Consider the following 72,089-nt stretch of genomic DNA (forward strand, 5'->3'; position numbering starts at 1 on the left):
CTTAAAAATACTGTTCATCAAAACCGGCAGGAGAAAAAAGGAAAAAATAATTGCCTATAAAAGAAAAACTTCCCATAAAACAGATCTTCTGGAACAATACAACCACTCGAAAGTTTTCAAGATAACATTTTCCACGCCTGTGGAAAAATAATTTGCCATGAATGATGTTACCTGCCTGTTATTCACCAGTTTTTCTTGCATCATCATTAAATAAGGTCTTGCTGAGGAGATTTTTGCCCACATTCAGATAAGCAGAGATAGCAGCAGAGTTTCCTTTACAGCCTCTTTCTTACACAGTTATATTGACACAGCATTAAGGTACATATCAGGCATCAGTTAAGGGACACTTCAGATACAAGCAATTTTCTGAAATCCATAAGCCTAATTTCTCACTGGCACATGCCATCAGAAATGGCTATTTTTTCATGTCAACAGAAAAAGGACTATAAAAAATACTGACTTCTAAACTGCTAACATGTAATGCAGTTGAATGCACTTACATCACACAGCCCTGTGAAGCCCATATGACTTCTCAGAGATTCAACTGGTGATGCAGCATTTACTTTCAAATTAAGGAAGGATTTTAACACATTTGCTTTAAGGTGCTAGTGCTGAACATGCAATAGATAAAGGCACTTTTATAGCAACACAAAACAGACTGCAAGGGTGGCAGAGTAGCAATGCTAGGCCTGGGACTGTACCCTGAACCATGCCCACCATCTTCCATTCTCTTTTTTTTTTTAGAAAACAGAGCAAGTTTTTTTTTTTTAGAAAACAGAGCAAGACAATTCCTTTAAGGCAATGCGAGAAGATAAACAGCACCTTCTTTTCTGTAATACTTGTTTGAGAGAAATTGTCTAGGAAAAAAACTCCTAATTTAATTTAGCTTTTTACACAATGGATTCAAGACTTTACTCTTAGACCAATCTCAACACCAAGCTCCTGAAATGGAATCCACGAGACAACATGACACTAAACAGAGGACTAGAAGTCATGCTGAATTTCCTCAAAAGCATAGAAAATAGGCTATTCTGCTGATCCACTCATCCTGGTTGACCAACTTTTTCAGGTAGACCAGGAAGTTTCTCAGCTTAGCCAACTGAGCTTGGAAGATCCTGTGACAGCTTTTGGACCATAACAGAAAAATATGACCAAAATCTTTAAACTTTTTTAATCAAATTCTCTTGTTAGGAGACATATTGATCCTAGTATATGTAACAGATTGTTTTAACATGCTTGTTAAAACAATCTAAGTCCTAAGTCTATCACAAGCTTTATCATGATCTTCTAGTAAATTATAATCAAAATACAGTAGCATCATATTTTCACAATAAATGCATGTACACGGCAAGCAAAATCTCTGAGGACAGAGGAAAAGGAAAGAAGTTTCCCAAGTATAGTTTTCCACATCTTTGTATTGTTATTCATCATGTACTTTCCCTGTTTTGGTTGGTTGGTTGGTTTGGTTTTTGTTGGGTGTTTTGGGAATTCTTTTGTTTGTTTATCTCTTGGCAGGGGGGAAGCCTGTGTTTGATTTCTTCTGAAAAAATAAAAGTTGGGGAAAAAAAAAAAAAAAGTACATTGCATCATGACATCTAGAACTTTTGTTTCTCTGGATCAGAAGCACAGCTCCACACACAGACCCAAAGCTGCCCCACAGAAACATGTCCATTATCACCCCAAGAAGGTGGGGCTTTCTTACTACTGCATGTTCTTACACTGCAATAAAACATGCTCTGGAGCAATGGTCTCTACCTGGAGGTTAAGCATCCCAGGTGTAACAAGGAGGAAAGTATTAGTTATAGTTTATTTTTTACCTAAAATGAAAGTGGAAACCCAGAAGTATTTACTACCTGGAAGTATTAAGAATTACAACTTTCCTAATACATAACATGTCTTGACGCTGCTCTCTCCTCTGATGTGTATGCCAGATGATCACACTTAAGGTAGACAATATACAGGGTATTCTTGAGCCAGACTGGATGCTTCACAGTGCAGAACGGAGTTATCAAGGACACCTTCACTCATTCTTTCACTTTCAGTGTACTGACATACTGGCATTTGCATACACCCAGTTAAGTGGATCTGTGGACTATACAACCTATTTGAACTACCCTACCCTCACAAAACGACCCGGTTTCTAAAAAAGGTTCTGGAAAAAAAACTCTGCAGATTGAAGGTAATGCAAATAATACAAGCATAGACAGACAAGTTACAGAGGTGATACTTCTGCTCCTAGCATAAGTCCTTCATCAACCACTTTGCATGGTAATATCACTGACAATGGAGTCCGATTTGAGAAAATGTTGGCCAAAAACTGAAAACTAGCAAAGTAAGTATTTGAATTACAAATTTCCAAGTGTTATTGCTAACAATGAACCTCTTTTTGAGTGTATACTTCAGGCTTCCCTGAGTGCCGTGACCTTCCAGGTGAAGTGTCTTTAAAGACACTCACAGTGTCCGGGGCACAGGCATACCACAGTGGTACAGCTTCGTTGTGAGGGCTGCAGGAGCAGCCCAGCAGCCAAGTTCTTCTCAGGTGATGCAGGATAGAAGGAGCAGGAGACGGTCTTCCAGTATCAAGGGTTTCTTTATTGTAGCAGGAATCAGTGACTGAAAGACCGTGAAGCCTCAGAAACACAGGGTTTTATAAGGTTTGCAGTGGGTGGGGTCAAACTTGGACCAATGAGGGAAAGGACTGAGAAACAACCAATCGGGGAAGAGATCCAAAATCATCCAGTCAGGGGAAGGCAAAACCCAGGAACTACAGCAATGACAAACCATGAACAAATTAGCATACCTGTAAAGCCTCACGGTATTTTGAGGTCTCTTGCTGGCTGTTTGCTAAAGGGAAGTCTCTTAGAGAGACTCCCTGAGTAAGAAGATGAAGCTCAGAAACAGCTTACACACTGTCAGCCTTGCAAGGGAGGGCAAGCTCCTCTGTGGCTGGCCCAGGAGCCACCACACCTTTAGGCATTAGTTAACAGTGGTATGAAGCCATAACAATTAATAGAGCATTTACAAACCAGCCGTCCAGGACATAAAGAACAATCTTTTAAAGTTTTTTCAGCAATGTTTAGAATCCTGTGATATTCAATCCAGTATTTCACAAATATCACAGAAAACACTGCTGAAGGTTTGAAGAAACAAATATTAGAACAAGCCATGGGTTGTGCAAGATTTGAAACTACAAGTGTTCCTCACTTGTCTCAGTTAATGGCAGCTGCTAGCTTTTTTTCACATGGTAAAGTACATTAAGAGAAACTCTTTTGTAAATCCCTAACAAGAAGATGTAATAGAAAAGGTAGCTGCTGAACAGTAAACCATTCCCTTATTAAAAATTGTTCCGTGAAAAAACTGCACAAGTGTAACCACTGATGAAGTAGCTGCTTTGACTAGAATAAAAAACGGATTTAACGATAAGGTTACAGCAAGAGTGAAATTCATTTACTGGATCACCCATGGGCAAGCTAGTGCAGCAAATAAACTGGTGATAAAAAACACACTAAGTCCTACATTGTCATCAATGTGGTTAATTTTATAAAAAGAGGACCTTTCAATATTAGAATCTTTACAATATTTTGGAAACACCTGGGGAGTTATCACAGAAGTCTTTTATACTATAGAGGTTCACTGGTCATCCCATGTCAAACTTACATTTTTCTTTCACAGAAAGAAAAACAATTGTTCCATATCTCTTGACCTTTCCTGTGATGCAAAGGACCTGCCAGTACTATGCTAATAATTTTGAATAATAAAAACATTTAATGTGTCTCTTCAAGATAAAGATGTTATTCCAACAATGAGTGAGAAATGTTTTTCTTTTAAAAATAAAGTTATTGTATGGAGGGAACATTTTGAAAACACAGGTTTGAAAATATTTCTATCATCGTGCAATTTTATTGCAAAAAGAAGTGAAGTGTCACGCATAAAAACCTCTAATACCTGTACACTTCTACAGGGAACTAACTTTCTCACCCATTGAAAAGAAACTTGCAGAGGAAAGTTTTTCAATCCATTTGTTAACAACACAAAAATTCAATTAGTTTGCAAATCCAACTGACTGACATCAAGGAAAATGCAAACTTAGTATTATTAATTATTGGTTATTAAGCTGAATATTAAATACACTTTTGCATAAGTAGTGGATAGGACTGAAAAATGAAATCATTATTTAGTAGTCAAAACCTTCAACACACTTTCTGTTTGGATCAACATCTTTGTGAGGTACCCCTTTCAGTTATGACAGATATTAAAAAGAGATATTACATACATATTAAACTTTAAAATCAAGATAAATTGAACTTAGAAACGTATCTTTTAATCTCTGTACCACAGTGTTGAACAAAAAATTCTAAAAAAAGTGAGGCATCAGGTATTTCTGAGCATCACTTACTAACTTTCTACTGGGAACAGAAAAATACTTTGCACTACTCATAAAAATATTTGAAATTTATCTAATCTATAGCTTACCTTTTTACATTTTTATTGTGTACTTTATTTATTTATTTATTGTGTACTTTTATTGTGCAGAGTAGTACATATAATATTTTATATACAGTAAGGGTGCATACTTAAAGTTTTTTTGGTTTTTTTTGTATCTAGCCCTATATTCCCCAGCACAGGAAACCATAGACCTGTTGGAGTGGGGAGGCCACGAAGATGATTGGCGCACTTGTCCTGAGAATATATGCTGAGAGAGCTGGGGTTGTTCAGCCAGCAGAAAAGGTGGCTCTGGTGTGAGCCCTTCAGTATTTAAAAAAAAAACTTGTAGGAAAGGAGGCAGCATTTCATCAGGGCATGTAGTGACAGGACAAAGGGTTTTAAAATGAGAAGGGTTATGTTTAGATTGGACATAGGGAAGAATTTGTCTACAATAAGACTGGTGAAGCACTGTTACAGGCTGCCCAGAGAAGCTGTGGATGCCCCATTCCTGGAAGTCCTGGAAATGTTCAAGGTCAGGTTGGACAGGGTAGCTTGGAGCAACCTGCTATAGTGAAAGGTGTCCCTGTCCCATAATCTTTAAAGGTCTCTTCCAACCATTGTCATTCTGAGATTCTACTTCAAAAATCTGATCCAGTGCTGGGATACTATAAGCAGTAATAAACTAGAAAACTGCTACTTTTAACACTAACATACTGTATTTTATTCCATATGTCAAGTTTAAGACTTTCTAAGCTGGAATCACACAGAAGTTACCTAACTGCAGTTTGGCCTGCAGCAAAAAAAGACTATCCAGCATAAAAGCCCAGGCTTGAATTACAAGAAATTCAAACAAAAACAGCCACCTAAGCCTCTTCAGAAAAAGCATATTAATTCTGCAGTACACTGTTCAGATCAGAAATTATTCTTGTTTTTTTTTTTCATACTTTCATTCTCCACTTCTCTACCCCAGTGGATATCATGTCAGATACCAAAGGAATTTCTAAGCAAAGCATTTTCACCACTCTTGATGACACAGACAAAACAAGAGAAGAGGAATTCAGGTACTGTCAACCAACACAAGGACAAATCCCCTTCTGTTCTGAAGCAGCAAAGGCACAACAAGGAACTTAGAAGAACACACTCACAAAACCTAGAAAGCTTAATATTTATATTTATTATGCATTAGGAAGCTTATTAACTTAAAAACTAACCTGCATAGTACAAAAGGTTTCTTATCTGTGCTTAATGTGGAACAAGTTTCAAAATATATAGTTTTAAAATTTTTTCAGTCAATACACAATCCTTTTAAAAAACTGTATAACTGTCCGTATCTCATTACATTTATAAATACATGATTGACACAGCATCCCCATCTGGAAAAACAAAAATTCTTACAAATATCTACATATATTGCATACATATAAAACAATCATAGGAGTATTTCATCAAAGTTGGGTTTAATAGTCCATTTACACTGCAGCAAAATACATATAAATCTGTCTTGTTCATAAAATGTCTCTAAAAATTAGTACATTTGTTACAATTCATAACCCCTTTGAAGCATGTTTAGGAAAAAAAAGATACAAATATATCCATGATATTTAGCAGGTAAGACAGTGATATATGAAGGCTGAATGTGATTAATAACTGAACACTAAGGAGCAGTTAAGGCAACAGTGAAAGGAATTAACAAGAAAAATTAGTTTATATGGCAGATAAAGTGACAGAATGCCATACATAACATACATACATACATATCTTGATGTAAAGTACTCTGGCACCCACTCAGAAGTGTCTGTATTTCTGACATTGCTCATTTTAAAATTAGATTTTTGTTTTTTATAAACAAAACATTAATGGGACCATTAATGGGTCCATCTGGACTTGCTTTAACGGCACAAAACTGATTATTCCAGAATGTGGGTTTAGGGTTTCTGTAAGACCTTCATTTATGGGTAACTACTGTCATGTGTGATCACACACATACATAATTCTGCCATCTCAGTTTCATCACTGCCTTCTGGTAACTACTGGACTTCTTGTTAGTAAACAGTATTTGAGAATTTTGCTGATAACCACTATTTCAGGTACCAAAACTATATAAAGATCAGTGCCTCCCATACCATGAAGACTACATGTGGCATAGATGCGGACAAAAAGGCATAAGAAATGCAAAACAACCTATTATAGTGATGGTAGAAATTGTTCTGGCTCAAACCTGTTTATTTTGCATTACTTGCGATTTGAGGAACTAAAAATTCAAACTTTCAAAAAAATTCTGTCTCTAAATTCAGGTTTCTACACAGTATTGGAATTTGACACAGCATTTGCAGTCCAGTATTGGGTAGAATCATGCCAGCTTGTGACCTGCTGTTCTAAATAACCACTCCTGCAAGCATGGTATCAACCTCAAGTATCAAACAGCAAGCGACCTCCTGTCACAGCTGCCTTCCTCTCAAAGGCAATATACTCTGTACCTCCCACCAAGCCTCCAGAGCCACAATTCAGCGCATCAATTTGTTCCATAGGCCCCTCAGAATTTAGCCTTCATACACTGCTATCCTGCAGCAATGGTTCAATGTCCTCTTCATTACTTGGGTCTAAGTTGTTACTCAGACTACTGCTGATGCTGTTGCTGTGTTTTTTGGTACTGCTGCCTTTGCTGCTCTCAGGAATAAATAAGGCGACTAGAAAAGCCAGAAGAACAATGCATGCTCCGATGAGGAAGGGGGGACCAGGAATGATCGCTCTCTACAAGAAAGCAAGTATAATAAAGAATTCATGTTTAAGACATTGACTTCTGTACATTATGAACTACAGGAAATCATGAGAGAAATATTTATGGGGACTATCAAATTTTTGCAAATAGGTTCATATGTGCACTGGAAAGTGAATTTTCTGCATCTAAAATCCCCACAAATTCCTCACCTGATCTCCACACTGATCTAAAAAATAAAAACACAAAGCTGTCAATTGACAGTATGATTGATTGCCTAGCAAATGAAACAGATGTTGCGTTGATGCTTTTTTGCAATTTTTTTTTCTTTAGGCAACATGCCTGTTAAATCAACAAGACTCCTCTGAAGATTAATAGAATAGAGTTTCAACATCCAGAAGTACAAATACTCAGTAAATCTTAGGTTTGTTTTTCCATGGCTGAGACTCTAGAATCAAGTTAGCCAAATCACAAATAAGCATCCCAAAAAGCCAATATATGGGTGAGCAAAATTACAGTGAGACCATTCTCATTGCAGAGACATGTTATTCATGTATGATAACTTAGTATTTGGAGCTATTCTTTCTTGCTTCAAAGCAGTTTATTTTAAAATTCATAAACAAAACTTTACGCACATTTCATAGCCCCAACTAAAAACAAACACCAGAAAAGTTTTAAGGTAAATTTTAAATCAGCCAAGAGGTTTGATGACAAACCTCTACAAAAGAAGAGTGTCAAAAATTCAGCTTTTTTTTTAATCTTTAACAACTTTTCTGTATCTGTGTAAACTAAAACTATAAATAAAATATAGATAAAAATCAAGAAGATGAAACTTGTCAATTCAGCGTACTTTCATTCTACCAAATGAAATGTAGGAAGATATTTTCAAATGAAGTAGGAAAGTAGCGGAACATAAGTATACAGTAATAGGGTATTTCTCTTGCCTCAATCCTTGTTACGATCAGAGGCCTAAATTTTCACCTGATGGTCTGTACATATAAAGTATATAAATATACCAAAAATATATCTTGATGATATGAAATCTTTAAGAGGTGCTACACACACAAATACTTAAAGAAGAAATAAGCTTCCACAAATTCATACACCCTCATTTTTAATATAACAGCTAATTCATCTGAGCAGTTTTTGAGTATTATATGATTGTGATTTCACTGAGAGGAGTAAGAATCTTTCAAAAGCTGCCCTTTGTCACTGCATTTCCAATTGTTATTATTACTCTCCAACACAGCCTACAACTCCACTGTTTGCTGAAAGGGTTTCCTGTGGACAAGCATGATGATGCAACCCCACTCAAACTTTAGCTCCAGTAAATTTATATCAAAAAAGTTACACCACTGTAACCAATGCTGCTGTTACTGTAAACCTAAATATTTACTATCACATTTAAATTATGGGCTATCTTAATAATTTAATAAAACTGCAAAGCAGGAATTAAATAGTTTAAGAATCGGATATTAAGATTTTAAATCAACCAAAAAGAATACAGATTTCTGGCCTTATGAGTTCTACGCAGAAAGCTGCGGACCAAATTTTGAACTAACCTTATCACTGGGATTCTGCTTTGTTTTTTTTTCAGAAGTGTTATCAGGTAGCAATTCATTGAGTTCCACATGGAAGAGAAAGAAAATAAAGCCGTACAGTGCTGGTCCCAGGCCATTACACAGTCCTCTTACTCCAGTTATTATTCCTTGGACAACACCTAATGAGGAAAATGAAAATAGTAGGACTTTTTTTTTTACACAACGAACAAATGCTCACATCCAAGATCTCTGAGTGTTTTCTAATAATTGTTCCAAAACAGAGCATACAATAATTATTTCTACATTCTAAGATGTAAGAAGTACATTGAAGACAAATCTGTGAGATTAAAATAATCCTCTACATCATCATAGTTCTGTCACTATACTTGCAGATTAGTGGAAGAATTATGATTTTTATTATTGTAGAAAATTTCATTATTATTATAATTAAATTTATGTGCAGGTTTAATTTTTTATATTAGAGTTCTTCCACTCTCATTCAAAGCCTACAATAAAGATAGCAGAGGTTAAATGTAGTTCCCATTCAATTTATTTTCAAGTGAAATTTAGAATAATGTACTGAAGTGTTAAGAACTGTGACTGGGAAAATATGCACGAACTGTGACCAGTATTTATTTAAATACCAAGTAACTTACTCAGGGCAGTAAATTAAGTGTACAGCAGTAAATTCCCAGGACTGGCCACAGTTTTACATTAGATTCTTTTTAAAGCTTGATTAATCGAGGTGGTATATTTCTGTTTCGACTGCATTGAGTGATTGTGACAACAGTGCAAAAAGTGTTTTGACGGTATTAACTTCACATAGTAAGAACCTAAAAATGCTATTTCACAATATTAATAATCTGCTTCATTCTTAACTTGTAAAATGGGAGGAAAAGAAAACATGCAAAAAAGATAGCTGTTCCGAGTTTTTACTTCATAGGTTGATAGGATGAAAGTTTAAAATCTTCATGCCACTAGGTGGCAAAACCTCAGTCTTGAAAGCATTAGCTATTAACACCAGTTTCCTCTATGTAAAATAAAAGTTCAGTGGCTTCTGTCAGCTTAACTAGTCATTTCCTGATGTAAACAGAAAACAAGTCTTTAAAAATCTTTAAAATGTCTTGAAAAAAGTGGTAGAGAGGGAAATAATAACAAAAACCCATGTAAAATGTTTTTTTTTTGCATCTTTCAACAGAAATCCACCTCCTGGAACAGCATCTCCTTTGTACTTCTCAGATTATCTGCATTTACCTAACTTCATGTTGTACAATGCTAAAACATAACTGATACATAAAATTTATATGTACAGAATTTTTTTAAAAAGAATACTGAATTCAGTTCTTTTTACCAGTGTTTTAATTTGTGATGACTTCTCATTTTGCTTTAAAGGAGGAGTAATTTCTTACTGTACATTACTTTTCACATCAAAATCAGTAAATTTTGTGTTTTCTCAGATTAACTGGTTACTTTAGTGTCCTCTTCTATTCCTTGAAAATCTGAAGTACTGTATCAAATGGGCCAACTTTTCTACAAAAAACCCATAAAGCTTCTTTCCCATAAAGCTTTATCTCAATCTGGCAAAATTTGCAATTAAAAAGGTAGTATTGTTGCATTAATTCTCACTGTCTACTTAGAGAATAGTTAGAGAATAAAAGGAAGAGAAAAAATGACAATGGTTTTTGTTGTCTTCATGGTACTTTTACTGTAAGGTAAAGAAAAAAGATAGCTCATCAGAAATTTTGTATTTTACAATGTAAATATGATTAATTTGTGCACTTCCTTCCTCAATACATAGACTGGCAGACTTCCACAGGTATTACCAAGTGAAAACTCACAAAGGTAATTTAAAAAGTACACCTAGATAATTGTTCTACTTTCTAGACAAAAAAAACCCCAGTCTGATACATATACAGTAACTGATCCAATACTCACCTTGTTGATCTGCCTCTGCGTTTTGTGAAACCAGAGCACTAATTGCTGGGAATGTAATACTTGACATCGCTGCTATAGCTCCCGCTGCCCACATCATCCTGTGTTAAATACATAATTCGAATTAAAAATGAGACTGCCCTTATAATAATATCTCCTCACACTCCTAAGAGGGCCACAAGGGCATTGAACTTATTTAACACTTAATTCCCTTTCAAAATATTCTTATTAAAGTACCTAAAGACGGGAAATTATCTGGTTATCTTCCTGCTCCACTCCCATATATTGTTTTGAACTTTTTGGAACAGAAGCACATTTGATTTGATTCTATCCTGGCAGAGAAAAAGAGGGGAATGGGAGTGAAGTGGGCTTTCCTCTCCAAACACCATACAAAGGAACAATTCCCCAGGGTGTGTCCCAGTGATGCAATTTCTCTAGGTTCTACACCTGGCTATGAAGTACTCTGATAAACAACAAAAGCACTCATCCCTCTCCATAGGACACACTTGGCAAAGAAGTTGTTCTAGCTTATGGTCCTAATTGTCTCTACTTAAACACAGTTTTTGTAACAGAATAAACTCTAGATAGTTTCTAAGACTAATTATAGTTGGAGTAAGAGAATATGTTCGAAAAACAAAAACAAGTATAGGTCCCAATACGTAATGGATAAAATAGATCTAGTGGAATTACTAGAGAGAACATGTTACTTATTAGCCTGTGAGTTAATGAAAATTTTTAACCATATTCATAGATTTAATACTCAGTGTAACAAAATGTTGCGAAGACTCCCTTTTCGAGAGGGTTGTATGTGCAGGAAATTCTATCACTCCTATATATGCAAAATACAGACCAAATTTTGGTAGTGTAATGACAATGGGAATGCTTAATTCACGGAACACCTAAATACCCATGACAACAAAATTAAATACTACAATTTTTTGGAAAAAAAAATAAACCTTTCAGTCCCTTAACAAGTGTGTACATACCAAAATGTATTCTTACCAAGACTGAGATCCAAAACCATACCAAGCCAGTTGAAACATCTGAAAGCCAAGGCCAAGGAGAATTGTATTTTTGTTCCCTATAGATCTCATCAAGATACTGAGAAACACAGTCTGCAAGAGAAATTGGTTCAATCAAAAGTTGTTTTAAAAAGTCAGACTTACTAAAGTAATTTTCCCTATTTCAAATGCTGAAGAAATTCATACCATTTGTCCTCTTACTTCTCCTGTATTAAGCCCAAAATACAGGTAAGTAATTTCAACATTTAATGTACAGATATTCTTAACTCTTAAAAGGGTTACTACTTTGGGACATTGAGAAGTGTATGTATTGCCCCCTCGGTGTACATTAACGGACAGTGTCTATTTCCAATGCAAACTGGCTTTCATTTTCAGCTCTACAAACCTATTTTACTACAGAACAGAGCACTCCACAAAATAAAAGCTGTTACCAAGCAAAGAGGGCCCAGGCTGGACATGACTTGAATTTACCAGTACTTAAAAATACTAGAGAAAAAGACTGTTAGATCAGAAGAAAGTAAACTCCTTAGGTCAGCTGAATTATTTTGCAAATTTACATTTAAACTTACGTGTAAATCCTGCTGCTTTGTCACCTTTATCACATATGCTGAAATTTGGCCAATTCCCACACACCATTAATTATGTTTTCTACTGACTCTTTACACCATTGACATGACCTCTTCATTTGCACATGGAAGGTAATCCTAACCAAAGATCAGTATTTCTATTTGTTAGAAGTGTTACTGCTGAGGGGAAAGGAGATCCCAGTTTAGATACCACAAGACACTCAAGGCAAGAAGCAGACACTTCTCAGTAAAGCAAAGTCCATATGGACAACTTGACTCAGTTAATTGGCCACATATTTTTCTTTAACAGGGGAAACTCAGCAATGCTACCATAAAAATACAGAGAAAAGGAGCCAGGACTGCAGAGCAAAATACTCTTCCTCTCTTGTCTTGTCACTCTTCCTGATTGTATTGACTCTGGCTGAGATGGAGTTAATTTTTCCACAGCAGCTCTCACAGGTCTGTGGGTAGCTGGAAAGGTGTTAACACACCAGGGCTTTGGCTACTGCTGAGCAGCACCAGCAGGGCATCAGCACTGTCTCTCAACATTCCCCCCACACCCATCAGTAGACTGGGAATGGCTAAGATCCTGGGAGGGGATAAAACTTTGCCAGCTGACCCAAACTGACCAAAGGGATAGCTCATCCCATATGGTATCAGCTCAGATATAAAAGCTGATAAAACAGGAGAAGGAATGGGGCATTTGCTATTTATGGCCTTTGCCTTCCAGAGCAACCGCTATGTATGCAGAAGGCCTGCTTCCTGGGAGGTGACTCAACATTGCTAGTTGATGGGAAGCAGAAGGTAAATCTTTTTCCTCCCTGTTTGTGCATGCCTAAACTTTTGGTTTTGCTTTAATAAACTGCCTTATCTTCACCTAACAGTTGTTTTTTACCTAATTTTGCTTCCCTGTCTGGCTGGGAAGGGGACTGCTGGAGCAGCTTGATTGTGCTTGGCATCCAGCCAAGGACAACTGCTCACCCTAGCTTTCTTGTTTCTCATTTTTAATTTGAATGCTACATAGAAAAAAATACAGTAATTCCACCTTAATGTGCTCAGTTCATTCTGGAGATATCCAACATGCCAACACAAATCAGTATTTATGAAGCAAAGATTATGTCAATGAGCAAAGATTATTTCAGTAAGCTGTACTCTTCAAAGAGCTCAAAAATCAATAGATTTTCCTCATCTTAAGACTGAAAATTATAAATCAGAAGGAAAGCTGTTTTAGAGATTTTTTAGCAAAAATACTGGTCTGCATGAAGTATGACTGTCAAACATGAGTGCACACCACAACCTCAGAACAAACCACAGCATGAAGATTAAAATAATGACTTGAATTGTTAATGAAGGCCACAACTGACACCAGTAAAACTGGTAAACGTTAATGAATGTGTTGTTTACATGAAAACAGCAAGACCTTCATTCTGCTAAGAATGGCAGCAAGGTTACAACATACTCTCTTGCCATTCCTCCTCCTGTTATCAGAACAGGAAGACAAACTGTATCCATAAAGATACCAAAAGGTCACATCATAAAGACTCTCTGATTTACAAAAGACAAAGAATTTGTTGAAAAATCAGCTCACTGTTGCCAATTAAGAAACATGACAAGAAGATACCCAGGCTTCACAGCTCCTCAGCCTCCAAGCTGAGCCTAAGTAATCCTGGAAAGACTGCTTGTATGCAAGTTTGACAGCACAAGCCAATTGAACAAGTGCAAGTAGCATGACTATAATTTATAATGAGGTATTTCTCTTTCAGAATGCCTTGCATTTAGTAACGAACTTCCTGCATCATTTTAATGATTTTAAGTCAGAGCTCCAATGAATTAACTGATCTAAGTTTAGCAAATTTTATTTTTCTGATCAAGTATTTCTATGGAAAGCTGACACAAAGCAAGAAGTTTACATGGACTGTATCATGAATACAACATTTAGTGGATGCAAGATGCATATTAGAGCATACTGGATGCATGGCATATTAGAGCATGTAAAAAGTTTTTAGATAGCTGAAATGAAGCACTATAAGGAACAAAGCTTACCTGAGCTACTATGGACAGAATGCCCACCACAGCTATAAATGCTGCAATGCTAGCAGATCCAAAGCCTATAATCTGTAGACAAGCAGAAATTACATAAAACAATGCCAAACACAATCCAAGGTAATTACTAGAAGTGAGTATCTTCTCAATGAAAACACTCATCCCTGCTTATACTCTAGATTTATACAGGATCCATATAAGAAGTGTCCACTTTCAAGAATAATCCTTAACTTGACTCTTTGTCAAGGAAAGTATAAAGGAAAAAAAAACTGCCTTAAAAAAAAGGAGACAGAGGAAGTCATGGATTTGGAAACTGAAGTTCTCTATCCCTCCTACAAATACAATAGGCCTTAGACAGGCAAGGTCCCACCTCAAGACAGACCTAGAAACTGCTGCACTGAATGGGAACAAAGGCCTGCTTAAGGTAAACACATGCTTAAGATATTGCAGGGTTTAGGCATCAGGAGTCAAGTATTACTCAGTTCTTGGCTTAGCAAAGCACCCTGCCTTTAATTTTAAAGCTTTACTTTGTCAGAAAGTTAGTCTCTGAGCAAAGCCTGTGGTAAGAAAGAGGTCATAGGGAATACTTATTTAAACATCCTTAGTAAGATGTGAAGACACCAACATTTACCTGTCTTAAGTACAGAAAGAAACTAGAATACTGGCCAGCCTCAGGCAGATATGAGAGCAACACTGTAATGCAGATTGGGAGAACTGTAGGATCTTTTCTAACCTTCTTCAGAGACTGTAAAACAAAAGTACAAAGCAGGTATTGAAACGTATGTACAAGCTCCAGTGAAAGCATAAAGAAAGGAAAAGGTATATTCCTTTTCTTTGTCGATGCCTACACATCAAAATAGTTACACATGGATACTGTTAAGCTGAACCTTAAGTCACAAACAATCTCATTATACACAGTTTGGGGAACCCAATTCTTCAGTAAAGTTTCCATTAAAATTTCTGAAGCTACTGTTCAGTGCCAAGTCAAAACTATTCCCCAAAAAGAGCATTATGTAATTCTAAGGGAAATATCTAATATCTTCTAATGAATCTCCATAATAATAATTTGTTTTGAAAGATATAGCAAAAATATACATTTCTTGTCCACTGATTATATTAATTACTTTAAAGAACAAATAAACTGTGGAAAAAAAATTCTGTTACTGCAGTCTTTCAAGCATGCCATTGATCTCTCAATATTCACAACCAGTTCCCAGGACAGATTTCATGAAGAAAAAAACACTCCTTCCTTTCTTAAGATACCAAGGTGTAACAAAAAACAAATTAACTGAGTAGGTGTGAGTAATTGAACAAGTTACTATAAAGACTGCATGATATGTTTAAGTCTTTCCTATATATGCCTAAATAATAATAATAATAATAATAATAATCAGCAGCAGGCTTTATAGATCCATTCTCAATTAGAAAGAAATCACATATAACTAAAAGTGGAAATCAAAAGTGGGGAGAGATACTGCCAAAAGTAAAATTATAAAGTGAATATGTAAAACCTTACAATATTGGCCTTTGAGGCATAAGAATTCAGCATTTCTCTTTGCAATGAAATAGAGTACCTAAGTTAGAAAATTGAAATATTAACCCTTTGGATTTCACACCAAACATTATTTTCAAATCTAGAATTATTTAATCCACAAGGTTTGTTTGATTTTGTTTTTCAAATGCAGCCAGATCTTAATAGGCAAGAGCAGAGAGCAGAGACTACGGTATACTGAACAGTCAAGCTAAGAGTAAGACTGAAGACTTCTCAAGCTCACAAACTGCAACTAATAACTATTACTTATTAACCACCAAATATTTAATAATTACTTATTTAAGTGAATCTTACTGCAAAAGGATCTGCCTGCTCCCATGATATAGAAGATCCCCATGAAGCAGGTCTTATTTTTTCCGGCAGAGATTCTGGTACAGCCAGCAGGATGAAGCAGATGTCCACAACAGCCACCAGCGTGGCCACCAGCACAACCAGACTATCCCCATAGCTGGCAGACAGGTATGCTCCAATGGCAGGACTAGTTACCAAACTTGCTGCAAAGGTGGCAGATACCTATGGCACAACAACAGTTTACAAATTCAAAGTGGTTATTTTCTCCCATCACAGAAAAATGAAGTAACTTGCTCACCACCACCACTCCTCCCTAGAGGTATGACTTAAAAAACACACCAGTAAAAATTAAAGTAAAAAAACCCAAACCAAACAAAAAAGTAAATAAACCACAGCCCATTTACAACAGTAAATATGGGTCCCAAATAGTTTCTACAGCCTCCTCAATAGCACACCATACTAGACAGGATTTGGACTCCAAGATCAGGTTTGGCTCAAAGGAAAATGGCTCTTACTTTCAAATAGACTAAAATCTTTGTTTTCTAATTATGAATTTGAAATGATTTGACAGAAAAAGTTGTCAGTACATTTAAATGTCTACCTAAAAGAAGTTCAAAAGCTAAGGACATCTACCAACAGATTTCCAAAACCCAAAGTAATACAGGTATTAGGAAAGCAAACTAAGCAGGAATTACATTACTACTGAAAGGACTAGTTTGCACTAACTAAATTATTTTTCTCATCTTTTGATCATTAAGAAAGGTCATGTCTAAGTTATTGAAAATACTGTTTTATATGTTTTCACCCTTACTCACCATTCTGACATTAGAAAAGGACATTCTATACCAAAAAGAAGTCATATGAACTAGAAGTGAAACTTAGATGTGATGGAAAACTATTGCTAGATTAAATCACTTGCCTCCTCTTTAATATTTAATACTTTGTTTGCAGAACTTAAAGACATTTTTCTTAAACATGCCCTCTATGCAAGTTGTCAAATATTAATTCTGTTCCCATGAGCACACTGTTCACAGAGTGAACTCTTAACTCAAGTGTCTTGAGCCATGGTTCATTCCTTGATCAACCTCCTTGCATTAATCAGGAAAAAATCTGTACATCAAAATACAAGTTCAATACAAAGGTTATAATCTGACTTTTTTCCCCAAGATGAGCATTATCTTACCAGTCCATAGGCTGTAGTTCTTTCATGTTCTTGTGTTACATCAGCTACATAGGCAAATATTACAGAAAAGGTAACAGAAAAGATTCCAGATACTGAAATCATAGCGAAGTACCACCTAATAATTTAAAAGCAACAATTAGAAAAGTTTGAGAAAAGATCTCTTGGTTTTCATCTTACTAATAAGCAAGTTTGTGTTTAAGCCTAAGAGGTGGGTTCCTCGAGAACTAACACAGAACTTTATTGGAGATGAATGAATTAAGTGAGGGCAGTCTCACCTTAATACTGGAAAACAGCATTTTAATTTTTTTACATTCTTCTGTTCACTTTACATCACTCTAAAAGAAGAAATGGTCCCTTGAGGACATGATACCTATAGATTTTTACACTCTCGAGTTCAAGTTATGAAAAATTAACTATCTTAGAAGGCATATATATATAGTGCTGTGGAAGCTGAACTCTGAATGCATTCAGACTGTACACAAAGTTCTTTTGCAATTCTTACAAGTTTCACAATTCATGTAAATGCAACTGAAGTCTTAACTGAGCAGTATTAATGTGGTTTCAAAGTCCTAATCAAAGAGGTAAGATCTCACCTGCAGCAATTATACTTTTCTTTAGCAAATTTAATTTAGCTTTAAATTAAATAAAGCAAATGTAATAAGCTTTACTGTCAGTCATCAAGGGAACAAATAAACAGTTGATCTTAAAACAGAGTTAGGCAGGATTATCAAATCCTTGCATGAACTACTTTACTTATATAAATACAGTTCACATTCCATTATTTTCTACTTTTAGGATACACAGTCTGAATACATCTTGAACAGAAAAGCTCCAGAATAACAGGTACAGTTTGTACCACTTACCATGGGCTTATTCGCATTAATGGAATTGGGACACAGGTGAAGAAAACTGTAAGAAGAAGGAAAGATTTTCTTCCCCAAGCATCTGAGAGAGCACCTATTAGCGGAGCACTGAGAAATGACAAAAAACCCTGTAACAGAAGAAAAACAATTTATATGTCCACATCTATATTTCCAAGGCTCACTTAAACTACAATATAAGAAAGGAATAAAATTGAAAATTGATTTGAAACTAAACAGAGAAGTTGTAGATAACTGAAAATTTACACTATTTGTTCTACAGTCTAGTTTTCTGTGATTCTGGTGTTTTATGTTTCAAATTTATTAAATTTGAATGGATTAAAAAAAAAAAAGAGACAGCATATGTTTTTTCAAGGTCCATTTGATTCAATACAGAAGTAACACAGACTGCAAAAGCTCCTTTACAATCTCTGAAATACAGTCTAGTTCCACAAAGGACACTATCTTAGTCTCTATCAAGAGGCTCAGTGCTAGACTTCAAACCCAAATTGCACTCTAATTTGGACTGTCCTAGGAGAGAGCTTTGGGTAAGATAACTGCTCTCTGAAACAAATTTAACAGTTTAAATTAAACACTTACTGCTTTATACTACATATTCATCCTGTAAAGTACATCTGTACAGTGCAAGAACTATGAAGATCATTTGAGCAAGCCTGGCAACTTGAGATCATGGGACATCATAATGAAATGCCCATAATGAAGGTCAGACTCACATGTACAAGTAAAAACAGAAAAAACTCACTAAGGATCAAATACTAGATTTTCCAGAAATTCATGAAGTCCTAGAATCTAGGCCTCGAATCTGTTTTATTACACAGAAGAATTAAAATAAGTTAAGGATTTTATAGGTTTGTTAACTGGGGAACTCCTAATTAGTACATTCTTCATTTATCAATCCAATTGTGCCATAAGTCCAAACATTAGTAAATGCATGGTTCTGTGAGCACCTAAATACCCTGTAAGTCTACTCTGGCTAACTTTAGCTTAGCTCTTTTATTCCAATAGAGTCACAAGTTTAACATATGCATACAGACTGCTGTACTAAATAACTGTTCTGCCAAATCCTTACAAACAAACCTGATTTTCAATTTTTTCAGTAAGCAGATTGAGAACAAAAGCTGTAAAGCCAGACTACTAGATTCTTGGAAAGTTAGATGTCTTACTCAATTGAAATTAGCTTTTCTGCTCCTCAGAATCAGATTTCAGTGCCACATGAACTAACATACTTTGCTATCAGAAACACTTGCACAGTGTTTCACAAACAAAATTTTAAAGAAAAAAGACGTGGAAGTACAAGCTCTCTCTAGTCTTTGATCCCCCATTTATTAGACCTGTTAGAGCAATCCAAACATTCATTACATTACTGCACTTTTCTACAGATATGATCGTACAAAATCTATGGGGAACCCTATGTTTACTATTTTTAATACATAGATACATTGCACTGTGAGTGAAAACCTTAAAAACAGGAAGGGAAACATGAACTTTGTTTTTCAATGAGAACAATGAGAAGATAACTTCCTCTTTCAGTCTGAGACAAACCAACATCCTGAGGGCACTGTGTTCTGCCAATCCATCGTGAAAGACAGCAAGACAGCAAGTTGATCCTGAAGATGTTAAGTTCTAACAACTAAAAGCCATGCTTTAGATTTGTAACAAGATATAAAAATAATTTCTGAGTGTTATAAATTATCTTAGTCATAGGTTACAGCAAGGGCTTTGCAGCCTCTCAGTACAACAGTTATCAAAGAACAGACTTTACATCAGTTATGCTAGAAAGCTCTTGTAAACTTTTTTGCGACCACAATCCAGCACTGTGTGAGTGCAGTGGTCTAAGTAAGCTATAAGCTGCCCTGAACATCACAGAATGTTCAAGAGTTGATTAACAAAAAAGGAGCAGGAAATATAAAAAATCTGATGAAAAATAGCTCTTACAGCATACTTTAAGACAAAATCACAGGGAATAACTGCTTCATTTTCTATATCCATGCTATCATAGTTGCATTAATTTGCCTCTAATAGAAATGATTTAACATTAGGAAGTAGACAATGAAAACCTAGCTTTATTCTCGACAGATCCTTATCAAAATTACAATAGCTACAAGTGGTACCTATTCAAATGAAAGGAATTTAAATTTCTGAGAAACATTCCACTTGTCTCAAGACGCTGCCACTTCTGCAGTACAACTGTAATTCAGCCGAAGAAACAACCACTACAGAAAAAAATGGTTTAAGAATTAACTACATTCTCAGTGTTTTTTACGTTCTTATGGAAAATGCAGGTGAGACAAGTCAAAACATGGGAACATACAGAATATTTAGGTCAGAGGTTTAAAAAACATCTTACCTTAACACCTTGAATAAGACCATTCATTAAAAATGTATGATGGGGAAATGTTTCATGTAAGACCTGACGGGGGAAAAAAATAAAGTTTAAATAAGGAGAGACAGGAGAAAGAGTATCCTATCCCAAAATAAGAACTAAAAGAAAAACAAAACAGAACACATCACACAACCAAAAAAAAACGAAAACCAAAAAACCTGAAACAACCAGAAAAAAAGTATCCTCTACCTATTTTTTGTCTTCACAAGAAAATGTAAACAAGATTTAATACCAATTTATTGGCATAAATTCCTACACCGGCAAAGACTGTAATGCAGAGATAGTTGGTTTGGGACACTTTGCTCAAAAAAAAAAAAATCAATATAAGCAAAAACTATCTCCATGCAGTAAAAATTACAAAATTTTTATGCAGCTAATTCCTAAAAAGGTTGAGTCAAATACTGTCAATATTTAAGAGTGAAAATGAGATTCAGCTAACTCACATTGATAAGGAAAAAACAGTGCTGTATTCACAACTGAACACATAGCAGCTATAAAATAGCTATACAGTTAGAAATACTTCCAATTAGTAAGCAGATGCTTATAATACCAGCAAGAGTTCGGAGTGTTTAAATACAAATACAAATTCATGTAAGGTGCTTTGCAAGCAGTATTAATTCAAGGGCAAGAATGTTAATCTATGCTAAACAGATTTACCATAAATATACAAGAGAGTTAAGGGGCCTCACAGGTATTACTATGTTGACTAAAAAAACTTACTCTGATGTTCAAAGCATGTAGGCACAGAAATTCACATTCAAACAAAATTCACGTTCATTTGCTCCAGTTATTTACATATAAGTGCCACCAATTACAAAAATTACTTTTATGTATACTGAGAAAGTGTCACTGGAAAGTATCAGCATTATTTTTGTAGGAAGACTGAGATTCTCAAACCATAGGTTTAATCAAAGTGGTGGTGTTCTTACTAATTACTGGGCACATAACTCTCCGTATTTACAGCACTTTTCCCTTCTGGTATCATCTTTTGGTTAGGTACATAAAACAATTTCTCTTCTGTTAGAACAGTGATTTTACGTTATGAACTGACAGAAAAAAAGTCAGGATTCAAATTACAGATCTAAATGTACACTTCTTCTAAACTAAAGAGAAAAACAATACAAAAAAAACCAAAACAAAAACAAAAACAAAACAAAAAAAAAAACCAAACCACCAGGAAACTCAGAGAGTTAATTCTAATTACCTATGAACTGTTTCCTAGTATTTTTTCCTGAGAGGCCACCACTGCTGATATTAAGTTCAAGTTTTTTGATACTAATTTGTTACTTTATAGACAAGAGAAATGCAAATTGACAAACTGGGAGAGGACTTTACTCAAGTCCTACCAATAGATGCATTTTGAAGAGAGAATGTGTCATTAAGTAATTAATATTGCTTATGGTAATTTACTAACATTGGCTTACAAGTCTATAAATTTAAAAAATGCTATAAAGTCTAAAAATACTTACAAGTCTATAAATTTAAAAACACAAGCTTTGAGTAGTCTTTGACTAGAATAGCCTTTGCATGATTGAAAAACACATTAAATATTTTCTTCTCCAAGTACAGAGTCATGTAACAAACAATATCACTTTGCTGACAGATGTCAAAAGAAGTAAAAAAGCAATTTAAAAAATGAACTTTAAATAATCTCAGCTATCAAAAATACAATTTATTTTCATAGTATACAACATTTTAATTATATTGAAAGTTGACAATGACATACAGAATAATGAAAAAATCCGCAAAAAACTGAGTAACCATGAGCTTTGATCAGCAGGCCAGATATTTCCATTTCTGCCCTCCCTACCTGACAAACCCACTTGAGTAGAAGTGGGCAGCTGGCAATTCAAAGACTGAATCTTGCTCCTAAGATATCTCTACACAGTTTCCAGTACTGCTGCCTTATAAGCAGGCCAATGCCAGCTACCACAGGCACATCACAAGACATATACAAAGTATCAAACCAGAAATTATAGAAACCCTACAGCAGCCATTCACTGTTTGCAAAGCTGATTACAAATAAAGAAGATCAGCCTCAACTGTGGACCTATTCCAACTGAAGTACACTACTGAGCAACTATTGAAGAACCCACCTAATACACAGTCACAGTTTTATTAAAACTGGTGGGAGCTTGCAGATCTGTAAGAATTATTATTTGCACATTTATCTTTCTAAACAAGAAGTGTCAAACTTGGGCAAACTGAAATCGAGCACTTTGTTTAAGGAAAAAAAGTGAAGAAAATTAAAAAGTAGGAAAGACAAATCCAGTAAGCTTCCCTATATTTTGACACCATCAAGACAGGATGACAGGACATTTTGTGACACAACTGCTTTATGGAAATGTGTTAACTCTTTAGGTGAACTTTTTTACTACTAAGTTATGTTAAGAAGTTCAGCAATTGTCTTTAGAAGAGATTAGACAAACACATTCCAAGAGTTACGTATATTATCTTATTTGGAGTTTGGAGAAGGAAAAAAAATTAACTCTTTCAACCACACAAAACATTGCTTGCCATGCACTCCAAGTGGTCTCAAGTATTAGGCAAATATGAAATGAAATGAAAACCTAGACTAGTAGACCTCCTGCAATTGCTCACAGGCAGGCCTCACTAGAACAAACAAGATCCACATCTTCAAATGACATATCCTATTACCAAACACTCAAATTATCTTTCATCTGGAAAATAACAAGAACAGATTAAATACTTATTAAATACTTACAAAATTTCTTACATTAATGCCTTTGCATTTACATTTGCATTGTACATTTTACATGCCGACAAAACAGTCAGCCCACAGGAGTATACATAGTTAATAAAGGGTTGCATAGTTTATTCAATTGTTACAGTTGAAAGAATAATCGAACTATTAAGTCTTGAAAAGGCCAAAATTTCCAGAGATACTTTAATCTTTAATAGACTAAACCAGTGTTACTCTAAAAGGCAAATAAGAGTCAAAGAGCAGTACAGCAGAATTTATTTTTCCTTATCTTCTAGTCTTTCAGCAGTCCAGATTTCGGCTGCTAAGACTTCTGGAATTCAGGTAATGAAACACGCATCAATGTAAAGTGAATTAAACCCCCAAATCCCTAGAAATTAGCAAATTAACATTTGTCAGTACCAAGGTAAGAGCTGATGAATGATACTTACCGTTAGCATTGGAGTTGTCAAGAGCCCCCAGGCAAAGAATTCTAGAAATATGACCACCACCGCATGGTATACGCTCGGCCGACCAATACCTTGTTGCTAAGAAAAAAAAATGCAGTGGTTGTACACATCTAGTTCATTACATGTGCAAATATCTCTTGCAAACATGTTTTGAGCATAACCACATTTCAGCATGACCTACTAACCAAGCCCTTGGGAACAACAATAATCCAAACAAGGGAGGAGAAATTGTTTTGTATTACAAAACAATTAAAGATCTCTAGGGAACTTGAAAAAGTTTGTTCCCTTGAACACCTGCTAACTGAAAAGAATTACTGGCCCTATTCCTGACATTGTCCGGTTCTGCTTTCACCTCCAACATGTCTTTAGGATTCCTCCCCCTCAAGCATTATTCAAACCCCTTCCACAATGCAGTGGCAAATTGTATACCTCTCCCTGCTTCCTCCACAAGTGACAAGAAGACACATCCAGTTTATTAAGATCACATCACTGTTTCAATAAAACTAAGACAACATACATAATCAGAAGACCAACAATACTTGTATTTGAAAATGTCAAAGTATGAGAAAATAAGGAGCTGTTTATGTCATCTGTACAACTGTTTTCTGTTGATAGCTGACCAACTGATTCTATGCTTGTGTCTGCAAATACAGACTGCAGACTGAGGAACTATTCTACTGGCCAACAAGTAATTCCAGAAAGAATTAGGAAACTATTAAAGTACTCATGATTCTGTGAAACTGCTGCCATTCAAAATCAAATGATTTGGTCCCGGATGAAACACAAGAACTATGTAAAACAGTTACTGTGCCAAGGGGTAGTAAGAAAAGAGAACATCACAGAATGATTTTGATTGAAAGGAACCTTGAAGTTCCTTAGAATCATGGAATTCCAACTCTTCCACTAGTGGAGAAGATTCCACCCACTAGATAAGCTGCTCAGGGCCCCATGCAGATAGCCTTTAACACTTCCAAGTATGAGATGTCCGCAACATCTCCAGGCAACTTGATATGCAATGCAATTTGTTGACTAAAGAATATCTTCCTAATATCTACTCTAAATCTCTCCTTTTTTTGTTTTAAACCACTCCCCTTCTCCTATTACATTCTGCCCATATAAAAAGTCACTCTTCCTCTTTTAAAAGTCACTCTTTTGAAAAAAAGACATCTTCAAGCAGTGAGAGGCCACAGAGGTCTCCCTGGAGCCTTCTCTTCCGGGAGTCTGAATAACCCCAGCATTACCAGCCTGTTTTCATAGGAGAGATCCTCCAGCCTTCTAATAACTTTGTGGCCTCCTCTGGACCTACTGTAACAGGTCCATGTCCTCCATGTGCTGATGGCTTCAGAGCTGGACACAGTGTTATAGGTTGGGTCTCATGCGGGCAGAGTAGAACGTCAAAAATCCCCTCCCTTTATTTGCTGGCTACTCCTCTTTTAATGCAGCCGAGGATGTGTTTTGCGTTCTAAGCTGCGAGTGCACATTGCTGGCTTATGTCCAACTTTTCAGCCACAAGAACCCCCAAGGCCTCCTCAGGGCTGCTCTCTAATTGTTTTCCCAGTCTGCGTTCATGTCGGGAATCGCCCTGACCCAGGTGCAACACTGATCAGTGTTTACAGCCAATCCAAGCCCATTACACTCCAACAGAATAGTGCAATTTAATAATACAGAATTCAGTTGAAGAGACACTATCCAGTGATAAATATCAACCTGACTCATTTCAGCAAGTGAAAAGCAGGGTGAACATGGAAGTCAGGATCTACCACTGAACACAAAAAAAGTCAAGACAACCTAGGATGAAGGCAGAGTACAGACACAAACAAAAAACCCCAAACCAAAACAAAGCAAATCAAAAAAAAAAAATCACCACAAAAAAACCAAAAAACAAAAAACAAAAACAAAAAACAAACAAACAAAACAAAAAAAAAAAAACAACAAAAAAACCAACAACCACAAAAAAAAAAAAAAAAAAAAAAAACACAAAACAAAACAAAACAAAAAAACAACAACAAACTAACTCAGCCTTTGGGATTCAAGCCATGACCTGGAAAACTAAAACTGAGATCCTGAAAGGAACATATACCTCTTAAAACTAAGACAAACATTCTATTACAAATATACTATCATTTCCAATCTATGATCCACATGGACTGTAGTTGATAATTTTCAGTTTTCTTTACAGTGTCTTAACTCCCTAGATTAATTATAAATCTTGTGCTAAAGGCTGCACTAGAAAACTAAAATCATGAAACCAGGGAAGTTCACTGACATTATCAAACGGACTGACAAAGACAATTACTTCTAAATGTTCATCTTTACTGTAGTTCCCAAAAACTATGACAGAAGCTTCATATTTTTAATCAAGCATCAACTTATTTTTAAGAAAACAAAATAGTTTACGATTGATCATGTAAACAGCCTAGTCCACAGATTTAAAAAAGCAATGAAAACCCTTTACTCAGTTCATAACCAAAGAGTTTTCTAAAAACACTTCACACTCTCCTTCATCATAAAACTGTATCAGCACTACTGGGTGAAGTTAATTTCTGCATTGAAAAAACACCCTGCAACAAAACTCCATGCAATTGGCACAAAAACCTCTGAGAATGCAAAAAAATGGTTATAAATCTTGAAACACAAGGACCTTTAGGCTCCTTGAATAAAAACTATGGGAACAACTTTATGATTAAATATGGGAATTCCTTATGATTAAAAAGATTCTTAAAGGATTTCAGAAATAGTGTAGATATGGTTAACATAACAAATGTAAGTAAATGTTTGCCTCATTTACTACCCTCAAAATTGCAAGTGTTATAAGTAAGTCCCATCAGGAAAGCCTTAAAATTGTTATGGACTAATTTTCTACTCACATGGATCATCTTCATGTGACAGACCTGTGTGGGGGCTGAGAAACTATGCATGAACGTTTTAAGTGCCTTCAAATACAGCTGTTTATTGAGGTTTTATACTTGCACAATCATTAATGAGCAAAACATTACTTAATCTCAAATGCTTAACAATACAAGTCTGAGGCCACCATTGTAAAATCTGAAGTCCTAGAAATTCTAACAAAACATCTGTTATTTCTCCAGATTGACACTTATACTCCTTCAATGCCTCTTTTCACTGCCCTATTCTAAAAAATCATTTTTTCTTCTGCCTTTCTTGGAGTCATAATAAATACAAAAGTTAACTTGCAGGAAACTGGGAAAACTACTGGGAGGCTGTACAATTTTTTTTCCAAAGTGAAACAGCTGTTGAACTTCAATAAATCCATGAAAAAATGTCAAAATGATAAATCCAGCTGCTAGTAATTGCTCATGGAAAGGACAGAAATGCATTCTAGTATTAGTAAGAATACCTTATCTAACACATTTTTGAAGAACAGCTAGTACAATTCAACCTAAAATGCTCCACAGCAAAGCAAAAACCAGTCCCAGATCTGCAGAGCAAACCAACAGGCATTATGTATTATTCATGCAGTTTTTAGGTAACTATTTATCTGTTAGTTCAAATCTGTAATGTCGTGATCAAAATTGTTTGAATCCCTGCAAAAGCACTTTAGCATCAATTTCAAGCATGCCTAACTGTTTAGGAATTTCTCTGAAGAAATGTGCTTTGTAGAGAACAAAATCACTTCTCATTGTTCAAATCCTGACGTCTTCCAGGGCACCTTTTCAAATTTTTCCTATTTTGATGAGGGCCACATACTCCTGCTAGGCAAATTAAGCAAAAGATTCAACTGGATAACTACAACAAGCTTTTTTTCCTTCCATAAGGGTGAAGCAGCAGAGTTGGATATGAAGAGTTTGTTCCAATATTCAGCTGGAAAATCCCCAGGCAACCTGCTCAGCCCTCACAGCTGATCCTGTCCTGAAGAGGAAGGTATCTCCCTAAAGTACCTTTTCAGTCACATAATCCTATTATCTTTCAAGCAGATGACAACCAAACTCAAACTGAACTTCTGAAATGACAAACCACAGAACTTGCCATTGTCCCCCTACACCATCCTTTAGGAAATTCCTTCCCACCAGGCACTAGGAGAGCCTCTCAGGAGAGCCTGCTAGGTACTTGTTCTACCTGTTCTATCTTTGCAAAGAGCACTCACTGTCCTGCAATACGTAAAACAACATTCAAATGAATGAGTTTACTTACTTTTTTTTTAATGTCTACAGAAACATTTTCCCCTACAAAAATTAACTGAGTCAAATAGTAATTTTTATACTACCACCTGCACTGCAGTCCACTATGTCAACTCTGATATTTTAAGGAAAAAAAAGAACTGAACTAACAGAATCAGTAAAACACTCCAAGCAACATGCTTTAATTTATGAGTAATTCAGACCTTGAAGTTCATGACAAATTATAAAATTCATTCCCTTTACAGAATTATCTTCACTACTATTTCCTTAGTTTCCCCAAAAATACAACCATTTCAAATCCAAACTCTTCTTAGTATGTCTGACTACAAGACTACTTAATCATTTTAGTTTATTCTTTCACAAGTATTATGCCACCAATCCATCTCACTTCACAACAGACTCTCTTTCTTCCACACATTTTACCCAAGTAGTTCTCTAGGGATACTGCATGTTTATCTCTTTCTACTGACTATTTTCTTTAATTTTCAAACAGAAGTATTTTAGATCCACCTTAATTCCAGCTGTTCACCACAAATGCTCTATTTGTTGGAACTGGCAAAAATTCAGTGCAAAAATACATAGAACATAACTGAAAGTGCTTTCCAATCCAGTACAGCATTTTTGATCTGCCTTGTGAGATGCAATATAAATCATAAGTAATTCAGATTATACATTGTCCAAACTTGTGTTTCAGTTGCAAAACAAATACCTTAAGCAGATCTGTATCTAGACTGGAAGATCATGACACACTTTTTCAACAGAAAGCTATGCTAAATCATACTGCACAGGTGTAGAGTATCAGAAAAACAATCCTTTCAAAATGAAAAAGCCTGTGAAGATTCTGCAAAGAGAAATTGTGCCTTTGAGTTTGCAGAGTTCTCAAAAGCAAATACACAGATAAGGCAGATCACAACACTAAGCCTTCTGAAAATTCAGTAAACATACTCAAAGGTGCTCACTAAAGGCTCTTAAAGCAAGCAAACTGTTCAGAGAAACTGAAAAGAAAAAAAGTAAACAAACCAACCAAGCCCCTCCCACACAAAAAAAGAATAAAAAGAAAAAACAACTTTAAAATTTAGAAAAAAAATTAAAAACCCTCCAGGACAATTTAAAAATAATTTAAAAATCACTGCAATTTGTTCATATGCATAGCAACATTACCAGTTGACTCCTATTGTTCTGTCCTAGCACCTATGTTATTCAATACATTCAGAAATGAGCTGTAGAAAAGGATGAAAGTGAAGTGACAAAGTTCCCTGACGACAAAACACAATTCACTTTGGAAGATTATAGGGCAATGGTTAAGAACAACAAAACTTCATGGAATCCATAGAACAAATTAAGTGGCAGATTGAAATTAATGTACATTAATTTAAGCAATGCAAACGAGAAGAAATAATTTTAATTCCACATATAGGATGATTACATGATAAGAATGTGATCCTGGAAAAAGAGCTCAATGAAAGAGAAGAGTCTAGCATTTAGCAGTGGCTTACTAAAGCACATTCAAAAGAACTTCCCCTGTTAGGAAAAGATTATCATTATATTACTGCATTAACATGTGATGTGCCTGCCTTGCAAATCCTCTTCTTCTGATGTTCTGATCATTTTTATTAACTCTACATAAAGATCCTCCTCTTATCCCATGACTGTTTCATTCAGAAACTTTAAGCAATAGGCACTGTTGAACAGTGCATTTTACAGAAGCACAAGAGGCCCACAGAAATAAAAAGAACACTACCAAAGGTATGGAGGAATGCTGAAGCAGCTTCCTCCAAACTGCAATAAAAACATCTGCAGAAAGATAAAAATGGGATTCACTGAACTAGGAGTGACATGAAGAGTGTTAAGAAAAATCTGCCACTACCTCCTCATGCTAAAATACAAGAAAATAAGTGGCACTTCACACAATCTACTCTTGAGGTCTAAAATGTCTTGCCATATTGTATGTCCTTCTGGGAACACATTCCTGTTTAAGTTTAGACTGGACAAGTTTAGAAGCAGGACTCTTCTAAGGCACCTAAAGCACGAAGACCATTTCTGGTTCAGTCCTCATGGCTGAAGCCACTGAGGTAGGAAGACCAGCCAAGAAAAGAAGTGCTGTACATCCTGCCATATTCTGAAAGCTCTGCTCTGGACTTATTATTATTGCTTAATTAAACTAGTTCATACAGAAATAACATATAACTAGCATATTCTACTACAGCAAGTTGGAAGTCAAATTATCTGCTTAAGTTTCCTTTGTAAAACTTAGAAATATGTACAACACTGAGAAATTCCTCTAAAAGCCCTGGCTGCTTAGTTAATACACACGCTCCTCCATGGGACAGACAGTTACCCCAACTCCTTGCCCAGTAGGCTAGGTTTGATTTTCGTAGCTAATTATGTAGCTATGACTTGATAATTTAAGTTTTTACTGCTCTAGCCTACAGTACTTCTCCTGGAACACAACGTCGTCCACACTGATAGCATCAGTAACAGTAGATTTGTAAAACCAAAAGTTTTAAGTTCAGACTTAATGTCAGTCTAACAGGATGAGAAGGTTCAGAATGATATTGGCAGTCTTGAGAAGGCAATTATGTTCATCTCCAATTAATTCAGATTTAACAGTAAAAATACTCTGTGTGGGAGAAAACAGTGCTTCACAAAGGATTCAACACCCAAACTGACAAATTAACAATGTTTTTACCACCAGGAATAAAATTTAAATTCTACAAGCAAGAAATGTAAGAAACCAGCTTATTGAATTCCAACCTGTTTCAGTAAAGTCTCATAACATTAAATCATGCTTTATTGTGCCGTATTATTTATGGAGTATGAAAAAGAAAAATGCTAACACTAAGGGCAAGAACATGTAATTCTTTGGTTACACACAGTTGTGCTTCACTGTGTAAAATAGTTTAAATAATAAAGGCTGGCAAATTTCCAAGATGTATAGTTCAGAATGTTTATATTATCTTTCCAAAATATATAAAGGTCTTGGGCTTCATAATAGCTGAGGTGCTTTACAGTGTCCAAGGACATGAAACTAAAGTCTGATTAATTCCCTACCCTACTTATGGCTTCTCCCACAAAAGCACTTTATTTAGGCAGCAGGGCACTATATTTTGCTGAAAAGATTCCTTAGTGGGACATTTTACCGACAATAGGTTGCACAGAAATGAAGTGCATAGAGCAAATATTCTGAATGCCATGCTAAGTTTTGTGCTACCAGCGTTCATAATTCAGATGTAACAAGATTGCACAACAGCTAACAAAATGTCCCATGGCATCGTTTATTTAAATTTCTGAGGCTCACTGAAGTCACAGTATTACAGCCAAGAAAAATTATTTAATTCCATTGGAATTTAGTTAAACATACTATTTCTCTTATTAATTTTGAGGCAGTAACTCAATTCATAAGAAGTCATTTGTTCAGCATTTGTATTTCAGCTCTTCAATTCAGTGAAGCCAATGCATTCAACAAGGTGAAAGCGAGTTACAGCTACTTCAGAAAACAGAAGCTTCTTACACCCAAGCTGGAGGGGTAAAAGGAGAAAGGTGTGCACAACCTGACAGACCTGATCATACTCTTCCACTTTGGCTTACTGATCTGATGTGAAAAAAAGAGTAAAAATAAAAATGAAAAAATAAGACATTCTCCACAGACCAAAGAAGCAGCTCACAAAAATTTCACTTTTGCATTTATTTTTTCAGCAGAAATCCAAGCAACAAGTTTACTCTTCCAAGTGCCAGGGATGCACTCCCACTGATATCAAACACATCTCTGCAACTACATCTAAAGCCATGATGCAGCCCCTGATATTTTACTGTGAATAAGCTCTTTCAATAAAGTCTAGGCAGAGAGAGTTGTAGCAATATGACCACCACGTGAGAATCACAGGGAGGCGCAGGAACTGCAAGTACAAAACAAACTGTTCAGTCAGGAAAAGATGCGGATGCTACATGATATAACTGCACTACTAAGACACAGCTAGAGCCCCATGCCTTTCTGCCTTGTACAGGATGCTTTAGAGGAATACAAAGTCCTCCAACGGAACAACTAATAGGGAAGAGACTACAAAACACTCAGAAAACCAAGCCTCAAATCATTTTACAAAACTGAGAATTTATATCACTTTGAAGCTAAATTTCGAAAATTTATGCACAAAAAAGCATTTATTAAGTGCTCAAAAGCTTTTTAACATTTAATCCAACCTTACCAAACATTATACTCATTAATAAAAAAACAGGTTAAAGCTTTTGTCAGTTATGGATTTAACTTCCATTTGTGTTTTACTTTTTAATATTAGATAAAGAAATCAGTTCTTTGATTTTTTTTCAAATTCCCTACCCATACCTTCCATTTCCTAGCCTCTATTCATACATCCAAAAAAATCAACTTTCTTCTATATAGTGACATCAATCCTCTGTTTCTTCCACCACACCTTCTGAGCCGATAAAACTGAAAACTTCTGTTTCTTAACTAAAACATTAACTTTTCAAAACTTTTGCAGAGATATTTTTGTAGTCTGACTTCAGACTGGGTTACTGCATCCCATATACTCTAGACTCTTTAATGGGAGCTGCTATTCACAAACGTGGAACAGCAATTCTACCACCCAGCACACATCAGCTGCACTTCTAGAAGAGTCTAACCTGCTTTTTGAAGGGCATAACCATTTCCAAAAGACAACTGAAAGACTCAAATACAGAAGTGATACACTATAAGAAATGTGAGGCGGTCATTTCGGATTTAACTTACATAAAAGAAATCACTAATTCCATAGAACAACATTTTTCTACATCTTCTCTGTGTTAATAATCTACTAAAAGTACCTTAAAATCTTCACCAAATACAAGTAAGGTAGAAAGAATGTATGTGCATCAAATCTCTTCATCTCTAGCCACCGTATCACATTAATGCTACACTGTTAATGTTCAGCTAAAAATACCTCTTCACCTTCACATAAAACAGATACACTTAAAACACCTTCCCATAAAACAGCTCTCTGACAGCAGAGATAGCTGTGGGAAGACAGGTAACACACAAAGGGGATGCTGGCTCCCTGGCACAAACCTATCACTGTTGTATAACCTGGCATTTGCAATGCTTTCAGCATACACAACTTTGTGAGTAAACTAATACTAAATTATTCAGGTACACACGAACATAAATATACCCCAAGAAAACGTATTAACAACTTACAACTCAGACGCAAAAAAAGTATGTCATTTCAATTTGCTGAAAAAGATCTGGCATGGTAAGGTATTGCCGTGTATTGCACCTCTACTCCTTCAAAAACTATCAGTACCAGGATCACCTGTTTTATTACTTTGTGTCTTCCCCTGAGTTCTTCTATTCCATCTTGACCTCTGGGGTAACTCTAACAAAACAGGATGGGTTGTATCGCCTCAGTAAGTACCATCCTGCCTGAAGCAAGTCACCTGTCATCTACAGCAGAAAGCTCAAGGGGTGTGATCTTTGATCTGGTTTTAAGGCACCTTGTGAGCACAATGACGTACTAAGGGAAAGGCTTAAGCCTTTTTCTTCAGAACGCAATTACGTACCGCTACCACATTTACCAATGCAACTTTGCAACGAAAGCACGGATCACTCACTGCCTTCCAGCTCCTTTTTTCGCACAACAGTATCTCAGTGCTCAGCGTGAAGAAACGAAACAGAAAGCAAAGCAACTTATAAAAACTGCACACGGTAACCCCGTCGGTTGGGTTCAAGACGGAGCACCTCCAAGAGCTCCTAAGGAAAACTTAAGCTTTACCTTCTTGACACCTCGGGATCATAAAATTTAAGAGAAAACTTATTTACAGCCACCTGCTCACGGGTGCGGTTACTCAGGTTACTCCGCCCGGGACAAAATCGTAACGAATGTACCGGGACTTGTGAGGGACGGGCAGGGCAAGGCACGGGCAGGGCAAGGCCCACCCGAAGAACCCGCCGCACCCCAATTTCTGTAAGGCATGCAGGGGCAGGGCGCTCCAGGAAAGGTCTCAGCGGGCAGCTGAGGGGGAGCTACCCCTGACGGACGGGCCGGGCGCTGATACCCACAGGCCGCCCGGCCCAGCCCGCACCGCACGGCCGCCCTCAGGGCCGGCAGGAGCCGTACGCAGCCGCCGCCGCCGCCTCGGCGGAGCCCCCGCTCCCAGCCTGCACTCACCGCGACACAGCCGCCCGCCGTCAGGCCGACCCTCTTTAACGGCATGATGCAGCCGCCCCACCTGGCGCCGCCGCCGCCCTCCCACGATGGCTGCGACGGCGGCAGCGGCGGCTCCTCCTCCTCTTCCTCCGTTGCCGTCCGGTTCTGGGCTGGCGGCGGCTCCGGCTCGGGCTCGGGGCTCATGTCGGCCCCACCATGACCGCTCCCGCAGCGGCCGCGCCGGGCCGGCGGCGGCTGCAGCGGCCGCCTCCGCCCTGCTCACGTGACCGCGCGGCCCCGCCCCTGGCGCCGAGCCGCCTGCGCGCTTGAGGCGGGCTGGAGCGGGGCGCGCGGCGGCCCGGCTCCCGCCGGGATCGGGCGGCTCGATGGGCTTGGAAGGGGCTCTTGAGGTCGTGGAGCGCGACCTACAACCGAGCACCACCTTGTCACCTAGACCATGGCTCTGAGTACCACATCCAGTCCTTCCTTAAACACCTGCGTGATCAGTGACTCCACCACTTCCCTGGCCGCCCATTCCAATGTGCCTGGTCACCCTTTTTGTGAAGAATTCTTCCTGACGTCCAACCTAAGCCTTTCCCGGCATAGCTTTAGCCTGTGTCCTCTTGTCCTGTCACAAGTCGCCTGGGCGAAGAGACTGACCCCCGCCTGGCTGCGCCCTCCGTCAGGTGGTTTCAGAGAGTGGTAAGGTCATCCCAGAGCCTCCTTTTCTCCGGCCTAAACACCCCCAGCTCACTCAGACTTAGTTATTGGACTTGTATAGTTCCAGACTCTCCACCAGCTCTGTTGCCCTTCTCTGGACGTGCTCCATCACCTCAATGTCCTTGAACTGGACACGGGATTCAAGGTGTGGCCTTACCAGTGCTGAGTACAGGGACAGTTATTGCCCTGGTCCTGCTGGACACACTACTGCTGATCCTCAAGATAATGTGTTCAAAACTAGTATTCTGTGTGCCTCAGTTAAGTCTTTCTGAAGCCCGTGATCCTTTGTCACTGGGCAGATGTAATGGCATGCCCAGTTTTCTCTCGCTGGAGTACTGAAAGGCCAGCTGGTTGTTAGCACTGCCCCAGGTTCATCACTAGAAGCAGAAGTGGTTGTCTCACAGGTGTGCACAAACAGGGCGCTTTGAGGCAGCACAGATCTGGTAGTAAAGATAGCTACCGACTGGAACAACAATACAGCCAACCAGCTGCCCACCTGGAATAAGCTCTTCACCAGAGAGCTCAAAACATCCCCACATGGCCAGCACCATGAGGCTTTCATATCCCGCAGAAGGATATGCAGTAACATCCTTCCATCTGGATATGCTACTGGAGTCAAGCTGCTGGTTTTCCTCAATTTATTCCTCAGCTGCTCTCTGCTAAGTACCAAGCTGGTTACAGGATGAAAATTTTCAGTTTGCTAGAACAATAAAGGTTAATTTAAAATGCTGTTTGCTGTCTGACTGTTTTGTCCGTGTATAACAAACCATGTATGGCCTAAATATAGTGCATTGTGAAATTTGTCTTCTATGATTCATTATCCAGTAATTTAACAAACATTCTTTACTATCAAAGTAGTGTGCATTCACTTAAAAGCTTTTCTTTATATGAACTTCTTTTAAAGAAATATTTTGTTTAAAGGCATCACCATTTTAGGATGAACACTGGTTACTGTGAACTAAATGGACACACCAAATTATTTTTCTTATTATATAGGGATTAGTAAATCAATATATATTACTTACATTTCCTTTCCAGCCCAAGCCAAATGTGTGTAGAATTTCATGCTTGCTTTCCACTCTTTTTTTGTTCTAATAGCCTAGAAGGTCTTACAAAATGTTTCATTTCTTAAAAAATAATTACTATGAAATAGAATAATATTTTTGCTCTTTTCATGACTTAACCATTTTTCTACTGACTTGAAAGGCAAGGGACTTTATCCTGTATAGTTTTCAGTGTTGGGTTTTGTTGTTGGTTTGTCTGGGTTTTGTTGTTAGTTTGTTTGGGTTTTTTTATTAACAGGCTTCTAAAGGATGAGAATTTTTTTCAATTCAAACATATTCCTCAGTCAGAAAGGTATGAATTTTTATTAGCTTGATGTATCAGCCAGAAACCTGTCTATCACATGAGGTTCGTGTAAAATGTATTACTTTAATTCATCATTATATTTTGAAAATTTCACCTTTAAAATATTTACATATGTCACTGAAGTATTTAATCTACTTCATATACAAACCAATATCAAATGATCAGCTGTAATGGCTATTCATTTGGGCTCAACAGGCCACTACTTTATGTCCTTTTTGCATACAAAATTTTAAGTTAGGACAGTTTTGTTCACATGCTGAGCTTCATATATAATCCTTTTTAGGAGCTGGTTATCCAAATAAGTGGAAACAAAGCAAAGGAATAAATACTCAGTTTATGAAGAGACTTTACTGGTACGGTTCCTCTCAGTTCTTTGCTCTATGCTTTTTAGAGTATTCTTAGCAATATTTTTAAGCTATCTGGAGGAGTCATTAATAAACAAGGATATAGAGTTTATTAGAGAATGCTATTCAGCTTAATCAAAACTATGAAGAGTTGTAAAAATACAATGAAGTTGAATGACTGTTGAAATAGCTGAAAGTGGGGAAAAGAATTCTAATTAGTCATTTAGTTTGTAGATTTCTAAGTTAGCTCTTTCTACTTTAAAGATACTAGAAATTGTATAGAGAGTTTTCTGATATGATTCTTTTATCTGGCAGTAGCCAGTCACCTGTTTAGAGATAATAAAAGTATTTTCTGAAATTTAAAACTGCACTTTATCTCAGCTTAGGTACCTGCAAGTCTTTTGTGTTTTAATCCATTTTTTGTAGTTAATGGACTTAAATTGCCTGTTTTATTGAAGAACAAGTATAAAATATTGACAAAATTTTCATGGTAAAAATATGAACCTGATCTAATGGTTTTTTCATATAGTTTAATGAGGTTTTGTGACGTGTGAAACAGCTGCAATACTGTTTGAACAAAATATTGCTAAGCGGAAGAATGAATTAACAAAATTGTCTGAAGGTGAATCATATGCTGATCTCAATGAATCATGGCCAAGAGTATCCCAAGGAAGATGCCCTTGGGATGGCTGGATACCTGAGGTGCTGTCCCTATATCCATCCATGCCATATCACCCTGTGCTGCTCTCTTAGACAGACACTGCTGGTACTCAGAGCAGTCATCTCCAGGCTCTGGCACAGCATTGGCAGCCAGGCACTGCTGCTTTCATGGACCACAGGTGCCAACAAATACCCTGCACACGGTCCCGAGTGCTCCCCTGAAGTGAGAGCGTTGCTGCTGTCATGGCAGGGTATTTATGCCGAGGGGCTGGATGGCACTGATGGCTCTTCCCAGGGTGAGTGGCCAGCATTGGTGTGCCTGGTGCTGCTTGCCTTAGCTAGATGCTGCTCTGTGAGACAGCTGGGCCACACCTGCTCTTGCTGGGGCAATGCTCAGCTCTTGGAGGTGGCTGGATCATCCTTTGTGTCCTGACCACCCATGGCAGGGATATGATCTGAGGGTTGCTATTGTCTCTCTGTGGGAGAGTGAACTGAACTGAGGCCACTGGATAATGACTTGAAACATTCCCCATTTGTGGAGACCAGGGATATTTGTTGAAGCCTTGCTTGAAGATAGAAGAGTTGAGCTTTTGACTGTGTAGTGGCTAATCCCTGGTGTGATAAGACAGAGAGTGACTGATAGGCCATGAGTGAGATACTTGTGTTGTCTTGAGCAGCTGTGTTTTCTCAGAAGGTGTCTAGGGCACCCAAAGTGTCCAGTGATCTACAAAATGGCATCATCCAATGTGAAGCTCCCTGTCCTGGAAGAGGTACCTGGACACCTGGGTGTTCCCACCGGAACCTGACTATAAACCAAACAGACTTGGTATTCAGCAGATTTTCCTGGGGATTTTTCCCCACCAGTTCTTTGGTACCTCTCCCACCATCCAACAGATTAGTTCTACGAACACCGCTTTGACTGAGATTGCTCAGCAACCAAGACTTGGCGAAGAACCTATGGGTAGTAAGAGCTACACTCTCTTTTTTTTATTATTATTTTCTTTTTGTTGTTGTTGTTGTTGTTGTTTTGTTTTGTTTTGTTTTATTCTTCACATTCTTGTGTTTTCTCTTTCTTTTTCCTTGTGTGTGTCCTTGGGTGATGTTGCATTTTCATATTGCAATGAATTCTTGTTGTTATATTACTAGAGATAATACTAACCAAAACTGCTACATACCTGTTTTGCTTTGCAACTGAATTGTTCTATAATAAATCCTACAAGTGTATATTTATGAACACAAATTATTTAGTGGCATTTCACCCAAAAGGATCTTTTAATAAGAACTTGGGTTGCCCTTACCTTCACCTGTAACACTCTCCTAATGCTGCTGTGCCCTCATAATCTTCATGTTGAAACAGATCTTTGCCACTGTGGTAACAGTGTACATCTCAGTACACCTGGCTTTTGCTGTTGTCTTCCCGCCTCTTCAAGGGCACTGGACATTTTTGATTCTCTTCAGACATCTCATAGGACATTGGACTCTTCATCAACATCATCATCATCTTCAGACATCTCATATTGCTCTTTGTCAATATTGTATTCCTAGTCCTCCTCCTCAGCCAAGGTTCCTGGCTCACTAGAGACATGGGCTTCAACATGCTCTGGCACTTTCTGCATGCTCTGGATGGTCTCTGTCCCCACCAGGTCTGTCAGCTCATGAGAGAGAAGAGTTGAATAGTTCTTGAATAGTTCTTTGTCATGTTCTTTACATTGGGGCTGGAAGAGCACTTGGAACAGGCTGTCCAGAGAGGTCATAGAGTCTCCCTCTCAGGAGGTATTCCAAATCCACTTGTACACATTCCTCTGTAACCTTCTCTCGGTGACCCTGCCTTTGCAGGCAGTTGGACTAGATGACCTCCAGAGGTCATTTCCAACTATTCTGTGATTTGTATGGTTTGCCTAGCTACCACCAGCAAATGTCTGCTGGGGACCTGGCAGTGGTGGCCACTGGGACAGGAGATGATGAGACTGCAGCCATGTGGCACTGCAGCTGGCCCCAGGAAATGAAAGGCTCGTTCCCCTTTTCCACACCATCCCATCTTGTCCGTAGCACTCACCTGCCTGGGTCTGTTACTGAGCTGCCAAGACTGTGTCAGGGGGGCAAGCTGGTCCTCTCCCTTCTGCTGCAGGAGCTCCTTCTCCAGACTGTCCTGCTGCCAGGTAGCTTTGCTCCACTGAGCCCTCTGCTTGAGCCAGTCCCAGCTGCTCCTCTGCAGAGCCTTCATCTGCAGGCTTGGCAGACTTCTGAGAGTCTAGAAACTGCTGTTCTCTTTTCCAGAAGGATCTTCATTGCTGTCTTTGGTATCTGCTGCCACAGGTCTGCCAGGGCATCCAGGGAAGATGCTGACTCCTGAAGGAACTGCTCTCCCAAGAGTGGGCATCCCAGTGTTCTGCATTCCTTCAATGCCAGGTCCTTCAATCCCTCACAAGCCAGGTCAATGCCCTAGTGCATCACAGCAGTCTCTGGGCAATACCTGGCAGCTGACCCCAGCAGCCACTCCCAGTGCAGGTGTTCATGGCACTAATCCCCAGACACGGTGTGTGATAACAGATAATCCATCAAGCCACCAAAGTTCCATATTTGTCACTCTCACAGTATGAGAGATAATGCCATCTTGAATAAGAAATCATAATGCCAGCTACTTTTAGAAGTAAAGAGGATCAAGATGAACATGACCTTTCGCAGTGGAGTACAGCAGCTGTGCAACTTGTCTGCTGGGAAGCTGCTGTCTTACTTTATGAAGGGGTTTTACCAACCTTATTTGGAGCACCTTTTAAAAAGGCTGGAGTTTTTGTTTTGAAAACCTGCAATCTTACATATATTAATCATCAAGAACATTAGGTTTAGGCACTGAATGATTTTGGTTTCAGAAAAAATTTAATATATGGGTAGCCACACAAGCAAACAGACAAGAGATACAAATCTACAGATCTTGCACTTTCTGAAGAAGAACAGGAAAGCTGATTTACCTGTGATTAATGGAAATTAGAGCCCATGTAAAAGAAGCCTTGCTGTCTCAGAGATTTTTATGCTTTTTTGAGGTACACAGTTCAACTGTGGTCATAGCCAAGTTGAAGGAGCTGAATATGGCCTGTCTCTGAGCATGTCCAATGCCTATGGCATTCAATGGGAGCTATGTTCCTGAGTAGGCAGACATAAAGTTGCACTGTTATTGGATTCACTGCAATTGTTTTAGTGAGGTTAAAAAAAGAATATATATTCTCCTCAAATATTCTCTCAAATGTTTGGCTCAAATATTCTCGACTTGAAAGTAGTATTTTTTGCATATAGAAATTGGTAACTGTCATGTAGAGCACAATGCTTTATATATTAAAAATATGATTTTTTAAATTATTTCAATTACATGTTTCTAAAATTTTCTTTGTGTTATGTCATGTATATATTCATAGAAGAGTTTATAGAAGTTTAGTGCCTATTTTTGGACACTTCCTTATTGTGATATATCTTGGCTCTTATTTTTAATACAGAAAAGAGACAGAAATTTCCCTTCCAATTCAGTTTTTGCATTTATACAGGGAACTGCTTGCAATATCTTAGTCTTCTGGTTTTGGAGATCTTATGGTGTTAAACAGGGATCAAAATAAAGTTGCTGCCTTCAACCTGTGAAATATACTAGCAGGGACAGAGAGAATAAAGCTAGGGCAGTGTTGTGGTTTTGAAAACAAACCAAGTAAGAGGCTCTAAGTCAGAAATAAAATTTAATGAGAAGAAAAGGAAAATAAAATAGAATAAAATAAAATGAAATAAATACAAAAAGAAAAACCACTGACAGAGTCAGAATACAGCCTGATCAGGGTGATGGAAACAGTCCAGACGAGGTGGTTTTCTTGAAACAGTGATCTTGTAGAAAGGTCTGGTAGCTCCAGTCCTCTGGGAATCCAGTGGGTGAGGGCTGCTTCTACTGTCCCAAATCCCAGCTTATATCCAGGTGAGAATGCTTGGCTCTTCCCCATGGGCGGAGCATCTCACAATGGGATGATGAGTCATGGAAGAGAGCCTTAATGGCCCATTAAAGAGAGAGATAACTCCCTCTGGGAGTTATCTCTGAGTCATGCAAAAGGCATTGATGGGCCATTAACTGAAGATGGTGATAGACCTAAACTACATCCCAGGACAGGCAGCACAAACACCAGGTCAGATTTACCTCTCTCCTCCTTAAAAGGACAGTAGAAGGGCATTTTACTCAATCAATAAGAATAGTACAATGGAACAACCTTTACTCTCATCAAGGACCCCAGAACACAACTGCTCAGCTTTGGAGAAATAAATAAGAAATGTAACTTAGGGAAACAGAAGTCATGCAAAATGCTAGTGGGATGCCAGCTCAGCTCTGTAAGTCTGACAAAATAGAAGTTATGCAAAACAAAGATACTGTGATTAAAAGCAGGTGGTAGAGGAACAGCCACCTAAAAAGGACACTGGATATTGAAGACAGAACCCAGAGAATCATATAAGAACTTCCAATAACAGGTGTGACTATGTCAAATAAAGTCAAGGAGGTGGAGATAGCTAATGAATATGTAATCAGTGTGTATGATAAAAACTCTGCTCATTCAACACTCGAATGGAGCAAGGATCTCCCAGGTGAGCAACCTACTGCAATAAAGAATTCTTGCTTTCTAGTAATTCTTGCTTTCTAGAAAGCTTCTATCTGGCCAATTTCAGTGTCACTGGGAAATTTGTGGGTGAGTGAGGTGATGGTGCTTCGGCACCTGGGTGAGCTGTGCTGCTTCAAAGCTGCTGATTCATCCCAACCCCATCCCATCCCAAGAGGCTGTGCATGGCTCTTACTGCCATTTGGGGTGCTCTGTGTAAGATGAGCTTATAGTTAGTAAGGGGACAGGCAGTGAATTCTTGCAGGCTGGAAGCTGACATGCTTCTGTTTGTGGTTTGCTCTCAGGTTAGATTTTTCAGGTACTTTTTTTTTAAATATTTCAGTATAATCATAAATATACCTATTCACCTTTGTGTTATTAGTAACCTAAGAACTGGATGGACTCACTGAGGGGAAATTATATTTGACCAGATCTGATAGCCTTCTCTGATGAAATGACAGATGGGTTGATGAGGAGAAAGTAGTGGATGTGGTCTGCCTTGACTTCAGCAAAGTTTGTTACACTGTCTCCCATAACATCCTCATAGGTAAGATCAGAAAATGTGGGTTAGATGAGTGGACAGTGAGGTGGATCAAGAACTGGATGAATGGCAGAGCTCAGAAGATCATGATCAGTGGAGTATAATCCAGTTGGAGGCTTGCAGTAACTGTTTTTCCCCTGGGACCAATACTGAGTTCAGTCTTACTCAAGGTGTTTATCAACAACCTGAAAAAGGGGGTAGAGTGTACGGTCAGCAAGTTTGATGATGATATGAAACTGGGGAAGTGGCACAACTCAAGGTTATGCTGCTATTCAGCAGGACTTTAATACACCGTCAAATTGGGTGGAGAGACATCTGATGAGGTTTAACAAGGATCCTGTACCCTAAGTGCCTGCAGCTCTGCAGAAGAAAACAGCTCTGCAAAAAAGACTATCTGCAAGAAATGGACTTGAGAGCAGCTCTGTAGAAAGGGAGTTGGTTGTCTTGGGGGATCATAAGTTGGCTTGACCTGGAGGGCCAATGGTATTCTGGGGTGTATCAGGAAGAGTGTGGCTAACAGGTGTTATGATTCAGTGGATCTTAAAGCCCTCAGCCCAAATTAAGGTGCAAAGGAGACCAAATGTGCAACATCATCAGTTCAATAGTACAGGCTTTATTTTGCAAAATTGCTTGTATAACAAAAAGAGGGAGAAGGAGAGAGAGATAGTGCAAATAGAAGACAGTTACCACCATGGATGCAGGATCATCTGATTAGTCACTCAGTCATTAGTCATTCAGAGCTTCTTCTGGTGCTGGGTAATTCTTATAAAGTACCTTATTTGCACAAGAAGCGAAGGTAGGAATGGCTTTCAGTTCCTCTTTAGTAGGAGTAATTGTCAGTTCCTTGTTAGCATGAAAGGGAGAGGAGGAATGGCTTTGGCTGTCACTCATGGTCAAGTCTTAATTCAGTGGTCATTGAGGTCTACTCCAGCAGTTATATAGCATACAGCAGTATAATGTTGCAGTGAAAATCATCAGTTCCAGTCCCATCTAGGCAAAGACAGAACGGAAACTATTTATTTTGCTGTTTGTGCTTAGGGACTGCTAATGTTTTATGCAACAAGTTTTACAACGAGTGTTTAAAGCATATACTACAAATGTCATTAACTCTTTCCTTACTGCAGGCCAAGGGAGGTGATCCTGCCTATCCTCTTGGCCATAATGAGGCCACATCTGGAGTGCTGTGTCCAGTTCTGGGCTCCTCAGTACAAGAGAAACATGGAGCTACTGGAGACAGTCCAGTGGAGTCCACAAAGATGATTTAGGGTCTGGAGCATCTCTGTTATGAGAAGAGACTGCAGGAAGTGAGCTTGTTTAGTCTAAAGAAGACTAAACAGAGACGACATCTGTCTCATTAATGCATATATATATATATCTCAAAGGCAGGTGTCAGGAGGATAGTGCCCGACTTTTAGCAGTGCCCAGTGACAGGACATGGAACAATGGCTTTAGACAAAAACACAAGAAATTTTACCTCAACATGGGGAAGAAATTCTTTACATTGAAACTGGCAGAATACTTGGAACAAACTGCCCTAAAGGTTTAGTCTCCCCCTCTAGAGACATTTCAAATCCAAGGAATACTTGGATATATTCCTCTGTAACCTTCTCTAGGTGACCCTGCCCTGCCTTTGCAGGGCAGTTGGACTAGATGACCTCCTAAGGTCACTTCCAATCATAACAGTTCTGTGATTCTGAATGCTCAAAAATGTTTTAAAAATAAAATAGAAATTTTAAAGTATTAGCAACTAGCTAGATGAGAAGGAAATGAAAATACTACAGTACATCATGAATCCATGAAGTTTTATGCTGTTGTATCCCTATCTCGAAAAGGAACTTAGTAATAAGAGTCAGGGAATGGCTTTCGTATATGAGAGATAACAGAGGGAAGGGAAGAATACAGTAGCAGTTATAAAGTCCTGACTGGCATGGAGAAAATGCTGTTATTTCTTGATATAAGGCAGGAAAAAAGGCATTAAATGCGATTATCAAGAAACAAGTTTAAAACAAACTGAAGCAAGTGTTTTTCCAGTCAAATAGTAACTAAATCATTAAGCTAATTTCTACAGGGTACTTTGGTTAAAAAACTACAAGTGTTTTAAAAGATAATTACACAAGTTTATGGAATAAAGCTCTATTATGAGCTGTTAACCAGTACAAAGTCTTCCAGGCTGTTGACTGCATGAGGGTGGGTGAGTTTGTCAGGAGTCCCTCTGCCGTGATTGTGTTTTCTGCTATTTGCATAAGTATATACTGTCTCCAAACAAGGACAGATGGAAGTTTGGTGCAGCTCTACATATCTGCTCTTCAGTTTTAAGTCTCAAGTCTTAATAGTCTTACAGACTCAGAGGTTTTGAAAGAGAAACCACAGTTGCACTGTTTGACCAGCTTTCCAAGAACGCAGTGGCTGGTCTGAAAAAAGTAAAACTGCCCCATTTGTTTCACTGGATATGCTCTCTTGAAAACTGGTGATAAATTGTATGTCAGTTTATATATCATAACCATTATATATCATAACCATATTTACTGATCAAATAAATACTAAAGATTACAGAATCATTTGAATGCACAAGATTATGTTGTTTGGGTCAACAGAGTTTGTGAAAGTGATCCCTGCAGCTTGTGAGAGTTCTCTGTCTTGGCAGGGTGCTGATGAAGATAGCTTTACTCAGTGAGCTGTCAATAAAACAACAGGAGGGCTTCTATCGATGGCACAATTATGTGCAAGAGGTGGGCCAGCTCATTCTGCAGTGCAGGCACTTCCCATGGTTTCTGACTTGAGCCTGAGCTATATATTACAATTACAGTGTGATGGACTATGTTGTGGTTTGAAAGCAAACCGAGTGAGGGGCTCCAAGTTAGAAATACAATTTAATGAGAAGGAAATAAAATAAAATAAAATAAATGTAATAATACAAAAAACCACTCCAGTGACAGAGTCAGAATACAGCCTGATCAGGGTGATGGAAGCAGTCCAGGTGAGGTGGTCTTCCTGAAGCAGTGATCTTGTAGAAAGGTCTGGTAGCTCCAGTCCTCTGGGAATCCAGTGGGTGAGGTCTGCCTGTACTGTCCCAAATCCCAGCTTATATCCAGGTGAGAATGCTTGGCTCCTCCCCTTGGGCGGAGCATCTCACAATGGGATGATGAGTCCTACAGGAGGTCCTTGCTGGCCCATTAAAGAGAGATAACTGCTGGAGGGAGTTATCTCTGAGTCATGCACAAGGCATTGATGGGCCATTAACTGAAGATGGTGATAGAATACATCCTAAACTACAACCCAGGACAGACTATAAGTACTAGGGACCAGAAATACCCTCATTCTCTCCCTTCTCTGTACATCATAGTTCCCAGTGAGAAGAGTTTAGAACCAATGAGCCATTTTTATTCTTCAGGTTCTTCTTGTCATTAAAGACAAGGAATAAAACCAGTGGAATGTGTTTATACTGCAATTTATCTGTGAAACCTGCAAGAATTCATTACTATTTTGCTCAAATTCATCATAGCCTAGTCCCCAACATTCAGTACACTACAATTACGGTCTTTTTGGGTCTCCTTGCGGTTTATTAATTTCAATGGAAAACAGCTTTGAAGGAAATTCATGCAGGCGAGCTACTCTAAGGACCATTGACCAGTACTATTTCTATGTTGTACTTTTCTACTTATAATCAAGTATCTCATAAACTGTGGTTTTTCCACAGTGTTGCACTAGGATTTTTTAGAGTTCATCCAAGTAATACAATAAATAGCTTCCTTCCTGTGCCAACCCTTTGTAATTGATGAGATGAGCATAAAAGTAGCAAAGACAGAATCCTTTAAGGAGTAATCTAGTGTAGACAAAACTTGGGAATCTCCCACTTTCATTTCATAGTCTTTACTAACACAAAATACTCAGAGTAATTTAAAGATCAAATCCTACCAGCTATTAAAAAGAAGTCCCACTAGATGGGGTTATACTTTCAAAGGAAGAATATTTTCTCATTTGGTTTGAGGAGGAGCATTTTTTTTGCTTCTAATTTGTTCAAATTGGCAACATAATCCTGTGAAGTTAGAATATATTGTCTTTTTGTTTTCTGTTCACCAGTAGATTTTTTGACCATTTCTACGTTCAGCACAAACTATTTGGCTTTATCTGAGTAAATTATTGATGTGTTTGGGGAAATGTTGCCACTGTTAATAGATTTCTGTGGTTGAAAGTTGGGGTTTTCTTTGCTCTCCCTAGCACTAGTTAATTAACATTTATATGCTGCCATACAACAGTTACAAAAGAAAAAGACTTGCACAAATCATCTTAATTTGGCATTAGTAATGTCATTGGAGCCATAATCTATGAACTGTTTGAGACAGAGGTTTTGTTTATTCATTAATTTTTGTGGAAGAAAACCAATTAGCACAGGGATGCTGAGTATAACTGGGTTTGAATTCTCCTGAAGTCAGTACTAAATAATTATATTAAGTATAAGTAATAATTATTCTAATAATTGTTCTTAGATCCTAGTTATTATTCTGTTTTAAAAGAAATTTCTCAAATGAGAATTCATTAAATATGGTAATAACCAAAAGAAAAAATGCATGTGGAAAAATCCAGTGAAAACAAATTGAGAGTAAACGACAAAATTAATTCTTGATATTGTCTGGTTTGTGATAATTTAAAAACTTATATTAATATTCTTGTACCATGTATTTGTTCTTGTTATGCTTAGAGCACTTTAATTCCTACATTAGCCTTATTAATATTTATAGGAATGCCTTGCATTTTACACTTTAAGAATGATGACAGGAATCGCAAGGGTCATCCTTGTTCTAATTAATTTAATTGAATTAGATTAGTACTAAATCATTTCTAGCTATGATTTTAAAAATGAAAGATGGCAAATTAAATTTATTTTTTAAAATCACTGGATGGAAAAAAAAGGGGGAACTGGGCAAGGACAGGAATGTAGGGAAATTAAAAGCAACCTAGTGCTAATATCAAATGTTGAGAATTCCAGTAAGGGATATTGGAAAATCAAGCATCTTTAAAAATATTTAAAATTAGCCCATTATAATAGTCTCAGACTTATCAATGAAAAGGATTAAGAGATCCAGGAAATATGTCTGTATATCAAAATGGTATATGCTTTCAGTCTGAAGAGGGATGTTGGCATCTAGAAGAATACATACAGGGGCCACATGGGAAATCTTGCTCGCTCACAGCAGTACTTTTAAAAAATGGAGCCACTATTTAGAAGTTCAGAAGGTCATTTCTGATGGGAAATTAGTTAGAAGAAAAATTTTTCTAGGTTCTTTTTCCTCTGCTTACTCTGCAAAGGGAAAGACACATTCAGTGACACTTCAGACATGCAGTGAGGTCAACATTGATGCTATATTTCAAAGACACTCATATATCAGTGCTAGGGTTTAGATCATGGGATCAGTTGGTAGTCAAATGACAAGAATTGCAATGAAAATTGCCACATTATTAAAATATGGCTTTATCAAGTGACAACCAGTTTGCTACAAATATGGAACATTTTTAGTTTTAATTGTTCTATATTTAAAAAGTATCTCTACTAAACACATATATGCCTCTCTTATGTGTTTTTATGACATTTAATAGTAGAAATTAGATATTTAAAAATGCCACCAGATTAAAATGCTGAAGAATCCTTGTCAGCAGAAAATGGCAGGTTAGTTGTGGTGTCAGTGCTAAAAACTCAAATGCAAGACTTCAAACTTAAACAGAAAAAGGGAGATGGTGTTTGATATTTATCAACATAGATCCTACTTCATTTGAGTTAAGTTAAATCATTTAAGATTAACTTACTGTCTATATGTGGGGGTTGGAAATCAAATCTTAACCATAACTGTAATGGGTGTTGCCTACTCACCTTATATTTTAACAATCATTCAACTCCAAACAGCTGCAGTTTAACAGTTTGCATCAGTTTGTACAATACAATGTAAAGGATAAACTAAAGAATATAAGACAGTCATTTTGAAGCAAATGAAAAATGCCAAGGTGGCCAAACACACTTAATTAATCTGAATTTGTTCAAGAAACAGAAAACGTGAATATCAAAATTCCAATGTATACAGCTGCATACCAGATATATTCTCTATTGAAATTTCAGCTGGCATTACCCTAAGGCACTTAAGTAGATCTTTTGATTATATTACTCTTCTTCTTCTCTGGTGTGAAGCAAAGTTTCTTCTATTCATATTAAGTAGCAGAAAAACCATTCTTAATGTTTTGACCTGTCTATGTCCCTGACCCTTCATATTGCATATATCACCAATTAATAAGAAGAATAAAGTTCTCACCTTTTATCCTTTTTACTAAAATAATGAAATATTAGCTATAACAGACATTTAATTTCTTTGAAAAGGCCTAGAGGTTGAAGCATTTACAGCATTTCACTTTAAATGACAGATTCCTATGCCCCCAGGCACTGTAGAGCAGTGTTTGGTAGCTTTCCACAAAAGGAATGGTCATAGCAGCTACTGCTACTCACCCCTTGACTCCAATTTCTATGGCAATGTCCCATTCAGAAAATAACTGGCTCCAGTTTTCAGTTGCTAGTGTATGATCATATAAACACCTTACAATAGTTCATCTTGACCTTTTTTTATTTAAAGGAATTTTAATACCATCCTTTAAATTACTGATTATTTTGAAACCTCTCTTTCACTTGGAAGAAAATAGCTCTCAAAATACTCACTAGGCAAAAAAATATCACTAGTAGACAGTGATTAACAAAGTAGCATTTTAAAGAATCAATTTAATTAATGAAAATTAATTAATGGATAGATTCACAGAACACTTAGCAAGTATAGCTGTGTAAGTTCCAAGTACAGCGAAATTGTGAATTCCAGTGGTATAACCTATTATAGCACTTCAAGAGAAACTTAGTAGTTGAGAGTATGTGCTTCCAGTACAGAGAATGTTAAGCTTTTGTGAAGGCAGTTATTTCCCTTGCAGCTGTATTTACACCTATATCAGATCTCAGAATTCCCCCTTGTATGAATATTTGTTTCTCTTTCACATTCTTTTGGAGTTTTTAGTTATTTTGGATATGCAGCCTTGGATTTGCCTTCTGAGTTTCAGAAAGGACAAAAATCAAAGCAGTTATAGAATCAGTTAAGTATGTGTATATTTTAGAATCAGTTCAGAAGCATTTCCCCTTCTGCATATAATTTGAGTCCTCTCTAATTTTGCAAAGGTATAATGAAAGAGAAGGGAAAAGCAGACATTTTGCACATTTCCCTTTCCCATTTGCAGTTCACATAGTCATGTAATAAATGCTCAGCTTTGCTCCATGCTGCTTTCTCTTCAAATAACAAATGAATAATGGTAATGCTTTTTTCCAAGAATAAAACTGCTGTTTCAAGGTTTGTTTCAAAGTATTCTTCTTCACAGTCCTCCATAGCAAGAAATGCAGGGAAGGAAACAAAACCAGCAATTTGTAATCCTTTTCAAGCAAATGAAAAAGTAGTCTAGACCCAAAGTGATAGCACTTAGGACTTTTTTCCTTCCAAAAAAGGAAGCAAAAAGGGAACAAAATTACAGTAGCTGCTTTTATAAATAGGATCAGGGAGCCTGGTACCCATTGTGCACAAAAAATTGCAAAAGATCCCCTTTCCACACACAGATTTCAAATGTGCACTCTCTTTGCTAACATGGGCAGATGTATGCTGTATGTCACAACGTACACTTTATGTCACAGTAGACCTGACTTTTCTCCAAGATCCCCAAGAATCCCAAGAACTGAACCTGGCATTTTGTACAAACTAATATGATTTATACGCTGCAGCCTTAGGAATTCTCCTGAGGACACTAATTCTTTCTTTGGTGGAGGCACAAGGCAACATGTCCTGAAAACTACGGAGGCTTAGTGCTGTCAACAACCCAATGACTTAGTTGTGAGTCATTCAGGAGGAGAGGGGTGGAGCTTCCTTAGTTGCTGAGTGACCCATTATAAGAGGTCTCTGGGGAGTGGCACATCTCTGGGTCGTGGCCACAGCAGTTTGCCCCGGGCAGGACAAGCAGACAAGGTTGCAAGTTCTCTTGCTATTAAGGTGTGCTGTGGGTTGTTTGAGGTGTTTCTGCTGGCTGTAAGGTCTTGGGGGTTTTGTTAGTAATGGTTTCAGCACGGTCGAAAACTGTGGTTGGTACTAGTGTATGTCTCCAAGTGGAGCCCTCCAAAAAGAATGTGTCTGCACAGACCCGTTCTTGCCCAGAGTGTTTGAGCTTATCGGTTGTTTCAGGAGGTGTGCCTGAGGTGTGAGCAAGTAAATGACTTCCTTTCACTGGTGGCCGAACTTAGGGAGGAAGTTGAGAGATTAAGGAGTATCAGGGAAAGTGAAAGGGAAATAGACTGGTGGAGTTCAGCCCTTCCATCTTTAAGGGAGGCCCATCAACATTCAGAGGACTCGTACACCTCCCACTCCCAGGCAATGGAAGGGCACCTGGTAGATGAAGGGGAGTGGAAATTGGTCCCTGCTCAGAGTGGTTATAATAAAAACACCCCCCGGCCCCCATCCCCTAGCCAGGTGCCACTTCAGAATAGGTGTGAAGTCCCGGATGATGTACATAATTTTGAGGGAAATTATCTGCCCAGTGAGCCTCCCAGTTTTGATTCATCTGTAAGATGGATCTCCACCTCTAACATCAAGAAGAAAAGAAGGGTAATCATAGTAGGTGACTCCCTTCTGAAGGGAACAGAGGGCCCCATATATCCCCTGGACCCATCCCACAGGGAAGTCTGCTGCCTGCCTAGGGCCTGGGTACGGAATATCACTGAAAGACTTCTGGGCTGATTCAGCCCACTGATTATTACCCACTGCTGATACTCCATGCTGGCAGTGATGAGATTGAAAAGAGGAGTGCCAAGGTGATTAAAAGGGACTTTACGACACTGGGTCAAGTGATTGATAATACAGGGACCCAGGTAGTTTACTGCTCAGTCCCTTTGGTGGCAGAGAAAAATGGTGAAAGAAATAGGACAACTCACATCATTAACAGGTTGGTGTCATCGACAAAATTTCAGATTCTTTGATCATGGGGCAACTTTTACGGCATCTGCTCTGTTGGAACCAGATGGGATACATCTCTCTTAGCTCATGAACGGGCAGACCTTACTGAGAGGGCTTTAAACTAGGTTTGAAGGGGGAAGGGGATGCAGCTGGGCTGCCTGGAAGCAGGCCCGAGGGGGCTAAGCCTGAGTTAGGGATGAAATCAGTAGCACAGCTGAAGCGCATATACGCCAATGCACACAGCATGGGTAACAAACAGGAAGAGCTGGAGGTCATGGTGCAGCAGCAAAGCTATAATGTAATTGCCATCACAGAAACATGGTGGGATGACTCACATAGCTGGAGCACTGCACTGGATGGCTACAAGCTCTTCAGAAGAGACAGGAAAGGGAGAAGAGGTGGAGCGGTGGCCCTTTATATTAAAAAGGCTTTTGATGCCATAGGTATTGAAACTAATGAGGATGGAGTTGAATGCCTATGGGTAAGGATTAAGGGGAAAGCCAACAAGGCTGACATCCTACTGGGAGTCTGTTATCATTCACCCAGCCAGGAGGAAGAGATGGACAACTTGTTCTATAAGCAGCTGGAGAATGTTTCGGGATCATCAGTCCTTTTTCTTGTAAGTGACTTCAACATGCCAGACGTCTGCTGGGAACTTAATACAGCAGAAAAGAGGCAGCCCAGGAAATTTTTAGAGTGCATGGAGGACGTTTTGTCGCAGGTGGTCAGTGGGTGCACTAGGGGAAGAACTATGTTAGATCTGTTGTTTGCAAATAGAGATGGGCAGGTGGGAGATGTGGTGGTTGGAGGCCTCTTGGGGACTGTGATCATGAAATTATGGAGTTCTTGATATTTGGTGAAATGAGGAGGAACACCAATAAGACTCTTACACTGGACTTCCAGAGGGCAGACTTTGGCCTGTTTAGGAGACTTATTCAGAGAGTTCCTTGGGAAGCAGCCCTTAAAAAAAAGGAGTTCAGAAAAGCTGGGTGTGCTTCAAAAAAGAGATTTTAAGGGCACAGGAACAAATTATCCTTGTATGCTGAAAGAAGAGTTGACAAGGAAAACATCCAGCCTGGATAGGCAAGGAGGTTTTGGATGAACTCAGGAATAAAAAGAGGGTGTATCATTTTTGGAAGGAGGGTCAGGTCCCTCAGGAAGTATTTAAGGGGGCTGCTAGAGCATGCAGGAAAACAATTAGGAAGGCCAAAGGTCAGTTTGAACTGAAAATGGCGACTTCTGTAAAGAATAGTAAAAAATGTTTCTACAAATATATTAATGGTAAAAGGAAAGGGAAGGCCAACCTTTGTTTTTTATTGGATAAGGGAGGGAACTTAGTAACTGTAGGTGAGGAGAAGGCAGAAGTGCTTAACGATTTGATTCATCTGGGTTTGCCTCAGTTTTCAGTGGGAAGACAACTTGTCTTCATGACAACTGTCCTCCTGTTTGTCGATGTGTCAGGGAGAAGAAAGGTCCCCCCATTATCCAGGAGGAGGCAGTCAGAGAACTGCTGAGAGGCTTGGATCCTCATAAATCCATTGGCCCAGAGGGGGTCCATCCCAGGGTGATGAGGGAGCTGGCAGATGAGCTTGCAAAGCCACTCTCCATTATGTACCAACAGTCGTGGCTCACTGGTGAGGTTCCAGATGACTGGAAGCTGGCCAGTGTGACACCCATTCACAAAAAGGGTGGGAAGGAGGATCCTGGTAGTTATAGACCAGTCAGCCTGACCCCAGTACCCAGTAAGGTAATGGAGCAGTTTATATTGAGTGTCATCACAGAGAGGATGGCCCGGGTATCAGACCCACCAGCACGGGTTTAGGAGGGGTAGGTCGTGTTAGACCAACCTGGTCTCCTTTTATGACCAGGTGACCTGCCTGGTGGATGCAGGAAGGGCTGTGGATGTTGTCTGTTTGGACTTCAGTAAGGCCTTTGACACTGTCTCCCACAGCACACTCCTGGAAAAGCTGGACTTTGGCAAGGCCTTTGACACTGTCTCCCACAGCACACTCCTGGAAAAGCTGGACTTTGGCAAGGCCTTTGACACTGTCTCCCACAGCACACTCCTGGAAAAGCTGGCAGCTCATGGCTTGGACAGGAGCACTCTTTGCTGGGTCAGGAACTGGCTGGATGGCTGAGCCCAGAGAGTGGTAGGGAACGGGGCTGTATCCAGCTGGAAGCTGATCACCAGTGTGTTCTTCAGGGGGCTGTGCTGGGGCCAGTTCTGTTCAATACTTTTATTCATGACATGGATGAGAGTATTGAGTCTTCCATTAGTAAATTTGCAGTCAACACTAAGCTGGGAGCATGTGTTGATCTGTTGGAAGATAGGAGGGCTCTGCAGAGGGACCTGGAATGGTTGGATGGATGTGCAGAGTCTAACAAGATGAAGTTTAATAAGTCCAAGTGCCAAGTCCTGCACTTTGGCCACAATAACCCCTGCGATGCTCTAGGCTGGGGATGGTGTGGCTGAACAGTGCCCAGGCAGAAAGGGACCTGCGGGTTCTGGTGACAGCAGCTGAACAGGAGCCACCAATGTGCCCTGGTGGCCAAGAGGGCCAATGGCATCCTGGCCTGGATCAGGAATGGTGTGGCCAGCAGGAGCAGGGAGGTCATTCTTCCCCTATGCTGGGCACTGTGAGGCCACACCTCGAGTGCTGTGTCCAGCTCTGGCCCCTGAGTTTAGGAAGGACATTGGGACACTAGAGCATGTCCAGAGGAGGCAATGAGGCTGGTGGAACACAAAGGGGGCTGGAACACAAAGCCCTGTGAGGAACGACTGAGGGAGCTGGGGTTGTTTAGCCTGGAGAAAAGGAGACTCAGAGGTGACCTTATCACTCTCTACAGCTTCCCGAAAGGTGGCTGTAGCCAGGTGGGGGTTGGTCTCCCTCTCCAGGCAACAACTGACAGAACGAGAGGACACAGTCTCAAGCTGAATCAAGGGAAATATCCATTGGATATTAGGAAGTTTTTCATGGAAAGAGTAATAAAATACTGGAACAGTCTGCCTGGGGAAGTGATGGAGTCACCATCCCTGGATGTGTTTAAAAAAAGACTGGATGTGGTACTCGATGCCTTGATCTAGTTGAGGTTGGGTTGGACTCGATGGCCTTGAAGGTCTCTTCCAGCTTAGTGATTCTGTGATTCTATGACTGCAGGACACCGGTATGGACATCCCTTAGGCAAACACATATTGCTTATAATTGTCTCCCTTGCCCCCATCCCTCCAACAAGGTTAAATCCCTCTCCCATCTGATTCTAGATGCTATCTGTATTTTCTTTCTCTCATGGGAAGCTCATTAGTACATCTGCAGTGTTACTTATTTCTATAAATCAAAGGTCAATAGTAAGGGAGAAGATAATCTATAAAAATATTGCAATCAGAGAAAGAGCAAGTGCCCTGAAGGGAAGTTGGGGGTTAATGATTGCTGTGGGTATCCTCTTGCATCCCAGACCATCACCTTTTGTTTGTTTTGTCGTTGTAGTTGTTGAATTGCACACTCTGTTGTTCCTAATTTTGAGATAAAATACACTTTAATACAATAATTACATTTTGTTTACATGCATGACACAAAGCATTCTCTTGCCTGGTGTTTAAGAGTAGAGGCACACAGCTATGTATGGGTATTTCAGAAAGGTTAGGTGATCTAACAACGGAAAATGTTGAAGAACACTGGTGTAAGGAAATAAAATGTAAACGATGCGGCGTGAGGTTTTGGCTATTATGAAGTTAGAGACCCTTGGTCTTGTACAATCATGCTGACGTATTCTTGAGCAAATTTCGATTGCAATGTACCACATAAAGTGGAGCAGAGCATTTTCTGACGCTGCTGTCTCTAAACTAAACAAAGTTTAGCTTTGTTGAGTTTAGCTCTCAGCATTTGGCTTCTTAGGAAATGCACATCAAGAGAACTGCATATGTCTGGGTGAAGTAAACAATCTGTGTGCTAAGTGGAAACACACCACAGAAAATATTTCGCAGCAAAATATCACATTTCTTAACAATTTTAGAATTATTTTTAAAGGTCCTTAACATTACTCTTGATTTATGCCATTGTCTTCAGTGCCTCTTGCACAGGCTTTTCCCATATGGAGCCAATTAGTCTACTGGAGAGACATACATTCTTAAAGAAAAAAATTGAAATCTTAATCTTAAAAGAAATAATAACATTTTGTCACTTCTGAGAATACTAAAATTCTCTATCAGGTAACCAAAATTTGCATATCAGGTAACCAAAATTTGCAGCATTCCTATGAAGTTGCTTAGTATTACTTCCTTTTAAAAATAAGAAGAGTGAGAAACAAAACTGGTTTAATGTTTTTGAAAGTTTATTGTTATATAAGGCCAAGAAGCTTTGACCCTTGATTCTCAGAACTCCCTTCTGGACTCTGCATTTATTTGTCATTGTAATATGTTTTCTTGTAAATAGCGGGGTTGTAGTAAGAACATAAAACTCATAACTGTTTTCTGTTTTCAAAAATATTTTATTTTGTTGCTTGGAGTTGATTTCATGTGGTGCAGCCACAAAAACAAATTAAAAACATGAGAGCCAAATAGTTTCACAGCAGGGAATCCTTAACCAGGAAAGACATAGAAAAGGACTGTCAGAAAGAAAACTGGCATCACTCTATTTTGAAATCATGTCTTTATGAAGCACATATTTATAATTCATATAATCACTATATCAGAGACCCACTTGGCCTGTAGCAGTAGTCATTATGAATTTCATTCCTTGCAAAGACTTCAGATTTCTATTTGAGACAGAAAAGACATAGAAGATTGCTCTCATAGATTTAACTTTCTATTCTCAAAAGAAGTAACTACCTGGATTTTTGGTCTCTCTACTATCATTGTTTTAGAGACAGGTGCTTTAGTCAGAAAACTGTATCAAATATTATATCTAGCATTTTTTTAATATTAGTATATTATAAATATATTTTGTTAGTATTAGTATATTAAAATGACATATGCATCTTTTAAACTTTATACCTATATGGAAGTGTGCAACGTTTAATCAGGACAAAAGTATCCAGTGCTTAGATATGTGTAATACATAACATAGAAGAGTAGCATAAACCTCCAAAGTAAGAAAGGCTTACTGAAAGCCTCCATTAATGTACTTAAATGTACTGATTGCTCCAAAGTACCAAATATAGTATCTTGGTGCAAGGAAGATGGTGTAAAACATCCAAATAGGTATCCATTCAAAAACTAAAAATGTTAAAATCAATATAAAAATTAAACTAGAACAAAACTTGGGGAAATGCAGCTAGAACTGAAATATTCATATGAGTTAAAATGAAGGAAAAATAACAGTTGCATTTCAACATCAGTGATCAACTGCAGGTAAAGAACCTTGCATCAATGTACTTTGCTTTACAGGTTTCAGTCTACACTAATTTTCTTTAAATACACTGACAGATTTGTAGGTTTTGAGATAAGAAGCAGCATTTCTATTTCCTTGATTTAGAAATACTTTTCATTTCTTGTAGTGTTTTTTTGGAAACTTGACAAGAAGATGCACTTTGTGTCTTTCATTGCAGACACTGTCATGTGTGCACTGGGGATGCACATTGCTTAAAGATGTTTCAAAAAGCACGTTCTTTTTAGTTACTCAGTAATGAGTTGAAATGCATTTTAATTCTAAAAAATTGAACTAAATATTTTTCTGCAAAACTTCTGAAGTTTGTGAAATTATATGAGGTTCTTTTAATACAATGAAGAGTAAATTGAAGGTTTAGATTCAAGTAATGTTAGAGTTTAAATTTTCATCAAATTATTATGCCTGAATCCAATATGTGTTCTATGTATTTGACTCAATATAAAGAACAAATCTGAGAACATTCTGGATTTTATAGATATTCTACTTATTAACTCAGGACCTGTGCCATTAATCAGTCATTCCAACCTCCCACCCAACTGTCTCCCATTCCCCCTACTCAACAGAAGAGGTGAAAAAAAATATGAAGAAAAAGACCATAGGTTGACATAAGGACAGGGAGATCAGTCACCAATTAACAGCACAGCCAAAACTGAATCAGCTTGTGGAAAATTAATTTAATGTATTGCAAATTAAGAGTAGGGTAGCAAGAAATGCAAAGACTACAGCCACCTTCCCCCACCTACGTCTTCTTTGGGGGTTCATCTAAATTCCTTCATTCCTGACTTCTCTACTCCTACACAAACACACACAAAAAAGAAAAACCATGTAGAGAATGAACAACTAATTCTGTCCCAAATTTAGTTCTCAGTGTACAGCATCTTAGGTCACACTTCAGACTTCTTAGTTCCATAGAGGGGCATAGCTTGAAACAGTGAGTAAAATGCAGGCTCAAGACATTTCCTTTAGTAATATCCTTCTCAATTGTCATATAAAAATAGGAACTTTAATAAATACACATTGAGAAGTGTTTCCAGACATTATGTGTAGACATTGATAGAAGTATGCTAATAATTTCCAAAGTATTGCCTCAACGTCAGGGGAAACAATACATTTTGAAGTTTCCCTTACCTTCATCAGATCCCCTGAAAAAAAAAAAAAAAAAAAAAAAAAAAAAAAAAAAAAAAAAAAAAAAAAAAAAAAAAAAAAACACCACCACAACCTGAGGAACTAAGAATATGGGATAGGATATTTATTTCCATGGGATACCCTGGGAGTACAAGTATGTGAAGCTAAGTGATCCATAACTGAGGTACTCACCCACACACTAGGCTATTAATTCACTGTTTCCCTAATTCTCTCTGTGCAAGTTCAGGTCAATTACTGTAAATGGAACAACTCTGGTAGGAAAGATTAAGAGATCTATCCTAGATCTATCCTAGAGATCTGTCTTACTGTATGAGAAAGGCTCATGTAAACCAAACAAAAACAAACTTTTTTTTATTTCCTGATATCGTGGAAACAGAAAGGTGAAACAACTCCAACAGGTGAGGTGTCACTGAATCAGATAACTTCTTATCTGAAGAGATGTGTATGCATTTTGGACTTCTTCATCCATGGAGCAGTTATAGGTCAGATCCAGCCCCCAGCAAGGCTTGAGCAGCCCCCACGGGTCTGGCTTGAGATAGGAAGGAAAAGGTCATTGCAGATGGATGTTGCTGAGTGGGCAGTCACAAGACAGGCAGTGGGATGGTCACCACTGAACCAGCTCTGGAGAAGAAATGGCAAGAAAAGGGCCGGAGGGCAAAATCAGGACTGCTATATGATTGCTTTTGTAGATTACTGGTGTGAAGCATGGGAACTTAGGAACAAATCTAACTCTAATCCCTAAAAGACCCCTCTTTATTTTCAACTTTCCTGATTTCTTACAAGATTATGACTTATTACACACATCAGGATAAGACCTAAGTCTAGGTTGCTTCCTGTTACCATGGCTGTTACAAACAGTGGTTGTTTACTCCCCTGATCATGAGCAGCACTAAAAATTTCCATCTTCTTATGGTGTTTATTTTTCAGCAAACCAACAGTATGGATGCTTCGATTGACAGAAAACCTTTCACACATCAGCCAGTTTTATGATACTGTGAATGTAACTTAGAAACTTCTGATACTGCAGAAAGGGCTGTACAAACTTTTTTGCTCACCAGGTTTGTGATTTCTAGTGGGATAAACAATCCACAGAGTGTTCAACTAAATTGGGTCAGTTGGAACTCACTCCAAATTTTATTTTCTCTAATTATGAACCAGATTAGAATTGTTGTTCCAGACTGGTAAATGTATTGGCTCACTTTGCTTTGGGGGGAAATGAGGGGGTAGAACATGAATGTAAATTTTGGGACTTGCATTTTCTTGTTACTACTTAAGCTATAATTGCTTTCAGGTTTTTAAATCAGTCTTTGAGAATAAGAATTTCATCAGCTTTCTTCATGCAAGGTGATATTTTGCACATTTTTGTTTATACCCCTTGCTATGTTGTCCTTTATTTTTTTAATTAATTGTTATTCTGAGACCAAACAACCTATATCAACCTATCATTTCCAAAGAGGTGACATAAAATTATGAGGTTCAATAAACTTGATGCATGATGTGTCATTCCAGTTGCTTATTAAGAATATGGGATTAAAGTCATATCTCTTTATACATATGTTCAAAACTCTGCGTTTCTGGAGAAGGAGAGATAGACAGGTCACTACTCTACAGTCATCTGATATCCCAAAAATGCCATTCTTGTGCACTCTGCCTGGCCAGATGGAATACAGATTCATCTTTTTATTTTTAGTTTATGTCTGATGAAATAAAAAAGAATTGTGTTTTCTTTCTTTTTTTTTTTTTTTTTTTTTTTTATTTTTATTAGCTATGGGATTTGAAAATTAGTGGTAGGCAAATGAGAAGTCACTGTCCTTGCTCAATACAAGCTTACTGTCTACACTGTTAAGAGCACTGCATGGTTTTGTAAATAGTCTCTCTTCATCTTTCTTGTGTGCTCCCTTTAGGTACCAAACAGCCACAATTAGGTCACCCTCAAGGCTTCTCTTTTCCCACCTGAACAGTCCCAATTTTCTCAACCTTTCTTCACAGGAGAGGTGCTTGTTCTCTAACCAATCATCCTGTTGGCCTCCTCTGGACTCACTCCAACAATTCCATGTCCTTCCTGTGCTGGGACTCCAGGGCTGGATGCAGGGTTCCAGCTGGGGTCTCACCAGAGCAGAGCAGAGGGGCAGAATCCCCTCCCTCCCCTGCTGCCCACGCTGCTTTGGATGCAGCCCAGGACACATTTGGCTTTCTGGGCTGGGAGTGCCCATGGCTGGGTCATGTCCAGTCTCTCACCCACCAGCACCCCTAAGTCCTTTTCCCCAGGGCTACTCTCCATCTGTTCATACCACAGCCTGTGTTGACCACATGACATTCCCTCTACTGCCTTATTTTCTGGGTTTTTTTCCCAACATGCCAGAAGATAAAAATGCTATTAGCATCACACCTCAGGCACTCAAGCTGCAACTCAGCTGTGGTAGCAGAAAGTATCTCTGCGTGTATCATGGTCTTAATTATGATGAAAGTGATCACTGATGTATACTATTTCAGTCAAGTAAAAAAGCCATCCTAAATAGTCTCTGTGATTAGGAAACATGTCTCACAATTCAAAACAATATATATGAGCTTTGAAATCTGTGTGGTTTCAGGGAAAATTGTTTTTAGAAAATGGAAGGCTCTGTTTGCACATTCAGCATACATTGGACAAAAATATGATTAAAAATCAGACTTAGAAATCTTCATGCATATGCTATATAAACCTGAGTTAATCAATGGCTTTCTAATTGTTACCCCTGTCAGTACAACATAAGACTTAAGGACCTACATCTAACACACTATCTTTCTGCTCATATTCTTCACTAAAACATATATTTATGCCCCTAAGAAAATAATCTAGCTCTAAATGTAGTAGACACTCACAGGTTACACTTAGTTGGATGGAAATATTTTCATTATAATACAGTATAAAAAGACAAGTTACACAGCTGGATAACTTTAGGCATATTTTTTGGTCTTGTCAAAATATGGGATTATTTTGCATATTGCTTTCTTAAGGCTGTCAAAGTAATGAATGGCAATACCTTTGGGGTCTTTAAGATCCTTTCTGTACTGTTATATAGAGTTCTCATTCTTCGGTACAATTTATAACTCCTGCAGAGGGTATGAGTTATAATCGATTACCCTGATGTTACTATGACTTCCAGTCTAAAATTCCCCACTGTATGTCACAATCTTTTAATTAGACCCCTGCTAAAACTGCTATTTCAGCACATGATAGCAGATGAATGATGAATTTTTTTAAGACTTCCATAGCTGAGAATCAAGAATTATTTGATTCAAAGATTTGAAGTAATAAAGTGAGCTCATGAATGAAGGATTTACCAACTAGTTTCCACTTCAAGTCGAAATTCAAACACTGAGCAGCATGTATATTTCTATACAATTCTATACTTTTCTCAAAGTTGTCCCTGGAATGTAACTTTTTAAACATATAAATACCCAGAAACAATGTATAGTTATTTTTAGACTGAGACACTATACGGCAAGATGCACAATTATGAAGCACTTCTTTGGAAACAAGTAAGATACAGCTGTGCTATTAAAGTGTTTTTTCTTTGAAAAGTCAGTTAGCTGGCTTGAGCAGTTTATATTCCAGACAACAAGATGAAAGAAACTGGAAACAAAACAGCAATTTCTTTGAGAGAACTATTACACAGGTGTGTAACACCTAACATAAGGAAAATAATCTTCTACAAGCATTTATTCAAGTAACAGAAAATTTTTAGTTGTCCTCAAAAAGAAAAAAAAAGTTGTAGTCAGAACTCTGAAAGAAGACATTTTCAGTGCTGTTTTAAATGTAAATCTGTACTGCCTCCATAAGGATGTTCACACGTATTAATGTATTATTTTGGAATGCTTCAAAATTTTTTATTCTCATAGAATAAGAGATATTAATATTAACATTCTGCAATGCACATTTTAGCATAAGAAATATGTAAGTGTTAAATGTGCAGTCAGTGTAACAACCATTAAAAGCAACAGTACAAAAAACCACAAAATGACAAATTAAATGTTGCTGTGTTTCAAAGGGTAAAAATCTTCATTCATTCCTTAAACAGCATCATTGTTAGTTTACTTTCAGAGTGAGGCTTTTACATAATTTAAAATTATAAGCATGTTAAGCATGTCAAAAACGTGTACAATTTAATGCTGCTAACCCTGCAATTCAATTGGTGAAATGCTGGAAAAAACATCTTTTATCTCCTACTGCCATGGGAAAATGCTTGAAGAGCAGAGCAAGATTCTTCAAGTTCTAAAGTAAATTTGATATAACATAGAATTTGCAGCTTTTGTTAGTGTCTTTTCAAAGCCACATCACAATCTTTTGAGTTTATTTGAGCCTGTAGGAACATACATGACAGCAATTTTTAATGTTTTACCAGACATAAGCCTTTTAAGCTTTGTTTAATGGAATTTGGGTATTGGAAAGTCATGTGATTTTCTCATTCTTCAAGTATGGGAAGTATTTGGATATTAGTATAGGTAAGTGTATTCCATTAGTCTCTTTGCAAGCACTGCCCTTGGCACAATCTATGAACTCATGCTTGGAACTTGGCTTGTCCAGAAAAAGGCATTGTAAAAAGGTGAATAACTGTCAGAGAGTGATTGCCAGCCATGAAAAATATGAATAACAGAGTGATTGCCAGTAATGAAAGGCAGATTCTTGGATGACAAATGCTTGCTATCAGTCATTATGGTCTTTTCTCACTTTCCCACCTCAAAGAAGCTGAGCTTTTGGACACCTCACAGGCACATAAACTACTTCTTCTGCTGCTTTCTGTCTTATACCCCCTTACACCTCATGATTTGCTTGAAGGTCTTGATCAGTCATTTGAAGATTGTAGCTCTACAGAAACAAGTGAACAATCATTATGATGATGAAATCCACAGTATCTGAAATGTTTGTTTCTTTCAGTGAACTATACAAGTTTTAAAACATTTACACACACACACACAAATATTTCAGGCAAATCCAGTAGTATTAGATCAATTATCTCATCTCACTATAGCATCTTACAACTCTGGCAAGCAAAAATTTAGTAATTTCTTATTTTAAAAGTAAAGTCTTATGTCTCTCCAATGATGCAGGCTATTTTGTTTTTTTCCAAGGTTCAAAATGTTGCAACCTTGTGGCAAACATTCTTTTTAGAAAGCTTAGGTTTGGAATATAACTGGAAATTTTGCAAAGAGTGCTGCCTTTGGATGACAACAACCCCATGAAAAACTGCAGGTTTGGGGTAGACTGCCTGGAAAGGTACTGGTGGGAGACAACCTGCAAGTCCTGGTTGATGCACTGAGCATGAGCCAATTATGCCCAGGTGGCCAAGAAGGCCAGTAGCATCCTGGCCTATATCAGCAATAGTGCAGCCAGCAGGAGCAGGGCAGACTGTCCCCCTGCACTCAGCACTGATGAGGTTGCACCAAACAGCTGCTGCAGTTTAAATCCTGTGTACAGTTCAAGAAGGACATTGATGTGCTGGAGCATGTCCAGAGAAGGGAAATGGGAGCTGGTGAAAAGTCTGGAGCACAAGTCATATGAGGAGCAGCTGAGGAAGCTGAGGTTGTTTGGTCTGGAGGAAAGGAGGCTCATGGGTGACTTTATTGCTCCCTACAAATGCCTGAAAGCAGGTTGCAGCCAGGAGGGGGTCAGCCTCCAGTCCCAGGTGACAAGCAACATGACATGGGGAAATGGCCTCAAGATACGCCAGGGGAGGGTTTGACTGGATAATAGGAAAAATTTCTTCACCATAAGGCTTATGAAACATTGGAACGGGCTCCCCAGAGAAGTGGTTGAGTAACCACCCCTAGAGGCATTTAAATGATGTGTAGATGTGGCGCTTAGGCACATGGTTTATTGGGTGGACTTGGCATGGTTAGGTTTGCAGTTAGACTCAATGATCTTAAGAGTCTTTTCCAGCATAAATGATTCTATGATTTAAGGTTTACCTAATTTATCTGTGTTCTTAGTCTCCGCCTTCACAGCATTTTGAGTTGTGCAAGAGAAAGGCGCCCCAAGGTAAATCCATTTCTGCAGATTCATTATTTACTTGACACTAAAAGCCACAGAAGTGGCTTCCTTTAGGGGGTGTCCAAACAGGCTGGCAACAGCCTTACTCTGTTAATTCCAGCATGACTCTATTAATGTCACAGCATTACTCTATTAATTCCAGCATGAAAGCCTGTTCAGAGAATTTTCTTATTACCTCATATATGATGTTATGATTTTGAACAATGGTATTTCTGGTTTCCCCATATTTTTCCTTCACTGTTGGATGTGTAATGTTTTTACTGTGCATTGAAAGAAGCAAAGATCTTGAGAAGAAAAAAATAAGCAAATATGAAGTTACAGACTACATCAAAGTATGCATTCAAGAGGGATAAATTCATCCCATTTATTTTCTGACTTTGCAAGTAGGGTGGCAGGGGAACATATTTACCTTAATCTCAGTTTTTGAAGTCAGTAATAGAGAGATTTACAATGGTTTATATTGTTTACAATGGTTTATAATTTACAAGGGTCTGGTGGGTCTGGTGGGTATGCACAATTTTCTTAAAACTTTTTCCTTTATGTAGTTCTCCAAAGATTCAAAATCAAACATATTGAACAATCTATGAACTGTTCTCAGCCCAAATAAACTTTTACTTTGCTTTTTCTTCCTTTATAATATGTTAGCTTGCAGGAAACTAGCAAGATCACTTGAATTGAAATAGAATATCAGACTTACACTTCCGCTTTCCTGTCTCATGTTAGTAATGACCACAGTGTGTTTTATAACACAATTATGGGGAACATATTTGAGGGTTTCTATTCTATTCTCAACAGACAAAAAACACCTTTCTTAACAGTCTTGTTGCAGAAGCCAAAAACTGTGTGGAAATACTGACAGACTGATTTTCTCATCCAAGCTCACGTTTTCTCATCAAATGTCGAAGATTCTGCTAAGGCCCTTTGGTGTAATAATGTATGACATGGCCACGTATGTACATCTAACAAAGCTGTCAGGGGTGGGGGTTGATTGAGTTTATTAGGGTCAATTGAACAATTGAACAAAACAATTCCGAACAATTCCACGTTGCATTAGGAAAAACATTAAGGCTTAAGCCGATTACAAGCAAGCTGCTGCTGCCCCCCGGTGTCCGCCAGACACAAGAGCTGGTCGGCAGGCACAGGAGCTTTAAACGCAGGCAGGGAGGGGAGATAGAACATGGAATCGGGTAGTGAGACAGATAGCTTGACTATCTGGTCTCATCCTTACCTCCACATCACAAAAACCAGCAGGACTTTCTCATTCAGTTTACTCTCTAAGATGAATAGTCATTATTTAACCCGGTCCCTCAATTTCTTTTGAAAGGAGTCTATTACCATCTGAATTGATTACCTCTTCTAGTCTCTCCAATTAAAAATTAAAAAGCAACTATAACATGTCTTCGAATACAGCTGGGATACAAAATCTTAATTAGTTTTTGTAATGGCCCTTAAAGGGTTACTTTTTTCCATCGTTTGGATTATTCTGGACAAAGAACTTGTTCACACAGGTGCTAAAATTCTGACTCATTTTTAGTTCCTTATAATCCATTATTCGGTTTATTTCTTTATATGCAAATTCTGAAAAAACATTCAGAATTTAAAAGTGCTAAACATGTGGTTTATTAATTTCAGCTTTATGAAAACCTCTGAACTCGATTGAGGCTTTGCTAGTGTCTTTGTAATGGATTATGCCCTAAAGAACAAATTCGTTTCTGCATAGCACCCAAAAAGGAAAGACAATTGTTTACAGATCTTACAGGACTTATACGAATGTTAAGACATATTCACCGAAAACTGATTCAGTAGGACTTAAGTCACGATGGCTAAAATCTGCAAACTCATAGTAGATCACAAATTCCTATCTCTCATTAGGAAAGGAAAATAATAATAATAATAATAATAATAATAATAATAATAATAATAATAATAATAATAGTGTTGTAATAAATAGCCTGAATTTAAAAATCCAACATTTGTCATAAAAATAAAATTCCTTCTGAAGTGGATGATAAACTAATCCATTTAAGCATGTTTTCTAAATGTTTTGATATTTCCCATTTTGAAAATACTACAGACAACTACCGCTGTAGTATTTTCTTACTAAAAATAAATGTTTGAATGTTTCCTAGCATTTGAAAATTTAATTTATTATGCAGGTCATTCTAGTCACGAAAGAAGCAAATAAGGGTACAGTTGAAGAAAAGGCCCTTAGTTTGTCTCATGTAATAACCTATGACAAGAACTGTATTTGAGAAATAGAAATATTAAGAAATTAGACATTAAGAGGTCTGTACTGTTTAATGGGAAGCTGTAGACTCCTTGAAACTCCTTGAGGCTGGAAAAGCAAACACCTTTGATTCTCAAAAAGACATCTTGGTTGAGGATATTTTTAATGGAATGTGTTCTAGTACAAGTCAAATGAAATTATGTAAGGTGCACTAAGGTGATATAAAGTGTAGATACCTCTCTTTCGTTGCATTTTTGCTTGCAGAATCAAGGAAGTTTAGCTATGAAGTTATTTTCTTAACCATCTGTCATCCTCTGTCTTTTGCCTCTGTTTTAAGTTAAATATGCTTTTAAGGGTTGACAGAATCATAGGTACAACAAATTTTATAAAGATGCAGCACTGTTAATAGCATGCAAAGACTTTTCTTAGCCATCTTCTTTTTACATTACGGTTTAATTATCTAATGAACAGGCATGAATGTGTTCATGTTGTCATGGTTAATAAAAGAAGAAAACATGATTGTTATAAACCAGAATAATTACACTTTATTTATAAATTGCAGACAATAGTTTTAGGTCATATTTACATCTGTCAGCAACCATACAGTCCTTTTAGTTCCCTGCATACACCACAACAGAATTTCAACACTTTGCACTTGCATTACTGAAGGAATTTAAATTCATATGGAATGCAGAATTTAAGAACATTGTGACTAGAGTTGTTCATGGCTATGATTCAGCTGTCTAATCAAAATACTAATCAGCTATCCCAGAGCTGTAATTGTCATGGAAAAATATTTCTCATCCCTCCACCTTTACTGTAAAAAGCTCTTCAGCAAAAATCACAAGGTCTGAGTTATGAAAGAACAGGTTGTCCTACAGAGTACACTCTGACCTTGGCTGCAGATTTACATCTCCGTTATGGAGTACTACTGACTACAAATAAAACACAGCTGGTATGTAGATTCAAACCCTCTCACCTTGATTAAACAGACTTTGAAGAAAGTGATAACCCACAATACAAAGGAGAAGTAATCATTATGATAGTACCATAATGGATTCTCCCAATTCCATTATGGAGCAAAAACCACACACTTCTGACTAATAAATCTGTTGTAAAAACGGATATAGGACGGCCCTCCCTGTTGGTAATTTAATAAATTTTGTTGGAAAATTAGAACCTTAGGGTATTAATAAAAGGTCCTGCATGGTCCTTTTATTTTCTTACTTCAGACTTGAAAAGTTCTTTGAAGTCTTACACATGTCAAATAGATGTTCAAATAGATAAGTGATCAGCCTATTTTATAAAATGTGTTTTCCCCTGGGCTTTTTAATGTTATGTGGAGATTGATTTCATTCAATTCACAATGATTCAAAGGAGTATGCCTTCATACATGTACTTCATACAAAGGAGTATGCCTTCATGTTTGATTCAAGGAGGAATCACATGATCTGTTCAATCCCAATCAGAGCATGAGTCACAATAAAGCACCCTCAAAGAACAACCATTTTGTATATCTGAAGATTTATTCTTCACAGATGCAGAAATGTGGATTAAGGAAACTCCATGCTAAGAAGAAATAGTACTTCAGTGATAATTGAACAAACTGGAAATATGAAAATTAGATTTAGAACCTCTTCAGAAAAGGATTCTACTGTTGTCTACTGACAATAGTACAAACAGAATATACCTTCTGCTGTATTACTTTCAACTGCATGTAATGCTACTCTGATTTCCTGGAATTTAATACTGATGTAATTTAATTAACTCTATAAATATTCTTAGATTCAGCAGTTATTTCATTCTTTTTACGTTGTGCTTTTACTAGAGTGTGACAAATTATGTTTGGGGGCTTTTCTGATGAAAGACATACTCTACTGATGTGTACATATCGAATTTGGATACTTTTCAGTATCACAAACTATTCCCTTCATAAGACATTTAATGTCCTTACATTTTTATTTCATTAAAGAAGAAGTTTCTTGACAACTCCTAATTATAGAATCATTAAGGCTGGAAAAGACCTCCAAGATCATCCTTTGAGTTCAACCTTTGACCAAACACTTTATTAACTAAACCACAGCACTAAGTGCCATGTCCAGTCATTTCTTGAACAGCTGGGCCCAGTCACCTGCTTGTCCTATAAGTGCTGCCCAGTGTCACTCAAGATAATCTATTAATGAACTTCCCCAGCACTGAGGTCAGACTGACAGGCCTGTATTCCCTGGATCCTCCTTACAAAGGTTCCTGTAGATGGACATCCCACTGGCCAGTCCCCAGTTGTCAGGGCCTTGTTAACAGGACTGATGATAAATGATGGAGTGTGGCTTGGTGAGCTCTTCCTCCACTCCCTCAGTACGCTTGGGAGAATCCCATCCAGTCCCATACACCTGTGATTGTCCAAGTGGCACAGCAGGTCATTAACTACTCCCTCCTGGAGTGCATGGTGTCTATTCTGCTCCCCATCCCTGTCTACCAGGGCTGGCTGCCCTGAGGATAGCTGGTCTTACTGTTAATAACTGAGGCAAAGATGGAATCAAGCAACCTAGCCTTTTCATCATCCTTGGAGATTATTTTTTCCCCCACATCCAATAAATGATTGAGATTTTCCCTAGTCATCCTTTTGTTGCTAATATTTTTACAAAGGCACTTTTTATTATCTTTCACAGCACTGGTCAGATTGAATTCTAGCTAGCTTTTGCCTTAATATTATCTCCAAATGACATATTGACAACCTTGCACTTTTCTTGAGTTGCTTGCCCCTGTTTCCAAAGATGGTAAACTCTTCTTTTAATCCAAGTTCCAGTCAGGCCATGTTTTAGCAAATAGGGATGCTCCTGCATCTTTAAGATTTACTTCTTAACTATGTCCAGCCTTCCTGGACCCCTTTGTTATTAAGGGTTGTTTTGCAAGTGACTGTCTGAACCAGTGTCCTGAACAGGACAAAGTCTGCCCCCAGTATACTCAAGGCAGAGCTTTTGCTCACCCTCTTCCTTATTTCACCAAAACCAGAGAAATTCTATCATTCCATGGCCAGTGTACCCAATATGGCACATATCTGACCACTCCATCTCCCACAGCCCTTCTCTGTCTGTGAACAGCACGTCTGGCAGGGCTCCGCTATCAGCCGTGTCTGGAAGTCACCTTCCACACACTGCAGGAACCTCCCAGACTGTCTCCTCTGCACTGTGCTGGGTTTCCAGTAGACATTTGGAATATTGAAGTCTGCCACAACAAGGGCTTGTGATCATGAAACACCCACTGAGAGAATATTTCACTTCATCCTGGCTGGGTGGTCTGTAACAAACTCCCAGCAGGATCTGTTTGCTATCCCTCTGACTGTCACCCACAGGCACTCAGCCTTATCCTCACTGTCCCTGAGCTCTGTACGGCCAAAACCCACCCCAGTGTACAGAGCCATCCCACCGCCTCTCCTTCCTCACCTGTCCCTTCTGAAGAGCTTGCAGCCATCCCCTGCAGCACTCCAGTCATCCCACCACATTTCCATGGTGATAACTACATCACAGCCTCCTGCTGCCAATGGCTTCCATTGTTTGTTATCCATGCTGGGTGTATTGGTGCAGAGGCAGCTCAGCTGGGCTCTCCATGCCACCCCCACCCTGGCATGTCACCCCAGACTCATCTCTAGTGAGAATTGTCTTATCCTTTTCTTCCTTCAAACCTAGTTTAAAGTCCTCTCAATCAGCCCTGCTAACTCAGCAGCCCCAGAGATGCAGAAGAGTTTTGCAAGCAACACTGATCCTACAGTGTGCTATGCTCCCATGAAATATTTGTCTTTTGAGGATTATTACTGAATTATTCCCCCACACACACACTTTTCCTGCTCCTGCTCTGGTTTTCATTTCAAGTGGTTCATCTGGGAATTAGACATTTTTGCTGAGATGTTGACATTTTTACAGTGAAACAAGCTTTCTCTGACAAAAAAAAATTCTGTTGCCCTTTTGGGTGTCTGTCAAAGGGTCACAGCAGAATCTCGATGTGTTCCTTGCAATTCAGACAGCCTGTCTTAATCTTTCTCAGAAGGCAGGAGTCTAAGAAAGAACTAGAGGGAGATCATTCTCTATTTTTCATCATTCCCTAGACTGGAGACAATACTATTTCTTATTTATGGTTATCTTTCTCTTGATAGCTGCATTTCAAAGAATTGAAATTCGTTGGGGAGGAGGAAGAATTTTAAACACAGTTTTCAGACAGGGAAGGAAGTAATGGAAATTACATGCTTATTCTAAGCCATTTTCCTTCAGGTGATGTGGCAGTACAGCAAAGTCAAAGGAAAAGTACCCATTGCAAGGACACATCATTACATTCACAATACACCATGACAAGGTAATGACTGATTTCATTTATCTGTTCAAAATTATTTTCCTTATGGTGTGTAAAATAATACATTAGCAGTCCATTTGCAGAATTCTATCCTAGACAGAATCAGTGAGGGTGTCTCTACAGCCTTCCACCCTGTGGCTTGCTGCACAGCAGTATGTCTGAGCAGGCTGAATGGGGGACCAAAACACTCTGTATCCTGCACTATGATCCTGACCCTGACACTCTCAAGCTATATTGCAGCCCTAGGTGCAACTCCCAGACCTAGATTTCCAAAAGGGCTCTCCAAACTTTGTCATTCAAAGAACTTCAACAGAATGATGTGGCTCTTTCACTAGCCAGCAGTTGGAAGTCTTATTGATGTCTTTAAGTGGCATTCTCTGTATTTTAATTAGAATTCCCTGTATTTTTAAGCTCTGAGTCTTTAAGCAGAATTCACTGTCTGTGTTGCAGATGGAACCAGATGGTGTAATTTTCACCTTTAACCTCTCTGTTGAATGTAAAAAGATGCTATCAGGTGTATTAAGCAGACGTTGCCCAAGGTTTATGGAAAGCTTTTGCATTTTATGACCCTTTTTTGCAATTGTCGGAGAAGATGCGGTGCTGAGTTACAGACCACACCTTCTTTGGCACTCAACCTGGAGCTCTGTGCACACTGAACTGAACGTTGCCCAAAACTGAGTAGGGGGCACTGCCCCAAGCCAGAGACCACCAGGGACCCCCTAAGAGGCCCACACAGGCACAGTGACTCATAAAGTGGCCCAAGCTAAACAATTGCGCAATATGTAGGTATAACTATGTACCAGATAGGCGGGTTTATGTAGATTTCAATGCATAAATTCTCTTGCTTTTTACTCCTTGACATGTATGCTCTGTGGAAAATGTCCACCTTGCACTTTGCATGGAATAAACAATATTTCCTTTCTAAGATTCTTTGTTTGTATTTAGGGTGTTCCTAAAATCAGCAACATTATAGGACATCCTGAAGAGGCAAAAGAGTAACTTAAGACAGTTTTCATCCATATAGTGAGACATTTCTAGCACTAAGGAGAGAGCCCCAAGCAACACAACATGGGTATTTCTTGAATTTCACTACTTTTCAGGGCTGTATAAGTGAGAGACTAATTTTCAAGTGTGCAGTGTTGCAAGCACTAAGTTCACATCAGCAGAATAGAAGCCATGATTTGCTCATTTGTTAGTTTTGTGATTTCTTCTTTTGCCACACCTCAAATCCCCCTGCAGAGGTGTTTCTGAGAGTGCAGGTTTTCTGAGACTGGCAGGTGTGTTCCTCTGAACATACAGACATGCTGCTGTCATCAGGTAATCCATGTGCCAATATGGAATACTATTTTTAGCTGCCATTCCAAATGCTCCTCAATTCCCAAGAGCTAGAGGATTTTTCTTCTTTCACTAGAACATGAGGAATATGTTAAACATCTAGTATGTCTAAAGGTGTACTGAAATTTACTTTGGATTTTAGGTTGGTATGTTAGATTGTATCCAAGGAGTTCCCTCATAAATGAAATCTACTTAAAAGAGTTCATAGTAGATTTCATCATTTACCTTATGTCTGTAAAAAGAGGTAATAACTGATGAGCTCTTTTATTGTTTCACCCACTTTTTTTCTTTTTTCCTCCATAGGAGAAAGGTAAATTTTTATGACGCTACAAGAACTTGTTTCCATTTGACTTTGCATAAGATGCTGTTCTGTGTATGGG

The 72,089-nt window shown here is 38.2% G+C and overlaps 1 protein-coding gene across 2 annotated transcripts; it reads right to left on the reverse strand.

Annotated features, from left to right (window-relative positions):
• Positions 1–5,564: 5,564 nt before the first annotated feature.
• Positions 5,565–34,226, reverse strand: LOC136374565 (hippocampus abundant transcript-like protein 1). Of its 2 annotated transcripts, XM_066339963.1 has the most exons (12): positions 34,004–34,226; positions 23,689–23,784; positions 20,500–20,562; positions 18,135–18,262; positions 17,272–17,386; positions 16,092–16,310; positions 14,877–14,990; positions 14,246–14,317; positions 11,617–11,729; positions 10,618–10,715; positions 8,704–8,861; positions 5,565–7,176 (listed from the first exon to the last, which is right to left on the reverse strand). In XM_066339963.1, exons 1-12 carry the CDS (start codon positions 34,184–34,186, stop codon positions 6,973–6,975), a joined length of 1,563 nt encoding a protein of 520 aa, XP_066196060.1. In that variant the 5' UTR covers positions 34,187–34,226; the 3' UTR covers positions 5,565–6,972. The 2 variants fall into 2 exon arrangements, with proteins under 2 accessions (XP_066196060.1, XP_066196061.1); XM_066339964.1 differs by lacking the exon at positions 23,689–23,784.
• Positions 34,227–72,089: the final 37,863 nt, after the last annotated feature.

The sequence above is a fragment of the Sylvia atricapilla genome, chromosome Z (genome assembly GCF_009819655.1).
Source record: "Sylvia atricapilla isolate bSylAtr1 chromosome Z, bSylAtr1.pri, whole genome shotgun sequence".
Taxonomy (NCBI): domain Eukaryota; kingdom Metazoa; phylum Chordata; class Aves; order Passeriformes; family Sylviidae; genus Sylvia; species Sylvia atricapilla.

Excerpts from the sequence above, each read along its gene's own strand:
- LOC136374565 (XM_066339963.1), bottom strand. The coding sequence starts at position 34,186 with ATGAGCCCCGAGCCCGAGCCGGAGCCGCCGCCAGCCCAGAACCGGACG. Across the intron at positions 14,318-14,876 it reads TCTTTCTGTACTTAAGACAG|ATTATAGGCTTTGGATCTGC; the intron begins GTAAATGTTGGT and ends GCTTGTCTACAG. Across the intron at positions 8,862-10,617 it reads CGCAGAGGCAGATCAACAAG|GTGTTGTCCAAGGAATAATA; the intron begins GTGAGTATTGGA and ends TTTCCTCATTAG.